The following is a 72089-nucleotide window of genomic DNA, read 5'->3' as shown; positions in this document are numbered from 1 at the left end:
TCTGATCTGTGATGGCATGACTGAAGCTCCACCAACGATTCAATTCTTACAAGGTCTCGTTACAGAAGAGAATTTTTAGTGGACGCTGTTGCTTTTCCAGGTGTGACATGTGACTCCGGCGTAAGCGTCCTCATTGGCTCCCACCACTTGTGGAAGCCAATGCCCAGAAACAGGGAAATCTAGTACGACTTGGAGAACCGAGGGCCGAATTCTATTAACACCACAATGGGGTGGAAGCTCCCAAAACCAACCCCCATCGCGGTACTAGGCGAGTGGTACACCAGCACTCATTTTTGCGTGCTACGAGCGGGCGTACGCGAGGAGGAGGACCAATACCCCTTACAATGATTTTGGGAACTGGCTGCCATTGGTATTGTTGAAAAACCGATTATGAATCAAGAAGACGTCATTCTAAAAAGATGCAATGAAACAATCGGTTCCCTAATGAACGTTATGAGGCTGCGCTGTCTTGGAAATCGGCAGAAGGTAACTTGACCGACAATCGCTAAGTCGTCATGTCACGGCTGCACTCTCTAGTACGCAGACTTTCAAGTAACAAAAAAAACAATCGAAGCATACGACAAAGCGATTATGCGGCACCAGAAAGACGGACATGCCGAAAAGGTCGACACTGATAGCGTTACCGGCGAACTGGTTTACTTCATGCTTCATGATGAAGTAATACGCGAAACCTCTGCAATGACGAAACTCCCCGTTGTGTTTGACGCCTCTTCACATGGAGTAGGAGAGCACTCACTAAATGATGAACTTGAAAAGGGGCCAAACCTCAACGCTTACTTTCTGAAAATGCTCATCTCGTTTTGTTTAGAAGTGTTTGTCGTTACCGCTGACGTACAAAAGGCGCTTCTGCAGATTTTTTTAAGACCTGAAGATTGAGACGCCCTTCGTTTTTTCTGGTTTGAGGAGATGCCTGGTTCAGGAAGACCACTACCTAGACTACAAGAAACAAGAATGACCAGGGTGCCATTTGGTACCACATCAAGTCCGTTCCTTTTGGCTGCTCTTATGCAGTATCATTTCAACCACATCGAACCACTGCTCTAAGAAACAGCCACTAAGCTCAAGAGAAGCATGCAAGTCAATGACTTTGTTTTGGACGTTTCAACCACTGAAGAAGCAGTAGAATTGTAAAAACATACGAACAAGGTAATGGAGCTAGCTGGTATGAAGATGCAGGAATCGGTGATGAACTTCGGTTTGCTTCAACTCATCATACAGCAAGATGATTTAACACGAACGACTCATGTTACCAAAGTACTAGGGCTTTGCTGGGACACCAAAAAGGATTAGCTAAGCGTCAACTTGAACTAGGTCTTGAAGACTTACAGCCCCGAGAAGAATGCAAAGCGAGTCGTACTTCAGACCACTTTCCGGATATTCGATCTATTGGGTTTTTCATCACCATTCACCATACGAGCCCACATGCTCTTTCAAAGAATCTGGATTCAAGGACTAGATCGAGATGCTTCACTGCCTGAGCCACTCAATAATTAGTGATGTAAATTGATTGCAGAAATCGGATATTTGGGGCTTTCTTTACCAGCCTATGGTCTATGTATGGTGTTGAAGGCCTTGACACGCGATACCAAATACATGTATTTGCTGACGCGAGCCCTCATGCCTACGGCGTTTTCGCCTATTTCAGAATGTAAGATACCGGTCGAAGAGTGTTTGTGCAATAGCTTTAAGCAAAAGCCAGAGTGGCTACACTAAAGAAGTTGTCGGTACCACGACTAGAATTGGTAGCTGCTTGCCTCGGAGCTAGGTTAACAGCCTTTTTGAGAGACACGCTACCACGAAGCCCTTCATACTACTGTTAGACTGATTCCAATACCTGCCTAAGCTGGATACAGTCCGCAGGAACAAAGCGAAACCTATTTGTCGCTAACCTGGTAACTGAAGTTCCATCCCATACTGAACCAAGCTGTTGGCGTCGTTGTGCTGGAAAGAATGATGCAGCAGACTAGGTGACTAGAGGTTTCTGAGTACGCATGCTCAGAGAAAGTAGTTTGTGGTGGTATGGTCTCAGTTGGCTCGCTGCTGCTCTTGAAACATAGTCAAAGAACTAACAAAAGATCATGGTGATTCTGCAGCCGCACTGTATTGGTGCATTGGTATCTAAATGTGCAATCTTAGAGTTTATACTAGATGCGAACAAATTCAGTCGTTGGCAAACCATTGTTAGAGTAACGGCAGGGGTCAATAGATTCATACACAATTGACGAACGACTGAAAGGCCCTGTGTGTGCTCAAGAAATACGTGCGAGCGAAGAAGTACGGCTGAGGACAATACAGTTGCGAGCACTCCGTGAAAACATCGTCGCACTGGCTGAAAGCAGGACACTTGACAAAGGCTCACACTTACAGAACCTTCACCGTTTTTGGACAACAAAGGCATCCTTCGCATCAAAACTTGCCTCAATCATGCAACGACTTTAGATGGCGTAAAATTCCCCTCATTGCTGCCACCAGACCAACACTGCGCACACCTCATTGTGAACAAAATTCATCGACGGATTTTTGCCTGATGGTATAAGTGCTACACTAGTTGATCTATTTGTCAGTTTCTGGCTTCTCAGGGGACGGAAGTGCGTCAAGGAAGTAATTAATAAATGTGTTTTGTGTGCGTGATTTCGATTAAACTGTACTGCGACACCGTCAGCTCCTCTTCTAAAGAACAGATTTTTCCAGTCACGACCATTTCAAGTCAGCGGCGTTGACTTTTCCGGGCTGGTGTTTGTGAAAAGAAATTGCACTGTGAAAGCCTACATTGTAAGTTCACGTGTGCAGTACTGAGAGCCGTTCATTTATATAGTGATATGACTGTTAATTTATTTTAGCGGGCTTTTCAGCGTTTTGTCACGCAGTGGGGCATACCAGCTGTCATATTTTCTGATAACGCTCTAAAATTTAGAGCCGCTAGTAGGGAACTGGCCATCTACAAGATGTTACGAGACGTTCAAGTCCAGAAATTTTGCGCGGGGAGCCATATCACGTGGAAATTTAATGCTGAGCGTGCTTCATGATGGGGAGAATTTTGCGAAAGGATGACACGAGCGGTTAAAGGCTGCCTCTAGAGAACATAAGAGAAGGGCATCTTCAACTTCGGGCAACTGAGTACAGTTTTAGTACAAGTCGACGCCGTGGTCAATTCTAGACCATGAACATACGTTTCTGCTGAGGCGAAAGAACCTAAAGTTTTTACACCTGCCCATTTGTTAGCTCTTCGATGACTAACTCGCCTACCTCACCATGAAGTTCTGATAATAGCAACAAAACGCACAGATGCGCAGTGCCTGTGGAGAGAACGTCAGCACAAGCTAAGCTTTTTCTACAACCGCTGGTACAAAGAATATCTACTAGCTCTTAAAAGCACTCACTTCTGAAAGAATAAAGGAAGGACGTATTATTAAAGGAAGGGAAATCGAATTAGGTGTTGATAACATTGTACTGATACGCGATGACAAAGTGCTTATAACATTTTAGAAAATAGGAAGGGTTTGTGAGCTATAAGAGAGTGCGGATGGACACGTCAGGGCATGCAGAATTCGATTACGAAACAACACCGAGATTACGAGACCGATATCACTCTCGTCTCCCCTGTAATTAGGCAAGTGAAATTTCCGGAGGTTGAGGTTCTAGAAAATTACGGGAAAACACGAAGAAGAGTAGTGGCGCAGATGCTGTTTGGACTCTTGGGTTTTGAATCAACGCCATGTTTGAACGGCATTGTGCGCAGCACCATGAAATGCTACAAAGAGATTTTCCACAGGCGTTTACACGTAAACCAATGTTTTTCTATTCATTGTGCGTCGATGGCGAATCAATTTCTTATAAGAGCCGTTGTAGCTGTGTCATCGTAGATCGTGACCTAGCCTGGAGTCCACATTTCGCATACCTGAAGAAAAAGCTCATCGGCATTTAGAATGTATTCAAGTTCGTTGTCGGAAAATCATGGGGCGCCACTCCGTGCACTCCATGCTGCAGCTTTATGCAGCCCTCTTTCTTGGACTTCTCCGGTACAGCCTTCCTGCCCTATCCAACATGTGCGAGACTAACATCCGTCCACTACATAGCGTACAAGCTCGAACACTTCGGACATGTCTTGGCCTTCCAAGATGCTCATTGACAGTGGCAACTATAGTTCTCGCTCAAGAACAGCCGGTCACAACGTATATCATTGTCGAGATGCTGAGAGCGCACATTCGGCATTTATCACGGTTTACGTCACATCACTAAGCGTGTTTGACAGTGCGGAGATCTAATGCTTCATTAGGCGTTATTTTGACGAAACACCAGGACTTTTATTGCCTGGATTCAAACTTGCGATGCGTGCAGCATCTGCGTTATAGAGTCTCCGTCAACCTGACGGGCGCTTACGGGTTCCTGTTTTAGTTAAAAAAGCACGCATGCCACCGCTAACCCCGAAGCGATTCACTTTGCATCTGTTAGACAAAGCGTGCATTGACCGCATACATGTTTACACCAATGGCTCCACTAATTCAAACAGCTCTACAGGAGCAGTGGTTGTCTCATCTGGTAATGTGTTGCTTCAATACAAGTTCCCTCACACCACGACGTCGACAGCACCACAACTTGCAGCGCTTCAATGTGCAGTCAAGTACAATCTTCGGCACTAACCTAATCAATGGGCCATCTTGTGCGACTCGAGGTCAGCCTTACAGACACTACGGTTTGCTATACAGCACAGGTTACATGAACAATCAGTATATCAGATAAGGCACAACTACCACGAAGTGCTCGAGGAAGGTCAGGATTTTTCAATGCTTGCCGAGTGATTGCGGAATTGTCGGCAAGGACCACGTGGATGAAGCTGCTGGATCGGCTCATGACCAAGACCTGCGTACGCCCATACCACTCTTGGGAACAGAAGCTGCAAAGGGACCACTTGCTCGCCGTATAACTCTCCTACAATGGAATACGTCGGGTTTCTCTAACGCACGCCTGTATTCGAGCAACCCAAACTTGCAACTTCGTTTGCCATCCAGGCTCCCACGACGCGTTGAAACTTTGCTGCGTCGCATGAGGGTAGGCGTGGCATTTAGGAACGCATATTCTTGTCTCCATGGAAGTCTTGTCTCCTCGGAATGGCGAGCAGTACGGCATACAGCATTTGCGCCTGCGAGGACGCTTGAGCACATTCTCTGCCACTGCCCGGCATACCAGTCTGGACGACGTATTATGGAAGCCAAGCTCCGACAATTGGATTCACAACCGCTTACAGAAAAGAAGATCCTGGGACCTTGGCTGACGGTTTCGCATACGTGCAAAGCCCCGAAAGCTATCTCGTACTTCCCAAAGACCACCGGACTTTACGAGCGCTTGTGAAAGAACAACATGAGACCGTGCTGTGTAGTCTCGATCCGGCTGTTTATCAATCTCTTTCTTACTCCTCTTCTTTTCTCTCTTTTTCTTTTCTATTATTCCCCCTCTCCCCACCCCAAGTGTAGGGTAGCCGACCGAGCCAAGCTTGGTTACCAACCCTGCCTTTCCTCTTTATTGTTCTCTCTTTCTCTCGCTTGATGGGTTTTACGAAGCCCATATCCGTGTGCGTCTTTCCTTTCGCAGCCCCGCCACGGTGGTATAGTGGCTAAGGTACTGCGGCTGATCCGCAGGTCGCGGGATCGAATCCCGGCTATGGCGGCTGCATTTCCGATGGAGGCGGAAATGTTGTAGGCCCGTGTGATCAGATTTGGGTGCACGTTAAAGAACCCCAGGTGGTCAAAATTTCCGGAGCCCTCCACTACGGCGTCTCTCATAATCGTATGGTGGTTTTTGGACGTTAAACCCCGCAAATCAATCAATCAGTCTTTCCTTTCGCATGCTCAATTTCTCTTTGCACGGCGTACACGCATTGGTGGGCTAGCTTATTGAAAGCCGTAAAGTCAACCTTGAAAACATATTTAATTCCGAATTTTTTTCGCTGCGTGATAGTAAAGAATATATTGTATTTGTACGATTAATTTCATATAATTTCTTTCTGCAATTTTGTTCAACGTAGACGAAATGGCGGATGCACAGCTTGTGTGACACAATAAAATGCCTTTCAACACACTTTCTCGCCAATACAAAAAGGTTAGAAGTAAGCTTTATAGTGTGTGCTACTGAAATATCATAGGTGGAAAATTTAGATAGGATGAGTGCGGTTTTATAATCTTCAATTTCAAAATTGACTCATTTCGAGGCCTACCAGTGTCTTCGTTTTCGCGATGAATATCTGAGTTTCATCACTGAACGTCCAGAAACTTAAATGATACCGCTAGAAGCGACATGGTTTTCGCATTCCGTAATACCGATTTCTACACTGATTACCGAGTCTACACTCGCATTCCGTAATACCGAGTCTACACTGATTAAGGAACTAATATATTCAGTGCCATTGGGCTCGGACACATGCATGTAGGTACCTACAACCTCATCCTACATACTACGGGCTTGCGAATAGTAAAAATCTGAGCCAAATCGAATACTGATCGAACAAGAATCTTGCCTAATTTATTGCAAAAGCGAATAGATTCCTATTCAAATGGTTTTCGAGCGATGAGGAAATAATTTTTAGACATACTTAGAATTGAGCAACACTTTTCTTGAAACTAATATTCACACACCTTCAGATATTGGCATTACCCCTAGATTTGACCTGCAATATGTGCTACAAATATTTGAACTGAGGCAAGCCCACGCACAGCAGCAACAGCAGCCTTCAAAGTGTTTCTGAACGTTAGGATGAACACCGCAATCACAACAATGGCAAATTAGGTAGTTTGACGCAAGCTAAAAAAATTACTCTCACATCCAAAAGATAAATGTTGTTTGGAGTAATAACCTCACCATGAACTTTAATATAAATATACTGACTTAAGAACACATTTGCTTTGTGAGCAGTAGATCTTAAAGGAATTTTTTTTACCCTGGCGCTTAGAAAATTCTTAGCAGTTCCAGAAAAAAAACCTAAACTGCATGTATCTTCCCCCAAAACTTCATTATTTATTTTGTACATAACGCGAATCAGCCAACCTGACTGCTCTCACGAAGGAACAGGGAAGTTGAGTCTATTTAACCATTTCATTAGCTTTCTTTATTCAGTAACTAAACGAATTATTGTGATCCTTGACTCTCCCTTTTTTTCACGTCTTTTTTTTGAGTACTGTATATTCGAAACGTATTCTAACAATATTCAGTAGTTAAAATGTGTGCTATTCAATTCATAGCAGTAGATCCCCATCACCCATCGGATACTGTGAATGTTGTTTTTTTTTCGACATTAGATGTAGAACAAGCTCTTCTTCTATTCTTCTATTTCGTCTCACGCTAAGTTCACAACAATCATAATCGAGAGTTCAGTGAGTACGATGGTGCATCGACTAGTCATGTACTGCTATACACATCCTTGTTGAGAACCAACAAAAATGAAAGCAAGGAAGGGTAATGCACGCTATTTCTAGTGTTATACTGTATAGCGTTAACTATGATATATAGTCAAGGAAGCAAAGGGAATGAGTTGAATGGCCTCCGAAAGGGAGTGACCTGCAATCTTCAGATTACCTGGCCAATGCTCTAAAGTATGAGTCACAGCGATCTCGTCTGCTCACCCGTTTATTCGCCTAACTCTGTTAAAAAACAGGGGATTGTAAGCGCTGCTCATACCAACGTTCACCACTGATAACTGCAATATTATACTGCAATTGCAAAGGTATAGCTATGCTAGGGTAGGAGGGGAGGGGGGTGTTGAATATACTTGGTTTTAACACTACCCGGGGTAGGCCAGATTCTTTTCGTTTCTGTTTTTTCAATATCGCCTATCGAGAAAACGAGAACATTGTTGTTCAGCTAGTTGTGCAAAGAGCCCATTGGAAACCGCGCCGCGTAATAAATATGCTCGCATAAACGAAGAGACGCGTCGGACATACGAAGGGCCAATTTATTGTTTGTAATATTAAAAAAACATAGATGAAGGCATGCTGGTCGCACAGAGAAACGGCTGTTCATCGATACACCGGTCGTACAGACAAGCCTGAATGCTCGCGTCTCACTCACTGCCCACAAGAAATAACACACCTTACACGCAACGAACCGCTCGGTATGCATTGCAAGTACGAAACTGACATAAAGCGCTGGTACACCACCAAGAGGGAAAACTGTTCCTTATGATTGCATACACGACATGAGCCACGAATATAGCCACGAGGTGGCCATTATTGTCGTTTGAAGTAAACTCGACGCTCACGAGCGTCAATGAATAGTGATCCACCTGTTCTGGCCTGTAGTGCGCAGTAGACGGCGAACGTTTAGTGCTCGTATTACGTAAGTCTGTCGCTAACCGCACACACCCGATGTGCGGAGGGGGTGTTACCTACAAAAGGTAATGCTGATGTACTCGTCTCTTTCTTTGCTTGTCTAAATAAAAGCATTAGTAGCTAAGTAACCAAGGGTTTATTGAATAAAGCAGGTGCATGCTGCACTCTCAGGCGCTCATAGAAACCCAAGATGTCTTTCATTGAACCACTGGGGTTCGTTGAACTCAGTGCAACACACGCCCCTAGCCAGAAGAGTATGGTTTATCCAATGAGGTTCGGCGAAACCCCGTTAGAGAAACCATACGTTGGCGGCTTCTTTTTTCTTGTGTGCTAAATATATATATATATATATATATATATGTATATATATATATATATATATATATATATATATATATATATATATATATATATATATATATATATATGTATATATATATATATATATATATATATATATATATATATATATATATATATATATATATATATATATAAGGGAAAGAAGCGTATACCTAAGGGCTCGTTTTTCCGTGTTTTGACACAGCACTAATGAGATCTAACAGACAATATTGCCAAGGAATGTATAGGGGAAGTTAATAGAACTAATGTTGTGTAAATTTCTGCTCACGGCAAATTATGTTTGCCCTCACTTTTTTTTCTTATTTACATTACATTGTTTCTGATAACTTCCCCTATACATTTCTTGCCTTAATTGTCTGTTAGACCTCATTATATATATATATATCTATCTATATATATATATATATATATATATATATATATATATATATAAGGGAAAGAAGTGTATACCTAAGGGCTCGTTTTTTCGTGTTCTGACACAGTACTAATGAGATCTAACAGACAATAATGCCAAGAAATGTATAGGGGAAGTTATTAGAACTAATGTTATGTAAATTTCTGCTCACGGCAAATTATGTTTGCCCTCACTTTTCTTTTTTCTTGTTTACAATACATTGTTTCTGATAACTTCCCCTATACATTCCTTGCCATAATTGTCTGTTAGACCTCATTATATATATATATATATATATATATATATATATATATATATATATATATAAATATATATATATATATATATATATATATATATATATATATATATATATATATATATATATATATATATATATATATATATATATATATATATATATATATATATGAAGCAGCGATGGCGTAGTGGTTAGAGAATCCGCCTCGCATGCAAGAGGTCCGTGGTTCAAATCCCGGTACCGCGCAGTTCCAAACCGGATTAAAAAAAAAAACAAATAAAATCCGCGTGTTGATGGAACTGCATTAGGAGGCCTGGGGTGCGGCCTCACCGGCAAAACACCGCCGAGAACGCACTCCCTCACCAGAGAAGGATTGGCCACCCTGGTGCAGTATCTGGCCACTACCTCCCACATGCTTACGTCAAATAACTCACGGCCCTCAGTCCCCAGCAGCTGCGAAGCAACTGACCACGGCGGCGGTCAGATCTGCAACGCAGCAGAGGGTGCTAAGAATCTCTGGATCCGGACAGGCCGCCATTGGAACCTGAACTTGGCAACGTTTAACGCTAGAACCTTATCTAGTGAGGGAAGTCTAGCTGTACTATTCGAAGAGCTAGAGGGTGTTAAATGGGATATAATAGGGCTCAGTGAGGTTAGGAGGACAGATGAGGCCTATACGGTGCTACAGAATGGGCACGTCCTTTGCTACAGGGGCTTGGCAGACAGAAGAGAACTGGGAGTGGGGTTCCTAATTCACAGAAACATAGCTGGCAACATAGAGGAATACTATAGCATTAATGAAAGGGTGGCAGGTATCGTAGTTAAACTGAATAAAAGATACAAAATGAAGGTAGTACAGGCTTACGCGCCTACATCCAGCCATGATGACGCTTCAGTTGAAAGCTTCTATGAAGACGTGGAATCGGCAATGAGTAAGGTAAAAACACAGTATACTATGGTGATGGGCGACTTTAATGCAAAGGTAGGGAAGAAGCAGGCTGGAGACCAGGCAGTAGGAGATTATGGCATAGGTACTAGAAACGCCAGAGGAGAGCTACTAGTAGAATTCGCAGAACGCAATAATTTACGGATTTTGAATACCTTCTACCGAAAACGAGAAAACCGCAAGTGGACATGGAGGAGCCCTAATGGCGAAAATAAGAACGAAATAGACTTTATAATGAGTGCACACCCTGGAATCGTTAAGGATGTGGAAGTGATTGGCAAGGTACGATGCAGTGACCATAGAATGGTACGGTCTCGAATTCGCCTAGACTTGAAGAAGGAACGACAGAAACTGATACGCCAGAAGCCAATCAATCAGCTAGCACTGAGAGGGAAAGTACAGGAATTCAGAATGTCGCTGCAGAACAGGTATTCGGCTCTTAGTGAGGAAACCAACCTTAGCGTAGATACAATGAATGATAATCTGACGAGTATCATTACGGAGTGTGCAGTGGAAGTTGGAGGCCGGGTAGTTAGACAGGACACTGGCAAGCTTTCCCAAGAAACGAAGAACCTAATTAAGAAGCGTCAAATCATGAAAGTGTCAAGTACAACAGACAAAATAGAACTGGCAGAGCTTTCGAAGTTGATTAATAGACGTAAGGTATGCGATGTAAGAAGGTATAACATGGAGAGAATTGAACACGCTCTGAAAAACGGAGGAAGTGTCAAAGCATTGAAGAGGAAACTTGGGATAGGCAAAAGTCGGATGTATGCACTAAGGGACAAAGAAGGCAAAATAACTACCAATATGGATAGGATAGTTAAAATAGCGGAGGAGTTTTACAGAGATCTGTACAGTAGCCGAGACAACCACGACCTTAATACTATAAGAACTAGCAGTAACCCAGATTACACCCCACCAGTAATGATAGAAGAAGTCAGAAAAGCTTTGGAGAGCATGCAAAGGGGCAAAGCTGCTGGTGAGGATCAGGTAACATCAGATTTGCTGAAAGATGGAGGACAGATTGTGTTAGAAAAACTAGCCACCCTGTTTACGAGGTGTCTCCTGACGGGAAGAGTACCAGAGTCTTGGATGAACGCTAACATCATCTTAATACATAAGAAAGGAGATGACAAGGACTTGAAGAATTACAGGCCGATCAGCTTGCTCTCTGTAGTATACAAGCTATTTACAAAGGTAATTGCTAACAGAGTAAAGAAAACATTAGAATTCAATCAACCAAAGGAACAAGCAGGATTTCGAACAGGCTACTCAACAATTGACCACATTCATACTATCAATCAGGTAATAGAGAAATGCTCAGAGTATAACCAACCACTATACATAGCCTTCATAGATTACGAGAAGGCGTTTGATTCAGTAGAAATATCAGCCGTCATGCAAACACTGCGGAATCAGGGCGTAGATGAAGTATATATAAACATTCTGGAAGAAATCTACAGGGGATCAACTGCTACCATAGTGCTTCATAAAGAAAGCAACAGAATACCAATCAAGAAGGGTGTAAGGCAGGGGGACACAATTTCCCCAATGCTATTTACCGCGTGCTTACACGAGGTTTTCAGAAGCCTAGAATGGGAGCAGTTAGGGATAAGAGTCAATGGAGAATACCTTAGTAACCTGCGCTTCGCCGATGACATTGCATTGCTGAGTAACTCGGGGGACGAATTGCAACTCATGATTACGGAGTTAGACAAGGAGAGCAGAAAGGTGGGTCTTAACATTAATCTGCAGAAAACGAAAGTAATGTACAACAACCTCGGCAAGGAGCAGCGCTTCGAGATAGGTAATAGTGCACTTGAGGTTGTAAAAGACTATGTCTACTTAGGGCAGGTAATAACCGCAGAGCCGAACCACGAGATTGAAGTAACTAGAAGAATAAGAATGGGGTGGAGCACGTTCGGCAAGCACTCTCAAATTATGACAGGTAGATTGCCACTATCCCTCAAGAGGAAGGTATATAACAGCTGTGTCTTGCCGGTACTTAGCTACGGAGCAGAAACCTGGAGACTTACAAAGAGGGTTCAGCTTAAATTGAGGACGACGCAGCGAGCAATGGAAAGAAAAATGGTAGGTGTAACCTTAAGAGACAAGAAGAGAGCAGAGTGGATTAGGGAACAAACGGGGGTTAAGGATATCATAGCTGAAATCAAGATGAAGAAATGGACATGGGCAGGGCATGTAGCGCGTAGACAGGATAACCGCTGGTCATTAAGGGTAACTGACTGGATTCCCAGAGAAGGGAAGCGGGTTAGGGGGAGACAGAAGGTTAGGTGGGCAGATGAGATTAAGAAGTTTGCGGGTATAAATTGGCAGCAGCAAGCACAGGACCGGGTTAACTGGTGGAACACGGGAGAGGCCTTTGTCCTGCAGTGGACGTAGTCAGGCTGATGATGATGATGATGATATATATATATGTATATATATATATATATATATATATATATATATATAAAATTTTATTTGTGCATGGCTTTACCTAAATATCAGCGGCTGCAAGCTGCTCTGAGAGCGCACGTAAAAATCATTTTCTTTCCGCGTTTTTTATTGCATGGTAAATTTCTTTTTAGTAAAGACAACCGGAAGCTGTTATCTTTAACACTCAATAATTACATTCACATTTGGTCAACCTTTGGTAATACGATAATAAAGCGTAGTTAATAGCTATTACAAGTTAAAAACAAAAAAGTTTGTATGAGAGAGTCGATAATTCATTCAAGGCTTTAGGAAGGTCACTCTTTATTTACATATAAAATAAGCCTATCCAAAGAGCTAGGAATTAGGGATTCCAGAACTGCGAGCAGTTCGCGCGTCTTAATAAACGTTCGAAGCAACACACCCACGCCATTTTCTGAAGCGCTGTCGAAAACTAAAGTAGCACGTTACGGCCCTTCGTCCGAAACTACAATTATAGAGCAGCAATTGCTATTTTAGACAAGTATTGTGGAATAGGCTGATTTTTTGGTATTATTCAAGTAAGTACGCTCAAACATTTTTTTTCTTTAGGATCACTAACGAATCTTTTTATTTTAGTATTCCGTTACTTTGGCTAATGCACTGCATTTTCCTGATATCTGAGCATGAAGTCTTAAGGCATAACTGATGAGGATTTCGTTGTTCGTATTGGGCGAAATAAAATACCGGAACAATCTAAAATGAGGCTCTATTGGTGTTTACATACTCTAAACTTTACTTCAATACAGTATAAATAAATCACTAATTGTTGGTAAAATTAAATGGAACTGTTACAGGAGAAAGTTGAAAGTAGGTATGCGCCAACAGAGCCGTGTTTGTGCTGCATCATCACTCTATACTATCACTATCAGAACCATTAGCCACACATTTTCACTGTACACATTTCATGTTTCTCTGATCGTTTCATTACCTGCATGTTTTACCCGCTGTTACCGGAAGAAATCTTAGGCCCCTATACAGCCAGTCATGTCAACCACTGCCCCAAGCTTTGTATTCTGTACTAGCGCTCTTTAGCCATCACTTAGCCCATGCACATGTAAACACCATATATTTTTATTTAATGAATATGAACATCTCGTATAACGAATATAAACACACGGTATTTAGAAGAAATAGAAATCGAGTGTACATTTAGTCAGAGAAAACCAAAATACATTGTGGTCGTCGGAAGCAGTAGGTCTGACAGCACGAAAAAAAATCGTATAAATATTACTGCTGCAGAAACGTGTTTTACTATACAATAATATAACTTGCATAATACACTCGTAAACGTGGTGGTTCGGCACTACAGGCTCATTCATTCAAGATGAAGTGGATATGACCGGGTAAGTACGGGAGTCGAATCACTGGCGTCAGTGTCACTGATGGTGGTCGCGTTGGCTATAGCTGTTGGCGGCGGTGTTCCTGCGAATTTGGACGCGGTAAGTGTTCGAGACAAAGCTCCGTATCGAGAACACGTAAGAGACACCTTCACTTATGCGCTGCGCGAAAAGGAGATAGACGAGAAGCTATGAGAGGTGCACCAAGATATGTGGCCGGAAATTCCTACAAATTGGAAAATTTTCACACTGTCCTCATAATTACTTCTTCTGCGCCTCCCGCATCTCAACCTCGGTAGATCTAGATATCAGTTACAAGAGGTAGTCAAGAATAAAGTTAATTAACGTTTTATCTTGTTCAGATGCGGGGTCGACTTAAGTGGAGAAAGTGCTGCTCTTGCCTGCAAAGAGCCTGTTGCCCCTTTCACATTTCACGAAAGCAGCTTCGGTCGAATAGTGCATAAACAAATGTGGCGAATTACGCCATGATAACAAAACTCAAAAGTGTAGTTTTGAAGTTAGTTTATTTTTTTCTGATACAGAAAGAGGAGTAATAGCTAAAGGCCGTATTGCCTGACAGAGGCTCCTATTCCCATGCGCATTCGACATGCGTGTACATGTTTGCATGTGATGCGAGTATACAAACAATAGAGCAACCAGAAAAATCAAAACATGCATGTACATAATTGTCACTGCAAATAAAGCATTACAGATAGACATCATACATAAAAACTCTTCATGAAAACAAACATATCATACAGACACTCCAAGAATATATACCTATACGCATTAAATTGTGAACTTTCAAATTGTAGCACAAACTGTATATGCGGTACAGGTAGAAAATTAGAATTAGAATGTGCAAATGCAAACCCTCCCGCGGCGTCTGGAGTGTGCGATCGTCATTGCACAAACCATCGACTGAATTCGCATTGTGGTTGTGCGGTTTTTTTTTTTTTCAATCAGAGCACGCAGGGCGCACGTACCTTAACAAACGCCGAACTAACGTCACTGGAACACTGTCGTGAATAGTGACATCATCCTGCTCATCTGCTGGTTGTGTTCATAAGTGCTTCGGTTCAATTTTTGCTGGTGAATTTGGTTAAACTAAACTGCTGCACAGTAATTACTAGAGACCGATTTCTCAAAATCTAAAAGCGGTCATGTCCTTAGCGCAGGAAGGACCACTATTCATCTATTTTTTCCACACCTTCGCTAACTAAATTGTTACGTATTCATTTTATTTAATTATTGACTTATAGCTGTGCCTATACATCTTGAGATCACCCCAACCAAATGAAAAGATTATGACGTAAATGAGGAAATAATTCAATTGCCTTATTTCTTGTAATATTTTCGACCCACTAATAAACACCATGTGTACAAGCGTCAATTGAAAAGGTCGTTTTTTTCCTTAGACACAACAATTATGGGAAGTAGCAGACTATCATGCCAAGAGAGATGACGTTATTAGTAACTATTGTGCAAATGTAAATAGGGACAAGGAAAAAACAGCCACAACATTGCCACAAAGGCGAAGCAATGAACGCAATAACAACGAATTGGAAGGTCACGCACAGAATGCCAAGCGAATTGAAACGTGCTCCACGTTTCTCACGCACAAATGAGGCATGAAACGTACTCACACGTACAGATGAACGCGAATAAGCGTCTCACTTGTTACTTTGCTGTGTCTGAAAAGTGCGCCCTTTTCTCAAATGAAGGCTGTGCAGTAATTGCAGTGACCTTTGTGTGCCCTGTAACTACAACATAATCGTTACAGTGGAAGACCAATGACAGCCAGGACGTATGATCCTCTACACTAGAAGATAAGGGCGCGCGAGAGATTATCTGCTCTCTCCCCTCCGCGCGCCAAAGTACACATGAGAGATGGGAGCCGCAGTGCGTTCAATGTGCCATCTTGCTGATAACACTGAAAACACGATAACTTCCCCCTCCTCTCTCTCCCCGAGATGCCCGCCAACAGCGGATAGCTTGTCGTTTGAGCCTTGAAGAAAGTACCCCTCGGTGGTTCAGCGGTTAATACCTTGCATTCACGACGCCAAGTTCCCACGTTCGATTCCGCGCGCTGCAGACTTTTTTCTCAATTTTTCTTTCACGCGTAATCATATATATATATATATATATATATATATATATATATATATATATATATATATATATATATATATATATATATATATATATATATATATATATATGTGTGTGTGTGTATATAGTGGGAGTAATAATTCAATGGGCCAGTTAGTCTTCGTGAAGGTATGGGATATGGCACAACGGGAGCGTTGTCAACAAGTATAAATATATTTATTTCCCAACAGTTTCGGGAGGGGTCCTCCCTTCATCAGGGGATGAGTTATACTGACATGAACTTCCAAACTTCGTTGCTGCCGCGTCCCTCTCGCCTTGAAACATGTTTGCGAGAGTGAGAGGGAACTAAAAAAAGAAAAAAATCAAAAAAGGGAGAGAAAAAAGACGAAAAAAAAGAAAGAAAAGAAAGAAAGTAAAAAAGAGGAAGAACCACTGTCAACACTGAGAACGAAACAACGAACGAGCACTGAGAACGAGCACACTGAGAACAACAACGAATGAGCAGTGACGATGTCGCCACTACCACCAGCGAAGCCAGTGAGCCAGCAAGTCCCACCAGTGAGTCAGAGATCGGCGGCAACGGCTTGCACGACAAACTCCAGTGCCAAACGCACTCAACAATAGGGAGCCGAGGGACACAAAGAGCCATCCAGGGTCCCAGCAGTGACGACGTCGCCACTCCCACCAGCGAGGCCTTACAACACCAGGCGGATGATTGCGGCGAAGACCAAGGCGGCGGCTTCCAAATGACACGAAAACAAAAGGTACGGGCAGTCTTAAACACGCATGGTCCCACTCATTTTTATCGATTAGGAAAATCATTGAAAAGCGGGTGCAATACGAAAAACACGCGGAACAACTAACCAAATATCTATCTCATGAAATCGCACCTAAGGGCCTCCGCCTAGCCTGCAACCACTCAATGTCTACACTAAGTGAAGCAGAAAGGGGGAAGTGGGAAAAATATTATTAGAAGCGTCCTTGCAACTGACTCGGGTAATTGCGGACCATAGTGATCGTAAGGCCGCCGAATACAGTGTCACGGAGGCCACGCAGAAATTGGTATCTAATCTCGGAGAGCATGAGGCAAGAGAACTGGAAAGATATGAACTGAAGAAGAGAGGCGAAATTTCAGTAGTAAAAGATAGAAAATTCAAGCGGGACTGCAGTAGCTCCACTGCTCTGCAACAGGAAAATAGGAATGAGGCCGTACAAGAACGCCAGGGACCACCCGTACCACAACCTAAATTTGAGGAGAAAAATGGGAACTCGAAACTACAGTGCAATCCTAATCAAAACATCCTTACTCTCGAATTTGACGCTGACACTCTCGTGCCACGTGATAGCCAAGAGCAGCCGAAAACTTATGAGAAAAATGTCCTCAATGTGTCAAACACAACAGTCACACCCGCTCAGCTTCAACTTTTGTCGAGAGGCTTAACCTTTTGTCCATCATCCGGTAGATTCAATGAATTTGAACTGTACCAAGACCTCTATAACTTTGTGTGTAATCTCCGCCTCCGTGAATACTTTCATGATCGCAAGGACTGTACGGACCAGAATAGAGTGATTGGTGGTGACAAATCATGGTGTCCGGGTGAGAAGAGGGACAAACACCTCGATATGTATATATCAGCAGTTCAAAAAGCTATCATCAGAGCGTATAAAAAAATCGGCCATTTCGAAACAACATATCAAATTCAGAACGAAGGGCACTCGATGAACTACGAAAAAACACTGGAATTACTATCAAACCGGCTGATAAAGGGGGCTGCATAGTAATTCTAAACACGTCGGACTACTTAAAGAAAGGGGAACGAAAGCTATCAGACACAAAATTCTACAAAGAACTTCCAACGGACCCGACTCCCGAATTTGAAAAGGAGATAAAAGTAACCCTAAACAATCTCCGCCGGGACGAGAAAATTACCGGCAAAATGTTAAAAGTAATGTTACCGGCCCATTCTGTTCCCGGTCGATTCTATTTGCTCCCCAAAATACACAAGGCAGGTAATCCGGGACGTCCGATAGTATCCAGTAACAGCACATCAACAGAAAATATATCAGATTTCATCAATTCCTTAATAAAAAACATACCCCCAAATTTTCCCTATTACCTAAAGGACACAAACCATTTCATCTGCGAAACTTCAAGTCTCGACATCCCAGGCGGCAGTTTTCTGGTGACCATGGACGTCTGCACACTGTACACCAACATACCCCACCATGACGGAATAGCGGCTATTGTTTCTGAATATGTAAAATCTGACTCATTAACTAGTGTAAGTGGCGAGGTACTGTTTACACTTCTTGAACTTGTAGTAAATTATAACCATTTTGAGTTCAATGGCAAGCATTTCCTTCAGGTCAGTGGCACTGCAATGGGCACGAAAATGGCTCCAAACTTCGCGAGCACCTTTATGGCTTCACTTGAAATCCCATTCATTGAGGGACGCACCTTGAAACCTTTCTACTACAGAAGATACTTAGACAATATTTTTATGATATGGAACCATGATGAGGGAAGTCTTTTCCGCTTCATAGAGGATTTTAACAAGTGCCACCCGTCAATAAAATTCACGCACAAAATTTCCAAAAATAGCATTAACTTTTTGCACTTCACTGTCACGGTCGAAAATGACCGCTTGTCAACAAATCTTTACAAAAAGCCTACAGACCGTCAAATGTACCTACATTTCAACAGCAGCCACCCAAAGCATTGCCAAACGGGTATTTCATATTCTCAGGCCTACGGTACCGAAGAATATGCACCGATATGCGGGAATTTGACAGACACGCGGAACACCTAAAGCATTCCTTATTGAAACAAAATTATCCGAAAGACATTATTGACGATGCCATACTACATGCTCGCAACGTGAACAGGAATGATATAATAATGGACCAAACAGAGTATCTAAAACGACTTCCCAAACGAACCTTGTACTAACTTACTCCTCATCAGCGCCACGAATCAACAACATACTTTCCCGTCATTTCAACATAATCAGGCAAAGCAAACGACTAACTTCTATTTTCGCGAAGCCACGTCACGCGGTGTACCGCCGGGATAGAAATCTGAAGGACATTCTTGTCAGAGCAAAAAGAACCACCCCCAAATTTCAATCAGGGTGCCATCCTTGCAGAAAAGCTCGATGCAAGGTATGCCCACAGATGGTCAGAACACGTGAATCCAAAGCGAACTTCTCGGATTTCAAATTCCGCATAACTGAAAGCCTTAATTGTGACTCCAGTAACGTAATATACATGCTACATTGCAACATCTGCGGAAAAGAGTATATCAGCCAAACAGACACGCCATTTCGGCTGCGGTTCAATAATCACCGGTACCACGCCACTTCACTGCCCAAGCTACCTTTATCTAGACATCTGCGCCTGCCAAACCACAGTTTTGAAAATATCAGCGTAACTCTTTTGCAGTCCGGTTTCTCAAACAGACGCGAGCGCGAACAGCGTGAGGCATACTTTATTTTCGAATTTCGAACATTAGTAGCCGGCATCAACGAGGACCCCGGAAAACTCAACTGCCTCCGAGAAGTAAGCCAGGAAGAAATTGGTGACAAAGATTGATAGCTGGAGACCATGCTTTTTTCTGACTGACTCGTACGTGTACACTGTCCTTTCTTGTTTTTTGTTTTTGCTTTTTTTCTTTTTTTCTTTTTTTTCTTTTTTTTTTCACATGCACATGCAAAGCGTTTACGTTCGCCTACCACTTGATGACCATTGAAGGGAAACGGACGAAGATTAAAGGTAGAAAGAGCCGACCGACCCATCAACGGGAAACCCTTCCTTTACGCACGCCGCACGCCGACCGACCCATTACGTGGAAACTCTTTCTTTACGCACGCCTTCACAGGCCCTCCCGGCTCCACGGCGACAATCTTGGGTGGCCCAACACACGTCGAGAACTGAACAGTACGTGATAATCACCGTATGTGGACGTACACGGACAGTTGGTTTCGTTCTCAGTGTTGACAGTGGTTCTTCCTCTTTTTACTTTCTTTCTTTTCTTTCTTTTTCTTTTTCGTCTTTTTTCTCCACCCTTTTTGTTTTTTTGTTTTTGTTTTTTTTTAGTTCCCTCTCACTCTTGCAAACATGTTTCAAGGCGAGAGGGACGCGGCAGCAACGAAGTTTGGAAGTTCATGTCAGTATAACTCATCTCTTGATGAAGGGAGGAATCTCCCGAAACTGTTGGGAAATAAATATATTTATCCTTGTTGACAACGCTCCCATTGTGCCATTTCCCATACCTATATTAATATATATATATATATATATATATATATATATATATATATATATATATATATATATATATATATGTGTGTGTGTGTGTGTGTGTGTGTGTGTGTGTGTGTGTGTGTGTGTGTGTGTGTGTGTGTGTGTGTGTGTGTGTGTGTACGGTGCATGACATCTAGCCCAGAGTGCCCATATAATTGATATCACAATAATACCTTACCGCTGACAGGAACCAATTCTGGGGCCTTTTATTACGAGTGTATTTGCAAACGCACACGCACGCAATTTGCCGAGAGCCCCGTCGCGGAGGTCTAGCGGCTAAGGTACACGGCTGCTGACCCACCGGCTTCGGGATCGAATACCTGCTGCGGCGGCTGCATTTCCGATGAAGGCGGAAATGTTGTAGGCCCGCGTGCTTAGATTTGGGTGCACTTAAAGAACCCCAAGTTGTTGAAATTCTCTGAGCCCTCCATGATGGCGTCTTTCACATTCATATGGTGGTTTTGGGACGCTAAACCCCTCATATCTATCAATCAATGACTTCTCTGAGAAACAGCAGCACACGACAGCTTCAAGTCATCCTCATTGCCTTATTGACCACTTTAACCGGTTCTTCAACAATGGTACAAATCGGTAGCAATAGGATCCGCAACAGTATAGGAAGAGATAGAATGGGACAATGCTTTATTGGATTATTCGGCGGACGACTACCCTAGCCCCGCGAGGAGAGGGTCATCGCGATGCGAGTACATAACCTAAGCACACGGTTGCCAGAAGGCCGAAGTTGCGGGGGCTGCTCGCCCAGTATACAGAGGACGTCATGCAATAGGAACGAACAAAAGAGATAAGAAAATCAAAGAAATGTCAAAATGTGACGGTCAACCACTAAAGCAGTTTAGCAAATCGATCATTGCGAGTCGATTGCAGATAACAATCCTTATCGAAAACGTGCCGCAGTGTGGACTGCCAGAAAAGTATCGTCATCCCAAATGGGTATGTTCTACACAAATGAGCTAAAATGTACTACTCATGACTGGTCCACTAAAAGGGAAGATTTAATTAATGTAACGGTTTAACCAAGAAAAGACTGCAAAGCGACTGCTGCCAGCCGATGACTCCGAGTACGCATAACGAGAGGCCGCTAAGGAACGGGAAAAGCAGCGGTGGCTACGAGAACATCCCGAAGTGATTGGTCTAAGTCAACGATGACGTGTCCTGTAAAATACGCAGGGCTCACACGTTGCTATGTTCTGGCATTCAGATAATACTGCCGCGCTTCCTATGTTATCTTGCTTTTTTTTCTTTCCTACCAACCTACGACTGGCTGCGTAGCGCTTAAAAACATGTCGCAAACTAAATAAAGGGGGATTTATCTTCCTGGCGCTGCTTGAGTCGTCCGTTTCCTGGGCCGGCTGCCATCCAGCCGCGGATACGTAAGAGGCCCTAGGTTTATACCCTAAGCATTCAAAAAAAAACTTCTTATTGGGATTTTAGCAGTCCTTTAAAAACTGATTTCAGCGCAAATACACACACACACACGCACACGCACGCACACACACACACACACACACACGCACACACACACACACACACACGCACACTATAGCACTGCCCAGGCCGGACTGTCTGAAACGTTTTCGGGTGGGCCCGAGCCAGGCCCGGGCTTGAAGCTATGGCCCGGGGCTGGGCCTGGGCTTCAGGATGCGGGAGCAGTAAAGATTTCTGTTTTTTTATTCGTGGTTGACACATACGGTACAATCTGTTAGTAAACAAAGATATTTGTTGCTCGCGTCCTTCTCTGCGCCTCTAAAGGTGTAGGCTGAATTGTATATGACTATCCTTCTGGTCAAATTGTAAGCAGTAAATCACCTTCAAAGCGTCATATTAATTTTCGCTTGGGCAGGGAGGGAATTAAGGGGATATAACTTGTCACAGACATCGCAAGCTCGTAACTGTCTTGACGAGGCGCACACTTGAAGCATCTTAAGGTGCAGGCGCGTATAATTCGCGCCATCCGGAAAATGAACGCCCTACCGCCTTGCAGCGACCACTGCGAGTTTGGATAACTCCTCATGCGTGAGCAGAAATAAGAGGTACGCGTGGGAAGAAGCGCGTAAAAGAGTAAAGACGACCTCCGTTGCTAGGCGACACCCGGCTAGGCGGAGCATGCGCAGACGGCGGCCCACCCATAAGGAATCTTATGCAGGGAACTGCTTCGTGTTTAGCGTGGGACCCGTGTCGCCATCTACTGAAAAAGAGAGAAAAAAAAAGAGAAAGCTTTGCATGCTGTGTCGTAGCTCGCCAGAGCGCTCTGATGATTTTCATTGTGTTCGTTACTGGCGTTCTATAGTTCGTAATTTGCCTCCTCCACACGTGGCACTATGAATGCAGCTGTATTGCGAGACAAGCTCGTCTCCAAGCAAGCTAATGAAAGCCAGGTTTGGAAACTATTCCTGCAAGTGGTCGACGTCCACACCTTATCACCAGTAGGACATGTGCGATGCAAATGCTACAAAGCTTTCTTTGCATATGATGGTTGGAAGACAGGAACGTTGCATCTGAATTGCCACAAGTAAAAGGCTGCTGGGGACACCACTGCCATTTTTTTTTTCGTTCTTCACTGAGAGGAAGCCCCAGGTTTCATCTACTGTTAAGGGGAATCTGACGACTGCTTGCGTTAAGTGGTGCGCTTAAGATATGTGGCCATTTGACGTTGTTTGTGATGATGTATTCCTGATTGTTGCCGACGAACTGATTGCTATTGGTGCCAAGTACGGGATCATATCCGCGATGACCGTGATTCCGCATCGTATGTCGGTGTCTCGCAGAGTGTCCGAAGTTGCAAACGAACTCTGAGGAGTGGTGATGCCTGAGATTCAGTAAGCAATGAAGGAAGGTCGCTGCTCGATGACACTTGACAAGTGAACCAACCACAAGAAAATTACCTATATCCCTGCGACGGCGCATTACGTAAGTTTGAAATGGAAACTAAGGAGCCTTGTTCTGTTCACTAGTGACTTTCCCCCGAGAGAAAAACGGGAGAGAACATCCGTCAGGAGATTGTACGAAGGAGTGCTAAGTTGAGGTTTGATGAAGGCATGTTGAGCAAGGTGGTGTTCGTGACAGACTAGGGCACCAGCATAATTAGCGCGCTGCATCCGTATGCGAGGATGAACTGCTGTGCGCACGTCCTGAACGCCGGTCTTCGGAACGCATTTGATGACAGGTACCTCGCTCAGCTGAACTTTCCGACCTTTTGGAACAAGTGCAACAAGTGAAAGCTGTCATGACTTTTTCAAAACAGAGTGGGCTCACCAGCCAGCTAACACATGGTGTGTGCCAGGATATATGCACGTGGTGGAATTCAAAGCTCGCCATGATCAAGTCCATGCTAAGTCAGTACGATGTCATAGAGAACCTCCTAGATTCAAGGAGAATCTGCTCTTGTAAGATGTCAATTGGACTTTGTGGAGGGAAGTCCCCGAATTCTTGGAGCCCTTCAAAGAGGCCAGTGAAAAGCTTGAGCAGGATATAGTGGTAACGCTGCCCCTTGTACTGATGTACTACACAAAACTGAAGAAGCACCTTACTGCTGATTCTACAGACTCACGAGAAGTGTGCCAGCTCATGTCGAGTACTCCAGAATTTTTTCAAATAAAACTGCCCATAAGAGAGCGTCACAAAGTGGCAACGTTCTTGTGGCCACCTTTCCACCATCTCCGCGTTCTTGATGAGTAGGAGAGGAAAAGTGTTCATGACAGAGTACGCAACTTTTTAATCGATGTACATCTGCGTTCGCCACAAGTAGAAACGAGCACAGATCATCCTGATTATGAACCGCTAGCGAGGCGTACGTCCCTTGACAAATTTAAGGAGTGGCGCGATGCTGCGGAAACTCAACCAGCCGACAGTGAGCTTGTCAGTTGCCTTCGGGAGAGTGACTTGTGTGAGGACATTGGAAAACTGCTTGAATGGTGAAAAGCCAATCGTAGAAAACACCGTGGGCTTTCATTTCTTGCAAAAAAAGTACTTTGCATCTCATCCACGAGCGTCAGCAGCGAACGCAATTTTAGTGCAGCTGGGTACGTACTCCAAAACAGCAGGACCTGCTCGAAGCTGGAGAGCCTGGACAACTTGTTGTTTTTGCACAAGAACATGCAGATTTTTGCCCTTTTCTGGCCTTTTCGCATTCGTATTCCTGTGGCATCGTTTTCAAGTGCAGTCTTTTTGTTTCATTGAGTGTTATTTTGAGCGTATTTTCTATCTTTATTTCACAGAGAATGGCGAAACCTTTTACTTGAAATAGCATCAAGCATAGTGTGTAGCAGTGTGATTATATAATTATATTGTAAATGGCGATTACGTTTCCGTGACGGCGTTTGAATACGAAAAATATATACTTCATCTGCTTTCGGTGGCTGTTCACAATATATAACATTAGCGTTTTCTATCTTGCTGCAAGAAATTATTAATCAGGATCGGCTTAAAAAATTGTGGGTAATAATTTTTCTAACGCGAGTGTAGAAAAGAAAATCAATGAAAATATTCCGGGTTCGATTCTATCCGCTTTTTCATGTTAGTTGTACCATTTTCAATAAATTTTGTTGCTATGTTTTATTTTCCCTATACTGTTATTTAAATGACTTGCCATGTGACATATAGGAAACATTTCATCTATATTCCTTGCTCCCAAACCTTGATATGATTTCGAGGCACGCAGTAGTGGAGACCGGATTGATTCCGACCACCTGAAGTTCTTTAACGTGAACCTAAAGATAAGTACAAGGGTGTTCTTGCCTTTTCGCCCCGTCGAAATTCGGCCGCGGTGTCCGTGGTAATCGCACCTATGTCCTACTACTTAACAGCAAGACAGCTTAACCCCTGAGTTATCACCACGGGCAAAGCAACAATTCGACGCATGTGCACAGTGAATTTTCTCTCTGATTCCACGCTGCAAAGCGCGAAGCATCATCAATAGTTATAGTCAACAATTATTATTCTCTAGTGGGTCCGGGCCGGGCATAATCATGAGTTCAGCAAGTTTAGCAATAAACACCCGAGCCTGGGCCGGGCCCGGGCTAGGAGCCTCGGGCCCGGGCCAGGCTCGGGCTGGGGTTAGTCATGTACGGCCGGGCCCGGGCTGGACCCAAGCTTAGAACCTCGGGCCCGGGTCGGGCTCGGGCTGGGGTCGGTCATGTATAGCCGAGCCCAGGCCGGGCCTGGGCTTAGAACCACGGGCCCAGGCTGGGCTTGGGCCAAAAAATCAGGCCTGTGCAGCGCTCTAACAGACACGCACACACACGCACGTATCAGACACGCCAAGTGCTGCGCGTGTTTGGCCTCTGAGTTGTGTGTGCGTGAACGAGCCGTGTGTTAGCGCTCAGTTTAGTTTTTATGAAATTGTAACGTACGCGAATGCTTAGTTCAAGCACTGGTTTCCTTCCCTGTGGTTTGGGCAACCGTGTCATGTCTTTGATTCTCTTTGGTTTTACCAGAACCGTTTTGTGCCGAGAAAAACGTAGAAGCAACCTAGCGTTACTTATAGCTAAAGCCTTGCGACAACCTAGAAGCAACAGGAACCTGATTACCCAGTAAAGGCTCTGTCCCAGTGAAGGCTCTGAAACAGCTTAGAATCAAACTACTATTAGGAATCATCCACTTTCGCTGTCTCAAACCTTGAGCAGAGAAGTGCAAGCAAGTCTTGGTTTTTTATAGCTAGAGACATCTATTATCACTTGTTTTTTTATAAATGACTGAGCGTAAGTGATCTGTGATTACTCACGTCTTTCATTTTTCCCCTGAATATTATAGAAAAGTTGTAGCCTCTAGACCAGGGCACCGTTTTTAAGCTCTTGTAACCAAGGGCACAATATAATGCTTCCTTTTACGATGCGCCAGAACATGTGGTACTCCATGGTTGCTTTATGCAGTCAAGTGAACAAAACCATCTAGCCGGCTGCCGTTACTCTCCATCGTGACTTCAAGAGACACTGAACCCAACAATACTATTTCGCAGCTTCTCCTAAACATGCACGTCATACTGCGTGCACTGTAGGGAAGATGGAAGCAAGAATGATGACCCTCGCGGAGCTTGACAGTAACAATCACGGAAGCAGGCGCTTTCTTGTTCTTTACGTGGAGGAGTAGAAACATCGCTCGAAATTCATCATCATCATCATCATCAGCCTGACTACGTCCACTGCAGGACAAAGGGCTCTCCCACGTTCCGCCAGATAACCCGGTCCTGTGCTTGCTGTTGCCAATTTATACCCGCAAACTTCTAAATCTCATCTGCCCATCTAACCTTCTGTCTCCCCCTAGCCCGCTTGCCTTCTCTGGGAATCCAGTCAGTTACCCTTAACGACCAGCGGTTATCCTGTCTACGCGCTACATGCCCGGCCCATGTCCATTTCTTCTTCTTGATTTCAGCTATGATATCCTTAACCCCCGTTTGTTCCCTAATCCACTCTGCTCTCTTCTTGTCTCTTAAGGATACACCTACCATTTTTCTTTCCATTGCTCGCTGCGTCATCCTCAATTTAAGCTGAACCCTCTTTGTAAGTCTCAGGTTTCTGCTCCGTAGCTAAGTACCAGCAAGATACAGCTGTTATATACCTTCCTCTTGTGGGATAGTGGCAATCTACCTGTCATAATTCGAGAGTGCTTGCCAAATGTGCTCCACCCCATTCTTATTCTTATAGTTACTTCAATCTCGTGGTTCGGCTTCGCAGTTATTACCTGCCCTAAGTAGACATAGTCTTTCACAAATTGAAGTGCACTATTACCTATCTCGAAGCGCTGCTCTTTTCCGAGGTTGTTGTACATTACTTTCGTTTTCTGCAGATTCATTTTAAGACCCACCCTTCTGCTCTCCTTGTCTAACTCCGTAATCATGAGTTGCAATTCGTCCCCTGAGTTACTCAGCAATGCAATGTCATCGGCGAAGCGCAGGTTACTAGGGTACTCTCCATTAACTCTTATTCCTAACTGTTCCCATTCGAGGCTTCTGAAAACCTCCTGTAAGCACACGGTAAGTAGCATTGGGGAGCATTGCTCGAAATTGTTGCATTTCAATTGATTTGCTCCTTGGGGAACGAGTAACATCTCAGAACACTAGTTCAGCCACACGGGTTGAAACTTCTGAATAGTGCCAACAAGAAAAATATATAACCCAAATGTCGGGAAGTCGTTTCACGAAAGTGGGTCTGAAATGGCACCTCTTTCTCGTCTCTTCATAAAACAGTATGGCGATGACGATCAAGCACGGGTGCGTGATGATGCTGTTATCTGCCTTTATCCAGATGTCGCTTTCTGTACAAAATGGTAAGTTTTCAATGTTTTGTACATCGTGTGTTGTTCCAGATGGTGTTGCATATATATATATATATAAACTAAATATATTTCCCTCTAAATTTGTGAGTTGTTATGGCAATAAAGAAAAGTAACATGGGTGGCAAAGAAAATTATTGCCCTCAAGAGCTTCGCCATTAGCCGACAGTTTGGTTGCCTTTATAATATCCCACGCCATGATTATAATCCTTCTTGAAAATAAGTTCACTGCTATTATTTTTCCTATAGACATTTTCCGATTAACGATATAAACATAACAGTATACCCTATCGTAACCAGTCGCGAACGTTCAAAAGATCATGTCATGCTTTTAGGGTGTAAACCAAAGCCATTATTGTTAAATCGAATTAGACCAGATGTTACTCTTGCCAAAAAAGAGCACATACCCGTAGGCGTGCGTATGCAACATGTGATTAACACTTCATATCTACCCAGAATTGCCCAAAACAAACATGGGTTATCTTAACTCCGGAGTGTTAGAAAAAATCTGATATTGGCAGCGTTGGCCACACCAATGCGAAGAATAAATGTCAGGGTGCAAGCAAGAACCTAACCCCAGCATTCTGCGTAGTAATGAAGTATTCTACCACAAAGCCACGCCAGGTCTCAGAACTCCTTTTACATAGACCCTAATGTCCGTGAAATGTCAACTGAGGTTGCAGTACTGGCTATCCAATTTTCTCAACATTGTATATGCGCTCATATGTGGTAACAGTCATGTCAGGTTAACGTCAGTTGTAGTTGATATTTCTATAACGTCCAGCTTTGATTTAAGTCTTGCAACCTGGCAATGTGTTAGCGGCAAATTCAGCTTAGCTTGAACAAAGTCTCTAAATGGGCAAAAGAAAACAAGCTCTGATGGAACCCGAAAAAAAGCACTTGTGTCTTGTTATCCAGAAAGAGAGGCACTTATCGCAAACCTGGCATTAAATTGCATGATCAACGTCTCTCTGGTAATGCGGCCCCGCCGCGGTGGTCTAGTGGCTAAGGTACTCGGCTGCTGACCCACAGGTCGCGGGTTCAAATCCCGGCTGCGGCAGCTGCATTTCCGGTGGAGGCGGAAATGTCGTAGGCTCGTGTGCTCAGATTTGGGTGCACGTTAAAGAACCCCAGGTGGTCAAAATTTCCTGAGCCCTCCACTACGGCGTCTCTCATAATATGGTGGTTTTGGGACGTTAAACCCCACAAATCAATCAATCAATGTCTGGTAATGCCGAACACACATATCTTAAGCCTAATCTCGGACACAAAGCTATACTTCGTACCAGTCATCTAGTATCTAAAAACAAAGTGCATCAAAGGCATGAACATTCGAAAAGTGTTGCCATGCACTACGTGGGAAAGTGACAACAAGTGTCTTATGAACTTGTATAAAAGCCTCGTACGCACTCGCCTTGACCATGGAGCCATAACCTATGAGTCTGCGGCACCTACCATCCTGAAGATGCTTGACCCTAGTCACCACCTAGGCATTCGCCTCTCTACGGTTGCCTTTCAAACCAGCCCCCTTGAAAGCATGCACGTAGAATCTAACAAATGCTCACTCCACCTTCAGAGATGTTACATGTCTTTTTTATATTATCCCAAAGTGAAGGCAGACAACGACCACCCTTCACTTTCCACAATTACTACATATCCAGTTTTTTTTTCTGCTTGAAAAGCAGCCATCTTTGAGACATAACTATTCGATTCGTGTCAGGGCCTTTTCTGAGGAAACCGGTGTGTCACTTGAACATCGTTTCATAGCTCCCGCAGCATCTCCCGCACCAAGCAGTGGTAAACGATAGATTATGATGTGTCTTTTTTAGAGATTACAAAGCACGTACCCATGGTACATATGCGCACATACTTCTTAGAACTACAACATAAGTACACATGTTCTGAGCTCCTCAAAGTCGAACACTTGTTTCGTACGCAGCGTTCGGCCAATTCTTTTCAAATGCTGGCCTCGAATTTCCTGATCCAAGCATTTTCACAGGAGAAGCTTATGTAATACTTGCGGCTGTTAAACACATTGCACACATAAACTACAAAAGGCAGTAATGTTCATGAAATAGTCAAGTATGGTGAAAGCCCTAAAATCTCTTATAATGTACAAAGTCCAGTTCTTGTCTCCCTTTAATAACTGTTATGCTCAATCTACTCATTTATATAGCATGTTGGAAGCTGCTGGTTATAGGGAAACGTTCTGACGGCCCAGCTGGCTGCATCCGCCAACGACACCACCGCTAAATGTATCAATACCAATCTCTGCATGCACTTGACATAAAACCTTTCTAAAACGAAAGCTCAGGTAACTATCGGTAGAACACGGGGTATAGACACACAGGCAATAAAATCCATGCTTTTAAGCCACAACTGGGTCATTAGCCGCCACTATCAAAATGACAACACACAGAACCCTTACAAGGGTAAGAACAGGACATACATACTCTACCCACCCATATCTTCTGTCTGATGGTGATCCACCATTGTTTGAGAGATGTTGAGAACCACTTATGGTTCTCTACATCGATGTTCAGTGCATCGAGACAGATGTTCTAAGAAGAAAGCACTCTTTATTACCCCAACAACCACAGCTTCCACTACACATTGTCATTCTCATCGGTAATAGTCTCATTTTTAAACTTCAACTACTCTTTACGTTTTCGATGATGAAAATAGCTTTCACTCCATATTCTGAGGTGATTCGTAGCCAGACCTCTGTACCGAGGTCGCGCCTGCGGTGGCTACACCTACATCATGGTTTCCTGATCACGATCTTTCGCCATTCACTCTCAGTGCTCTTATTCTACGCCACTGTCATGATTTTAATGCTTCTATGTTTTTACCCGTGTTACCGTGAATAATTTTAGGGCTCCTATACAGCCACTCATCTTATCATTGTTCACAACTTTTGTCTTCTGAAATGGTGCTCTTTGGCCATCAATTGGCCCTTGCGCCGTAAAGCATCACAAATCATCATCACCATCAATTCTCTCCCGCATAGCTTGCACTTCTAGCGATGCCTAACGGGCGACCATAGCAGCTTGTTCGTGGCAGGTGAAACGAATTAACAAAGCTTTTCTCTCTATTTAAATCCTTTGGGAAGTCGAAGCTGATTGTCCGACATTTCTTCATACTTAGAACATAAGGCATTTTACAATAGAAGCATGTAATAAGTTGGCGTATTGCACAAAGTGATGTACCTTAGGCCTTCGTCTGGGGTACCCCAATACAGGTTGAGGTTACAGCAAAACTCAACGACACAGCTTGAAAAAAATGCAGGCGATAATGTCTAGGAGCACAGCTGAACTGATGAAATTTAGATCTCTTACTCTTTTGCACAGAATAGTCGGAAAGCTGCACTGAGGTAGCTTTCGAAATGCAAACGATTGCGAAAAAAATGTGATGGTTCTTCCATTGAAATTCCACAACACGGTCCTGTATCAAACAGAAGCGAGACAGCCTAACTTTTCACTAAGATTAATGGGTAAACGCTTTTCTTGTCCTTTGACATTACAATTTTTTTTCAGTGAGTTGCTAGGTGGCCATTGCGGGTTCCTTCACTCCTTTTCCCCGTCTTTACACACTAGGCATAATTTGCTGGTCCACTTTCTCTTCAGCAGTGCGTCTGCCTAAGCGTCTAAACAGCATGGCTCTGCGAAAGAACTTACGCACAATAAAAAGTACGAGAAGTCATCCGGGATGCTGTCAGAAATTTTCACAAGCCGATAGAACGTATTTTTGAGCGTACCCGAATGCATTTCCAATGAGGGCTACCAGTTCTGATATTGAGGGCTGCCAACAAAGCTATGCGCTTGTAGTAAGAGAAGAGAAAGACTAAAATGACACAATAATTCTACAGTGAAATTGATCAAAAGAACTTGAGTGAGCTGTTTTATCCGTCATTTGCTACTGTGACAGATACCCTGGTTGGAAGTGAAAAGCAAGAGACAGACGAAGTCACAACACAGCTAACTTCCAGCACAAGTGAGGAACCTCGAATTGAACACGGGTGTGAAACTGTTAAACGAGTGGTAAGTGCGCACATTCACCTTATTTTACTTAAACCACCCTCTAACAAACATCGCTTCTAACGTTGGCAATTCAGCCTCCTTATTTAAAGCACCATTTGTTGAAAAAGGGTGTAGATAATGTACTTCAAAATCCAGCTAATTTCAACCAAAACGACAAAGTGTAGATTTCTTTCGCGAAAAAATTGCGATGCACAAAAACGTTAAGAGATGATGCAAAACAATCAGAAACTGCGGAGATTGTTTGGTTTATAAGCAGCTGTAGTATTGTGAAAACCTAATCTGAGTGATTTTAGGAATATTTACTATCATTTCCTGAACTTCGAAAGATTCAAATGAGTTTTATTTGATTCAATAAAACATTTGAATTGATTATCATTCATTTACTATTACCACATTTACCATTTCATTCACTCAACTCTAGCTTTAGAGTACGCACTAATTTCATTAGTTATACATGTTAACACGAAAGTCTTAGATCCCTCCTCAGACGTGAAAACTGACTGGCATACCACGGATACGGCGTTCGCATCAGTGATGCAAAATATCATCATCACGGGATTATGTTACTATATAACGCCACTATGGCGTCACATCGGCAAAGTTTGTCACTTCGTTTGGATAATATCCCACCGTAACAGTGACGTCACGTAACGGCATGTGACATCATCACATGGCATCGTAGTGTGTTCAAAGCTAGACCCATCACGAAGGCAGTACAAAATTATAGGAGGTGCATCAGATTCCTAACAAACTGTAAAACCACGTTAGATTTAAAAAGCTTTCACAGGGTGGAGGGGAAGGACAAATGCATAGACTTTGAAGAAAAAGAAGACAAATTTCACCTTCCAGTTGTCTTTGCGAGTGCAGGAGGAACCCTGGAAAGTTTTCGTTGTTTCTGTTGCTTTTTTTGCTTGTGTAGTAGAATATAATTTCCCGTTATCTATGGGAGTGATAATTCTGGCTCTGGCGTTCTCGCTTTTTTCTAAGCAGCAAAAACGAAGTTGGTCTTCAAGGTATTTCTTATCTAGCACGCCCGTAACAGCAGGACTACTCTTCCTTCATCACAGCCCCTTAACCTACATGAACGGGTTCTTTTTTCAAGTGTTTGGAGAATGTTGGTACGATAGGTAAGAGCAGCGTTGGTATGGTAAATAAAATATTGAAATAGTCTTTGAAACCATGTCATTCCCAAAAAAATCACAGCGTATTCACGAAGTGAATGATGATGAGTGGCGCGAAGCGCTGGAGGGTTTCATCGCTAAACCGTGGATCATCCACAAATATCGTGCACTATATCATCAATGACATGACAAACACTGTATACATCTAAACAAGAAATTTTATTATTCCTAAGTGATAGCTGTACGTCGCTTCCTTCCCCATTCAATATAACGGCTTTATGGTCAGCGAAGAGGTGCATCGGTGACGGGGCATCGTGCGATATTTGCAAGGACGAAGTTGTAGGCAGTTTGCAAAGGGGGAACTATGGGCCGTCACGTACAAAAAATGGACACAGTAGGACAGTCTAGGGTTCTCCAATGCCCACCTGCATACAAGTACACGACCATCTTGCATTTCCTATTGACTACTTCTCCACAGTATTTGCTTTATGGTCGGTAAAGTGGTGGATCAGTGATGGGGCGCAGGGGGATGTTCGCACGAACAAAGTAGTGGGCAGTTGGCAAAAGTGGAACTGCAGGCAGGCGGTAACATACATACATACATACATACATACATACATACATACATACATACATACATACATACATACATACATACATACATACATACGTGCATGCATACGTGCATGCATACATACATACATACATACATACATACATACATACATACATACATACATACATACATACATACATACATACATACATACATACATACATACATACATACATACATACATACATACATACATACATACATACATACATACATACATACATACATACATACATACATACATACATACATACATACATACATACATACATACATACATACATACAAGGGATGGACAGACCTACGCCTTTAGGAGCTTCACCCCTAAAAGAGGCATCTATTTAATTATGGAGGCGTCTAGCTTACCACCGACGAAATTTCAAAACGAAGATATTTACTAAGGTACACCCCCGCAGAGGCGTTTGCGTAAACAGGCGTTTATCGTGTAGCGACACCATGCACCCTACTAACGGGTTAACGGGGGGTTTCAACTCTCTCCCGCGCTTAGCCGTGTGCGGCATTGCCATGTCCGGAGAAAAGGGGAACCTGGGGCTTGAGCCAATGCCGGATGACTGGACCTCTGAGGCCCCTGGGGGAGGCAACACACGCCTTTGGCCTTAGCTTCACGGGGACGGCACGCCTGGGCTGACCCACCCGGAGGAAATTGGCAGTCGCCTTTTGCTATCTCCATTTCAATGTATCTTCATATTGCGCTCATACTTCATATCTTTCCTGTCTGCTACTCGCTTCTGTTTACTTTTGTTTTTCGTGGCGGCGAGGGTTAACCTAGTGTATATGTCCTTCCTTGGGCGTTTTATATTAGGTTATAGAGACCATGTACAACTGGCGTCTGTGCTCTCATAACGTGTCACAGCATCTTCACGTTGGGCTTGGTGGTGGGTGGTTGCCGTGGCCAACAATTAAAATCATGCATTTATGACGTTCATTGCATTTCCGAAACTCCGTCATCATGCTCTCAGAAAAATAAGATGCACCGATGAAACGCACAGCTTTTTTGTTAAGCTTAAAGAAAAACTTTTCCTCGTTTTCATGTCATACACCATGCAGATACAGGAAAGTCCGTCAGAACCCTTTCTTTATTCTTTTTTGCAAAGGGTCTTCCTGACACAATAGGACCAGGGTATAAGGCCACTATAGTACCTAGCGGAGAGCTGCTCCTTGGAGTGCATGACAGGGAGCAGTACAGAAAGCAATCACACTTTGTTGCATTTGGCACGTTTGCAATCACAGTGACCCCACATCGATCAATGAACACCGCCCGAGGAGTGATCTCTGATGACGACCTCCTAAATTTGAGTGTGGAAGAGCTGCTTGAAGGACGGAAGGACTACGATGTAATCCAAGTACAAAGAATTAGGATTAAACGAGAGAACAACAAAATTACCACAAAAGTTCTGATCGTCACCTTCGCTTCCACTGTCCTGAAAAGTTCTCTTGAAACTGGGTACACGGAAACAAAAATCAGACCCTAGGTTCCACATCCCCGTAGATACTTTAAACGCCAACACTTCGGCCTTGGCTCACAGAGTTATAGAGGTAGACTGACCTGCACCAAGTGCGGAAACCACAAACACTCCAATGACACCTGTGACAATCCATTTCAACCACCCAAACTGTGAAGGCGAGTACGCCACATATTCTATAGCATGCTTTACATATAAAATAGAAAACAAAATCATTCTTCCCTAATACAAACAAAATATCTCATTCAATGGAAGCAAAAAGACGATGTGCACAAAATGTCCAAACTAACAAACTTCACACTATCAAGCCACGGTTAGGTAACTGGCCATTCACCAGAAAGTCCAGACGAGCTGAAGTCCTACTTTCTAGACTGAGAATAGGACACACCTATAGAATCTATAGTTACCTATTGGCTGGTGCAGAACCACCGACCTGTGATATATGTGGGGGACCACTGAGTGCACTTCACGCGCTTCTACAATGAAGAGAGGTGGAACCTGAAAAAAAGAAAACACTTTTTTAGCCTATAAAGAGCACATTCCTCTTCACCCAGCATTATTTTAGGTATTGACTGAATATTTATTGAAAAATTTGTGCTGTCATTCTGAACGAGGTTGGTGAACTAAAATAGTTTTCTCGTGAAAATCGTAGCACATCATCTGCGGCAGAATGTTGGTGCGAAACTTCCATGTTTTTGATGCACTAAGCCTCCGACTTCTTGCTCGCAAGGGGGTTTTTAGGCAGTATTGCCTAGTATAGCTTCACCTTCTTGCTACACACTTCATGGACTATACCGCTTTTAACCAAATGTATCCCTTTGTAGTCACTCTCAATTTTATTTTTTAACCAATATATGTATTTCATGCACGATTGGTGTGCAGGCTTTAAAGATCGTTTTCCAGTCATCTTACATACACATTTTTCACGCATTCCACCATGTCCTGGCGCGCTTTGGCCACCATTGGCCTTGCCCCGCCACAGTCTAGTGACTAAGGTACTCGGCTGCTGACCCGCAGGTCGTGGGATCGAATTCCAGCTGCGTCGGCTGCATTTTCAATGGAGGTGAAAATGCTGCAGGCCCATCTGCTCAGATATGGGTACACGTTAAAGAACCTCAGGTGCTCAAAACTTCCGGAGCCCTCCACTACCGCGTTTCTCATAATCATATGGTAGTTTTGGGAGGTTGAACTAAATGTGTCAAACTATGAAATAAGCCAACATTGGCACTTGCATTAAAGAAACACCATGTATCATTATCATTCTAAGGTACAACATTGGACGAGTCCATTATTACTAATTTTTTTCTTGGTACAGTGCAAATAGCCCGTGCTCTGACAAGCCAATGGGACAGGACACTTTGTCCCGTTTGTTAAATATTGTGTGAACTACAAAAATAGTCACTATCATCATTAGGGGATTAGACCGGCATTCGGAAAAAAAGAGGCCGACGGGTGGGCTTCGCCATGGGCATGGTGGCTCGTCCTTTCCTAAACATTTTAGTGCCGTGAAACCCGGGAGGAAGGACCTTCTGAGGTGAGACTAAGCGGCCTTCACGAATTTCAACCGTCGTCGTAGCCTCGAGGACTTTTGTGAAGCCGCCATGAGCAAATCTGATGTGCGAGGCCTAACCACCGCTGAAACCTGGGAGCCCGATTCCGGTTGCCACTAAGAATACTAAGAGAACCCATGGCCTGACGTCAGTGCAGGCATCGTCTGGAGGATCGCGAGACGGGAGCCCTCACGTCTACTTCAGCTCCGTCCCGACTCGCCCTTCTCGATGACAGCCCGATGTTCACAAGTGAAAACAGTCCATAGGTCAACGACGTGCATCTTGACAGTGCAGCGCCGTGAGTGCCGGCATCGTCTGGAGGTTCGCGAGACGGGGGCCCTCACGTTTACTTTGGCTCCGTGCAGACTCGCCCTTCACGACGACGGTCCGAAAATCGCAAGGCAAGACAATCCATGGAGGTCGACTACGTACATCTTGAAGGTGCATCAACGTGAGTGCAGGCATCTTCTGGAGGCTCGCGATACGGGAGCCCTAACGTCTACTTCGGCTCCATCCTGACTCGCCATTCAGGATGACGGCTCAATATTTGCAAGATCACGAAGAACGACAGCCCGACAACTTACGGATATTCGTTGTGCGAACCGTCTGCGATGGATGCCGAGTTGACTCCGACTTCGCCTCGTGACAGGGCTGGCCGGTGACTTCTCACGTTTTCGACACTGGACCGGATCATGGAGGCCCTCTACGAAAGGTGGAATCAAGCACGCAAGGCCGTCACGCAGGTGATTGCAGATATCGGGCACCTTTGGCATATTAACCACCCATCAAAATGTGAGTTGAAGAGGCTTCACCGAATTTTGACTGAACAGTACGAGCTTCTAAGAGGAATCGATGAGGAGATTGCAAACACAGTTGATATCGATCATTTGGAAGCGGAAATGAAAGAAGCCGAAGTTTATGAACGCCAGATTATTCTAGCGAGGGTGAGAACGGAGTATAAGATTGAATATGCACAAAAGGCTCGGCAAAGTCACGTGGAAGCGATAAAACAAGGGATAAGAGCAGGAGCAGAAAAGAAATTACTCTCTTCGTCTCCGTCAGCACCATCTAACCATTACGTGCCGAATATCAATCTTGTCACACAGAAGATAGATGAGTTGGCCTCAGTACAAAAGGGGGAATATAACAGCAGCATACAAACCAGGGTTCCCACGACAGAAAAGGCAAACCAAGAACTCAACACCGAAAAACAACCTCCAAGTCTGAAGACACCTTCCATGGCTTTAGATTTCACGCCAACGAACTGTACCCACGAAGGTAATGACAGACTATCTACAACAACTCAGCTGACCATGGTGGAAGACATTTCTTTGATAGGAAACTGGGAAGCCTTTGAAGATCACAAGGGTAAACCGCCAGGTCTTAAAGGTGAATGCACGCCGAAGACGACAACTTTAGACCAAATAATGTTCCCACCAATATGCTTAGAAGCGCCTGGCGGAAGCAAGACAAGACTTCTTAAAGCGAGTGGAAAAAGAAGGAATACCGCGAGGACACAGATGCAAGTCCCTTGTACTGCATTTAGGTTCTCCTCTTTTAGGCAGCTACAAACGTCAAGGTTGAGGGTAATACGAAGGACTCATCTTATTTCAGCAAATAATGCCAAAATAGCATCACAGCCACGTATAAGACAGAGCAGACCAAAACAGAAAAAGATGGCTGGTGCTTCTGAGGTAAACAAAGGCAAGACGAGAAAATCAAGAAAACCGTCCAAAGCAAGCTACAGTAAACATCGTGAAAGAGACTGCATCATCGTTTTTCATGTGAACTTGAAGTGTTTATCGAAAATCTACCATGGGGAGCACGTTCAAAAGCAAGCATTTGGAACAAGCATCGGAAACACCGCTGGAAGAGCCACCACAGGAGAAAACTTGGACTGACCCATATGAACTAAATTGGAACTCGATTAACTACTGACTAGTATTGTGTACTGAGAACCTGGGTGTGTGTTTAGTGTTCTTCGTCGTCATGCGTCATTATGGGGGCATGGAGGATGTTAAATATTGTGTGAACGACGAAAAAAAAATTGCCCGCAGCTTCCCTCGGGGGAACACTGAGGAGGATGCGGACCATATAATTGGTTAACGGGGTGTTAAAGTGCGACTTACTTGGGTCGATGGCTAAATTGGTTAACGTGGTTGTGAAATGGGGTGTTAAATTGCGACTTACTTGGGTCGATGGCTAAATTGGTTAACGTGGTTGTAGGAGGGGGTGTTAAATAAGTGAACACGTACACACGTATGCGAAAGGGCGGCGCTGGTCGAAGGGACGTCGATCATTGTGTTTGTGGATTCGTTGGAATTCATTTCACCGCGACCTTGGACGTCGACGCGCCGTACAAACCAACCGACGAGCGGCAACTGAGCGAGCGAGCGCCGACCTTGAGTATATATACAGCACGACGGCGCATGCACTGTCAGCTGTTGAATGTTCTCGAAGCGCGACGCCCCATGCGCGTCCACTGGAGAATCAGGAGAATTGTAGATGTCGAACGCGGTGTGTAGAGAGGAGGAAGGGTGCAGAGATGGTGGAGGAGTGAAGCGCGCGCGGTGTGTAGAGGAGGAAGGGATGCACAGATGGTGGAAGAGTGGGCGACGGCGCGACGGCGCATGCGCGCGCGTCAGCTGTCGAATGTTCGAGAAGCGGTGCGGACGGCGCGGACGGCGCACTACAAGGCGCGAGTATAAGGTGCTCCGCATCTAATAGTCGCTATCATCATTAGGGAATTAGACCGGCATTCGTTAAAAAAAGAGGTTGACGGGTGGGCTTCACAATGCGCACGGTGGCTCGTCCTTTCCTCAACACCGTTCACATGTCTGCATTCTGTATTCCCTGCGCCTTCCCAAAAAGGTCCGTCTGTCTAGGAATTCAGTTCACCGTGATCGTAGGAGAGAAACTGAGACAGATAGAAAATGAGACAGCTATGCAATAAAGGTGAAAATGAGAAAACAGTAGGCTGATGGCCTTCCCCCCATCATTTTCAGCATCCTTACCCGGAAATCACTCCCTCTCTTTATCATCTGGAGTTCCCATTCTCTATCTTAACCATACTATGCAAGACCACGCCACTTTTCGTCCTCTCTTTTTTTCATTCTTCTCGTCCTCATTTCACCGTTCATCGTTCCTGCTCTTTTGCACCCCACTTCATTATTATAGTACGACTAGCTATGCTAAGTAAGAAGGCCTGTGGTTCATGCGAAACCGCCATAGAAGGCTAACCCATGCTTCATCCTTTCTGCTCTTCTTGAAGAGGCACAGAGACAAGACGCTTTGTTAAGGCCCTAAGGAGCCTGCGAGTGTCAACAAAAAAGTATACTTGGCTTGCCGCCGGCTAATTTTATGTTAGAGCCGGAAGGCCATTCCTCTCCGCTCTCTCAGAGGTCCTCCGGAGTGATTTATTCTCATCTTTCAGTTCGGAGCTCGCGATCGTCTTCTTCTAGTCCTCTCACTTCACTTTTTTCCCCGCAGGGGAGTCTGTGCAAGAAGGCGTTTGGTGTGAGGCGACCCCACGGACCCGAGCCTACGAGGTGGTTGCGACCCCTTCCCGCGCCTAGTCGTGCGTGGCTGAGCCATGTCCCAGGAAAATGAGATCTTGAGGGTTGAGCCGACGCCAGTCGTTTGCACCTTTGAAGAACCCGTAAACAACCCCTGATATTTTTTCAAACAATTCCAGCAAACACGCGCATCGTGTGCAGAATGCCGTCGAGATAAACGATTCTTCGCGCGGTAGTGCTACGGGCTGCCAGCGTGCCACAAATTCCGAGAATTAATTTCTCTTCCTTTCTGGGTCTTTCGTGACTCCGCATTACGCGCCAAGCGAAATGTGTTGATTGGTCGAGCAAGAGCCTATGACTTCCAGTTAATCTGCAAGCAGCTGTCCATGCTGCTTGTTGTTGTTCGTCGTGTAGCCCGCGTGCGTGCGCCCACTCACAAGTCAGCTACTGCGGCTGCTGTGTCCCTGTACAGGTCCATCGCGATGACGATTCTTCGAAGGCGTGCATGCAACGCAGGTTCCGTACCGGCACGATTACGGCAGCCACGTTTCGCCAATCATCACGTAGCTACAACGCAACTGACGCAGTGAATGGCTAGAGTCGTGGTTACCGCAAGTAGACGGTGTTTCAAGCAGCGCGTGAGCGATGACGTATGCCACGCAAGATTTGGAGGGGCGCTCGCGAAAATGACATAGCGGCTTGGGAGAAGATAAGAGGGGAGGGAAGTACCGTAGATAGCGAAACGAGTGATAGTCGTGGTATCGATAGTCAAACGTGTCTAACTCCCCTGTTTCTGCATCGTTTCAAAACATTCTCACGGCTCCGTGTTCCTCGTACACTGGTGCACAAGTTCCGCACCATAACTGAAGTTGGACATCTGTTTAGAAAAAAAGGGTTAACGATTTAAAGTACTAGTTACTCTACAATGGGAGAACTTAACGCCGTTCTGAAGGCATCTGCGTGTTTTACGAGCCCTTTAACCCCCGAATGCAGAGATGTTACTTGACTCGTACTTGACTCGTCCTTGACTCAAGACAGTCTTGCCGGTCACCATAAATCGTTCTCGAACTTGTGGATGACTTGAAGGCGACTTGGCTTAGTCGAAGTCAAGACAAGTTTCAAGTCAGCTGCGGGTCTAGCTTGAGAGCGACTTCGTGCGTTATTCCAACATGGCCACCTCTCGAATGGACGTGGCGCAGAGGGTGGCCGCTTTTGAGTTTGCTTGCCTCGCCATAAGCGTAGAATTTTCCGAGGCGCACTGCCTGCCGAAGAATCTTGGACCCGCTTTACGTGACCGAGGAAATCCGATGGAGTTCTACGACGAGGAACAATTCCACGCTCGATACATATTCATGAAGAACACCGTGCGGCAGCTGCTGGGTATGTTGCCGCTCCGTGAAAGTGGGGACAACCGAGGACAGCCTGTGCCCCCAGTGTTACAGCTACTGATGACTCTCGGGTTTTACGGCGCTGGCACATTCCAAACAGTCACCGGGAATTTCGTCCGCATTCCGTAGTCGACAGTTTGCCATGCAGTAGGAAAAGTTACGCTACTCATCGCAAAGCACCTGTACGCAATGCTGGTGTGCTTTCCGCAGCCGGCAGCACTTTCTATGGTGATGCGGGACTTTTATGAAGTGGCTGAGTTCCCTGGTATTACAGGCTGTGTCGACTACACACACGTGCGTATTAATTGCTTCGGTGGGGACGACGCCAAAGTGTTCCGTAAGCGCAAAGGTCATTTCTGTTTTTCTTAAACACGACGACAATTTCCGCCTCTTTCGGATCAAAATTGACTCGTTGCTGTGTCTGTGTGCCTCGTCTATCCTTTCGTCCCGTCTAGGGCACTGTTTCTCGCTCAGATAGCATCGCTTGTAGCACAACGCTACGTATAAATCCACACACATAAAAAAGAGGTGCCCTTATCACGGTTTTTTTTTATCCGCTTCACCATCATGCAGCGAGACACTGCTGCACCCCGCGAGACAGAATTCTGCTGAGGGCAATGTCCTGACCCCCGCTTTTTCTCTTGTTTACCAAGCTCAACAAAAGGATACAAATCACATTTGTTCCCAGAACTTGTTTTTTTTTTTTCATATATGACTGCGACCTAGCCCACTACAGGCATGCACACAGTCGAACAGAAAGGCAAATACCGTGAAAACCACGTCACCTCGTGAGCCAGGTCCGCACAAATACATGCCGTGGCGTTCAATTGAAAAACAAACAACGAAAGAACCCAACGCGATGCTTTCTTTGTTTCCAAACAAGCAACCGTGGGGAAACGAGCCGCATTTGGGCGGCCAGTGAAACCAGCGGGCAACGAACGCTTTACAGAAGCAACACTGCGCATCGCTTTGACGGCAGGCACCGCGTGCCGCTCGTTAGCCGTAAAATGGCAGGAATATGCTTGTGGCCCTTCGTTTTTTATAGTTATTTTAAAACGTATGGTCTTTTTTTGATGTAATGCATGCCTTACGCGAACAACTACATTATTACCCTCGTTAGCAGGCGAGCAACGTGTTTTTGCTTTAAAGCTCATTCTTGACTTGACCAAGCAAACAGCCTGAGCATCTGTGAAACGCGTAGGCTGACTTGGCCATTTTGAAGTCCGCTGCTTGCTTCACGCCGACTTGCTCAAGTCAAGTTGAAGTTGCGAGCCAAGTAACATCTCTGCATTCGGGGGTAAGACTCCCCGGCAGAAGCAACACACCCGTTTGGTCTCGGCTTCACGTAGACGGCCCCGTTTGCTGACCCAGGGATCGGCAGTCGCCTTTTCTCTTTCTACCTTCACACTTCGCCTTTCTCTCATTCTGTTGCTCTTTCTTGTCTTTTTTTTTCATTCACTTCCGTTTTTACTGGCGGCAAGGGTGAACCTTGTGTAGTTACCCAACCTTGGGTAGTTATATTCCGTTAGAGCAGCGATGTATGGCTGGCATCGTCAAGTATTCTACCTTGTAGCAACCCTTTTTGGGGCTCGGTGGTGAGTGGCCACTATCGCCGTCAAACATATATTCTTTTTCACGGCAAACTCTTTTCTCGCCTCACCTGATCACCGCCTATAAGGGTGGTGCGCCGAAGAAAACTTTATTTTTGTCCTGACCAAAAAGTAGTTTCCTACTTACCATGTTATACAGAGTCAACATCGAACAGAAACCGTCTGAACGATTTCCCTATTTCCCACGTCGAATTCTCTGACAGAAGCAATCGGCCCACATTACAAAGTAGCAAAGGTTGAAAGCGAAGATTTTTCTGGAAGTTCCTGACAAGCACCGGTATTGGAAACAGTCAAAACGTGTAGCTTTTGGAGAAATCACGGTGTCAGTGAATCTACAAGAATACATACGTACTGAGCGTGACATCGTCTCTGACGATGACCTTCTTGAAATCAGTGTAAGTGAGCTCTTTGAAGGAGGGCAGGACGAGAACGTTCTCAAAGTACAAAGAATGATGATGAGACGAGATGACAATCAAGTCTCAACTAAGTACATAAGAGTTCCATTTGCAACCAGACACCTCTCTAAATCTATCCAAACTGCATACTGGAAACTTCGTGTGAGACCATAAATCAAAGTCCCATCGTTGCTTCAAATGTTAGAGATTTGGACATGGGTTGCAAAACTGCAGAGGGCGTGCCACATGCACCACATGTGCATCCAATGAACATCCGTCTGACAGCTGCTCCTCCACCACCTATTGCACGAACAGTTAAGGGTACCACCCCACGTACTAACGACGGTGCCCTTCGTGAAGAAACTTGCGGCCTATATGCCTTACATCATGCATTGGCAAACTTACGGAGCATGCGATACATAACAGTCTTACAGACTATATAGGAAACAAGGAGCTCTTTGAACACAACCTAATGAGCTTCCGGTAGGCGTTGTCCACACATTACGCTACGCTTCTGCTTAAGAGCGCTATATTTAGTAACACGACTCACGACGTAATGGAAATCCTCGCACTAGACCTCTCCAAGGCCTCCTAGACCTCTCCAAGGGTGGGACATAAACACATCCTCACTGAAATTTCCTCTCTTAACCTGGGCTAGCGTTTTCATGACTACACCAAATCATCTTTCGTGGATCGCAAGACACAACTCCGGCTAGGCGCAACCTCGGGAGGGCCCTTCGATCTCGGAAACTGCGACACGCCGCATGGTTCCGTGCTCTTCCCCCTCTTATTTAATATTTCCATGCACAGGCTCTCCCCACACCTCGCTGCAATCCCGAACGTAGGTCACGCCATTTATGCGGATGACATCACAATCTGGACACCAGGTGGCTCTCTGGCTGAGCTCGAACACTCCTACGAAGCGCGTTGGAGGCTACGACATACTTTCTTTCAAACACATGCCTCGAACTCTCCTCTGATAAATCTGAGCTGCTGTTATACCGACCATCTAGACAATGGGTTCGTAACCTTGCACTTTTAAACTCTTCCGATAGAAATTCTAGCTAAAAATGAACAGCCCATAGCGAGGAAGGATTCCGTAAAGATTCTAGGTCTCCACATTGATTCCAGGGTACTCTAACTTGAAGGTGCTTAACAGCCTCACGGGGCAGGCAAGTAGTGTACTAAGACTTGTAGCCCGCGTATCAAATCACAAAGGTGGCCTCAAAGAGGACAATTTGATGAGAGCTTACCAATCATTCTTTCTAAGTCATGTTATTTACATCGTGCCGTACCATAATTGGGCTGAAGCGGAAAAGGCCAAACTCGAATTTCTAATCAGAACAGGTCTCAAGCACGTGCTCGGCCTTCCACAGTCCACCAGCACCGATAAGCTGTTGGAGCTAGGACTCCACAACATTATCGGCGAGCTAATAGAAGCTCACAGAGCTGCTGAAATAACGAGACTTTTATTCACTAAGCCAGAGATAAAGCTTTTAGAAGACGCGGGTATTCAGCCTCGACTTCAACAGGTGATGAAAGTTCGCTTGTCCAGGAAATCTGCGCTCAAATCATGGTTGACCGCGTCCCACGTAACACTCACCCAGTGCATAACGAGGGTAGAGGAGTCGCGAAAGCCAAGGTCATACTTAAAAAGATTATTCGGCAGAAACTAGAAGCCCTCTTTGGCGATGCTGCTAGGTATCACAATGGGGATATGTTTGCTATTTCGGTCGTTGACGCGGAAGGTAACCTGGTCAATGCAGCCTCTTTTTATGCAAAAATCGCCCATGTGACAGAAGAAGCGGCGATTGTTCTGGCTTTTTACAGCGCGAAAGGCCCCGCTGTTGTCTTCTCGGACTCGCGTACGGCAGTCACATCTTTCTTGAACGCCCTTGTGTCTGAACTGGCGAACAGTATTGCGGCGAAACACTTCAACAAACTCGAGAGTGCAGCGAAGGAGCGTACCACATCGCGTGGTTTCGAGCCCATTTAGATGGTTCAGTTAAACTACTTGGATGTAGCCTTGACGAACAGGCTCACCTGAGAGCATGCGATTTCACGTGCTGCGCTGTCGCGGATAGTCATGCTCGTAACGACGTCACCATTTGTAAAGACCCGTTGTCTACTTTTCATGAAGTGGTTCCTTACTACCGTCTTACCAGAAAAAAATTTCCAGCACCCCCCCCCCCCATTTAGACAAATCCTCAGGCGAGCACATTCATACTACTTCAAATCCGTTCGTATCTCACTCCTCGATCCCTTAACCGGATAGAACCCGACCATTCGATGTCGTGCCCCCCATGTGGCCACGGCTCATGTTCTTTTAATCACAAGCTCTGGCTGTGCCCAGCCCTTAACGCCTCTCCATCATCACGAAGGAGTAATGGGATGCATATCTAAAGAGCAGCAGCCTTCATATACAACTCCAGGCCGTCCAGAGGGCCCAAGAAATCGTGGCGGAACTTCGACTTCCGGTCCCATCGTGGGCCGAGCCACCGACTTGATATGGCGAGAGGCTTATAGCTCCTCTAAATATCTGTCCCTGAGGTCCTAAATAAAGTTGTTGTCATGTCATGTTATTACAGGGTGCTCAAAAGACCCTGCAACCTAAGTCAACGCTTTCTGTACACACAGTACCACAAAACTTTACAATGATAAATACACTACAATGGAACGTCGAGGCCAATTCAGAAACCTCTAAGACATCCAAAAATTTTCACACAAACATACATCAAAAGTGCGGTGTGCACAACAGACACAATTGAACCAAAACAAACTAACTTTCTACACCAGTACTTTATTTTTCTAAGGACCGCAATGAGGTTTTCGCGTCATCTGGTGGTGTTGCCATTATATTTAATCAAATAGCAGTCGGCCTTCATCTACCGCTTCAAGCGTCTCTTGATGATGTAGTGGTGCGAGGCGTTATCTTCAACCAGTGGTGCGAGGCGTTATCTTCATGCAAGAATTTTCCAGTCATAGCTAGATGAACTTCCCTAACCTTCTCTCATCTTTAGAGACACAGTCTATGGGGTGACTATCGCTACGATGCGCGAGGTCGTCTGATTGAACATTTCCTTTTTTGTTTCAGTGCATGTCCCTTAAAGCAGAAACAACCAACACAATTTATAAACTCGCAAACACCACCTACTACTCCATGGATCTCGGTAAAACATCTCCATCACTTCTGCCCCTACTTAAACGGGCAGTCATTATTATCTATATAAAAGCGACTAAGGCCCCACACTTCTGAGAACACCAATAACAAACTAACATCTACCTGAAATGCCAGAATGGCAGATGGAGAGAGCCAATTGGATGCAGTGTCAGAAAGTAACATTCTTAAGTTGGACCAATATGTGCAACTTAAGCATACATGAGGCTGCAGACTACTTCACAGAACTTTTGATTCACGTTGCAGCCAAGCTTATCCCCCAAACAGGTGGACGATCCACCAAGTATTGTGTTCCGCGGTGGAAGAGCGAGTGCCTGAATGCGCGCCATGCAGCAAAACAGATCTTGGGGGTCGTTTCGCAGCTCTCTGATCATAGAGAACCTTGTCAAATTTGATTGATTGATATGTGGGGTTTAACGTCCCAAAACCACCATATGATTATGAGAGACGCCGTAGTGGAGGGCTCCGAATATTTTGACCACCTGGGGTTCTTTAACGTGCACCCAAATCTGAGCACACGGGCCTACAACATTTCCGCCTCCATCGGAAATGCAGCCGCCGCAGCCGGGAATCGAACCCGCGACCTGCGGGTCAGCAGCCGAGTACCTTAGCCACTAGACCACCGCGGCGGGGCAACCTTGTCAAATTTAAAACTTAAAATTTCAAGCTAGGAGAACACGCCGACAGGTGAGAAGAGACAGCTGGCATAGATTCCTATCTGGTATCAATTCTTATACACATGAAGGCAAAGCCTGGATCATGGTTAGTAGTGCATCAGGACGACAAGCACGTTCAATTCCTCTAATAAGCGCACAAGGCGACAGCTTGGAAGACCAGGCGAACTTTCTCGGTGAGCACTTCGAACAGGTCTATAGCTTGCTACAATATTCTCAAGCCTTTTAAAAATAGAAACGAAGATTCGAAAACAGAAACTAGAGCAAAAAAGCACCGAACACGAGGCATACAATGAACCATTCTGTTCGTCTGAGCTACAGGCCTCGCTTAACTTCTGCAATAAATGTGCTCCAGGTCCCGACCGTGTCGCATATGGAAAGTTGAAGCCCCTGCCTTCTGTAACTATACAATCCATCCTTCTCTATAGCGCTATTTTGTTTTCCGGTGATGTCCTCAGCTTGGAAAGAAGCTACCGCTATTCCAATTCTAAAAGAGGGCAAGGGCCCATCCCCAGTTTCCAGCTACAGGCCAATAGCGTTAACTAGTTGTGCTTGCAAGGTTTTTGAAATCATGATAAACAGGCAATTCATGCACTTTTATGAGACAAATAATGTACTCGACCCACACCAGTGTGGGTGTAGGGATGCTAAACTCAAAGCAGATTTGATTTGATTGTTATGTGGGGTTTAACGTCCCAAAACCACCATATGATTATGAGAAACGCCATAGTGGAGGGCTCCGGAAATTTCGACCACCTGGGGTTCTTTAACGTGCACACAAATCTGAGCACACGGGCCTACAAGATTTCCGCCTCCAAAGGAAATGCAGCCGCCGCAGCCGGATTTTGATTCCGCGACCTGCAGGTCAGCAGCCGAGTACCTTAGCTACTAGACCACCGCGGTGGGGCATCAAATAAACGTTCTGTTCACTCTCTCCACACGCAACGTTATCGTCTTTCGATGACATTCGCAGTGAAACATGGAGATACGGTGCTAATGTTTTCTGTTGTTCAGCTATACGTTGCCGCGATGCTTGCAAAGTCCACTAAGACTGGTGATGTTTGTTTAGGATGTGGTATACCTAATGAGCAAAACAACCATAACATAAGTAAGCTGCAGCAGAAGAACGCAGCCCTTGCCATGACAAAAACTAGCATAACTACAGGCCCGAAATTGGGGAATAAAAATTTGTGAGTAAAGTTTGGCAGGACCTCAATATTGCCATGTCAGTTTAATGAGCACGAAATACTAACTTTTTAAAGGTGCGGGAGAACGAAGGTAACTAGTTTTTCGGTATCGTAGACGACAGTTACAGTGTTACAAAAGCAGCCAACGACACCACACGCTCGATGCAATCATCGTATCGTCCTTTACACCCCTATGCATCCTGTTCTGCTTCAGCATTAAATCAAAATATTTAAAAATTGCTTTTATTTTTTTCATGCTTCCAGCAAGCCGGAGTTCGAGATTGCAGTTACTACTGCAAATACATTCGTGAAAACAACACTTGGCTTTATGGGTTTTACGAGGATGGCATATACTGCTGGGTGAGCTATATTGACTTTTTTTCACAATTCATTTTTTCGAGTACTGACAAGTCCAAGTGCTTGCTTCAATCCCTGAAACTACTAAAATTTTGTAGAGCGGGCTTGTTTTAGAGCCTATAGATAATTGGCGTAATTCTAAAAAATTCAATATTAGGTCTTGTTACAAGTACATGTATTACTAACACAAAAACAGCGCTATTATTTAGTTTATTTCGCAAGCATGATCTTTTGCTAAATGTAATTCATTCTGCTCATGTAGATCACTCTGAAGGTGTCTCGTTATGAACCACACCTCTTCTCAGTGTCTACATAGCCCTGTCCAGCTTCTTGCGCCTGACTTCAGTAATAATTTAGCTACCCCGAAAGGGCGTCCTTGCAAGCAAGCGTTTGGTGTGAGGTGATACCACAGACCTGAGCCAACGGAAGGGCTTTAAACTCCTCGTACGCCTCGTCATTCGTTGCTGAGGCGTGTCCAGTATAATTGGGATTCTGGGGATTGAGCTGACGCTGGGTGTTTGTGCCTTAAAGGCCCCCCGGTAGAGGCAAGACACGCCTTTTGTCCTGGCTGGACGTAGAAGGCGCCGCTGGGCTGACCCACCCTGGGGAAATCGACAGTCGCCTTTACCTATCTCTCTCTAACCTCATCTTTGTCTTTTTTGCTTACTTTTTATGTTTCCTGTGACCTCCTCTCTTCTGTTTTCTTCCAAGTTTCCTGGCTATGAGAGTCAACCCTGAGAAGTTGCCCAACCTTCGGTAGTAATATTTGGTTACAGCGGTGATGCTTGGCTGGTGCTTCCAAGTGTTTGCTGTTCAACTTAGTAGCGTCCCCTTGTTGGGATCTGTGGTGGGTGGCCTTCATCGCCGCGTGCTTTAACCACTGTATGGAGAACATTTTCTCCCGCTCCATGGTCAACCCTGCAAGGACGTATGCGCAAGCAAACGTTTGGAGTGTGGTAACACCCCGGACCCGAGTCAACGGAGGGGATTCAACTCTCTCCCACGCCTCGCCGTGCGTTGCTTAGCCATGTCCGGGGAAAAGGGGATACTGGGGATTTAGCAACCACTGGGTGCTTGGACCTTTAAGGCCCCAGCAGAGGCAACTCACCCTTTTGCCCCAGCTCGACGTAGACCACACCCCTGGGCGGCCCTGAGGCACCCCTGGGTTGCCCAGACGGCACCACTGGGCTGCCATATTGAAACGGCCAGAAGAGGTAATGAAAGACGTATGCACATAGATAGATAGATAGATAGATAGATAGATAGATAGATAGATAGATAGATAGATAGATAGATAGATAGATAGATAGATAGATAGATAGATAGATAGATAGATAGATAGATAGATAGATAGATAGATAGATAGATAGGTAGATAGATAGATAGATAGATAGATAGATAGATAGATAGATAGATAGATAGATAGATAGATAGATAGATAGATATGCTCAAGGTCACCGAAGTTCGCTAAGAAATGCTTCGCATTTAATAGGCAAAGTCATACTGTGTCAGGTTCTGCAGTGCAAATGACCCCAGAGGCACTCCTGTTTGAGCTGTTCTCTTCGACGAGCATAAACCTTTTTTTTCACTCTACATAGCCCCACCGCGGTGGTCTAGTGGCTAAGGTACTCGGCTACTGACCCGCAGGTCGCGGGTTTGAATCCCGGCTGCGGAGGCTGAATTTCCAATGGAGGCGGAAATGTTGTAGGCCCGTGTGCTCAGACTTGGGTGCACGTTAAAGAACCCCAGGTGCTTGAAATTTCCGGAGCCCTTCACTATGGCGTCTCTCATAATCATATAGTGGTTTTGGGACGTCAAACCCCACATATCAATCAATCAATCAATGTTCACTCTACGTACCCCCCCCAATACCAGTTGGACAAACATGGCTTTCAGTCTTTTATTGATGAATTGCCAGAACCATACCTCGTTCGTGCGATTTCAATGCACGCAGCAGCCTGTGGGGATATCCTCGCAGTGATGTCCGAAGCTGTACAATTCAGGAGTTTCTGTTGTCCAGTAGTGCATGTCTGCTCAATAAGAAGGAGAGAGAGAGAGGAAACTTTATTAGAACTTGGCCGGCAGCTTGGTCTTGGTGGCCTCAGATGGCGGCGCTGAGTCCCTGAACTCGGGCGGCATCTTCGGCCTGCCGGACAGCCCGGAGCTGGTCGTTGAGCTCCGAGCTTCTGAGCGCCGCCTCCCAGCGGCGGCGTCGCCGACGGATAAGGTCCCCCGCGGCTCCCGCAGACGGGTCGGCGGCGGGAACGAGTGAGCTCGAGGCTTCCTGTTGCCTGGTATTGGCAGCCGCCATAGGCGCATCGCGAACGGCGGCCGTTTCTCGACCATTGTTATCGGCGCATTCCCAGAGCATGTGGCGCAGCGTTGCTCTGTGCCCGCATGCTTTACATAGATCGGTAATGTGTAAGTGCGGGTAGCAGTGGCGTAAGACGACCGGGCTGGGGTAAGAGTGGGTTTGTAGTAAGCGATAGCTTACGGCATCGTGTCTGTTTAATTTGTCATGCGGTGGCGGGAACTTTCGCCTTTCCAGTCTGTAGTGTTGCGTAATATCTCGGAACGTGATGAGACGATCACCCCACGACCATTGTGGTCTGTGTTGTCGCTGCTTGTCTGTCAAAGTGTCTCGATCCGGCGGATCAGAAGCCCCGTTCTCGGGAGCGGAGGCGGCGGCCACGGAATGTGCCGCGGCTCGGCGAGTGAGACCTCGAGCCGCGGCGTGGGCCGCCTCGTTGCCCGGAAGCGGGACATCGGTGTGTGCCGGAGTCCAAAGGAGGAAGACTGTTAAATTTTGTTGTGGCGATCGCGACGCTGAGTCACCATCACCGCACATCTTAAGGATGCGGGCCGCTTCCCGCGAGACGCGGCCGCGCGCGAAGCCGCGGATTGCTGCCTGCGAGTCGCTGATTACGATCGTAGCGTTCGGCACCGTGGCGATTGCTAGGGCTATCGCAGCTTCTTCGGCCGCCTCCGTATGTCCCGTGGTCACCGTGGCGCTCGTGAGGCATTTGCCCGCACGGTCAACGACCGCAGCGGCGTGTGCGTGTCTCCCGTCCCCATATCTCGCGGCATCTACGTACACAACTTCGTCGCTAGCGCCGTACTTCTTTTGAAGGTCACTAGCTCGCTGGTTACGGCGCCCGACGTGGTGCGTCGGGTGCATATTCTTAGGAAGCGGCGGAACAATTAGGCGGTCGCGAACCGAGGCAGGAACATCCGCTTTTTCTCCCTGCTGAGTGTGGTACCGGATGCCAAGTGACTCGAGGATGTGTCGACCCGTCTTAGACCCCGACAAGCGTTCGTTTTGCGAAACGAGATGGGCCTCAATTAACTCGTCGAGTGAGTTGTGCAGTCCAAGTTCTGGTAACTTTTCAGTGCTCGCATTCAGTGGAACTCCAATTGCTCTCTTGAAAGCCTTTCGTATTATACATTCGATCTTGTTTTTTTCTGAGCCTAGCAATTTGAGGTAGGGGGCAACGTATGTTATACGGCTTATTGCGTACGCCTGCACTAGACGGATTGCGCAGTGTTCGCGCATACCAGTACGTCTGTTCGTGATACGACGTAGGAGTCGGATCGTGTCGTCTACCGAACGACGTAGTCTTCGCACCGTCTCACCATTATGGCCGTTTGCCTGCAGGTGTAACCCCAGAATTCTAATTTTGTCTACGTGTGGAATGGGAGTGCCATCTGCCAATAGAACTCTTATTTTGTAGCACTCCCTTTCCTCGTTGCGCGGGGTTTTGCGACCTCTACTTGTAGGTTTGTAGATTAGAAGTTCCGACTTGGTTGCCGAGCATTCGAGGCCCGTTCCTCGCAAGTACTCCTGAACTTCGTCTACACCTGCCTGGAGCGTACGCTCGACGTGACCATCACAACCTCCACCGGGAACCCAGAGGGTGATGTCATCCGCGTAGATACTGTGATACAATCTTTGTATGCCTAATATTTTCTCGGGTAGCCCCAATAGAACTAAATAAAGAGTAATGGCGAAATTACGGAGCCTTGTGGCGTGCCCCTCGAGCCCATCTCAAATTCTTGCAGTTCCACATCTCCAACGACGACGCGTACGCGTCTGCCGGCAAGGAAGTCATGTATGTAATTATATGTTTTTTGTCCTAGTCCTAATGTTTGAACTCTGTTTAAAATTGCTTCATGTTTAACGCTGTCGAAGGTCTTTTTAATATCTAGGCCAAGGATCGCCTTGGTTGAGCTGGTAATGTCATCAACAATGTGGTGCTTCAGCTGAAGCAACGCGTCTTGTGCGGAGAGATTGCGGCGGAATCCTAGCATGGTGTGCGGAAATACATCACGGACTTCGAGAAAGTCAGTCACGCGTTTGAGGACTGCGTGCTCCAGAACTTTTCCTACACAAGACGTGAGCGAAATTGGCCTTAGATTATCAAGCGCAACCTGCTTGCCCGGTTTAGGAATCATGATAACTCGAGCTCTTTTCCACGCTTCAGGAAGGGAACCGCGTTGCCAGCACTCGTTGATATAAGTCACAAATCGGGAGATTGACTCGTCATCTAAGTTGCGGAGAGCCTTGTTCGAAACCCGGTCCAGGCCGGGCGCCGATCGGGTGTTTAGTTCAAAAAGGACTGCCCGAATTTCCGCTTCGCTAAATTCGGCGTCTAGTTGCTCATTAGCAACGCCGTCATAATCTGGGTGTTGGACGCTCTCTGCCGACTTAAAGTAACGGTCACGTATTGCACCGAGCAGGTCATCGCCTTTATGATCGTTCACAAGTCTCCGAGTTTTATGGCCTTGAGCGGCACGAGTATCTTCCGGATCCAATAGGTGCCGGAAAAGGCGCCAAGCACTCGCCCCGCGCATCTGTCGCTCGAGGCCGTTGCACAGGTCTTCCCATTGTGACCTACAGATTTGGAACGCATGTTCCTCAATTTCTCTGTCTAACCGTGCTATGCGTTTCCTCAACGCCCGGTTATGTCTTTGGCGTTTCCACCTCTTGAGTAGGGCTTGCTTTGCTTCCCACATGTGTAGGAGCCTGCTGTCGATTACTTCGAGCTTCGCTTCGGGCGGGATGTGGCACGTTACCGCGTCTACGTCCCGATTGAGCGTCGCGGTCCACTCGTCTATATCCGTGATCGGCTTGTCGCCCCGCCCGCCTTCTGCTCTCTTTTTGCGGAACGCGTCCCACTGCACTAATTTGAGTTTACGGCCTGTGCTTTCAGAGTATGTTCTACGAACGCTCGGGCCCGTGTCTACCGTAATCTCTATCAGAGAGTGGTCACTCCCTAAGTCCTCCTGCGTGTTTTGCCAAGACGCCGCTGTGACATTCGACACGAACGCGAGGTCCGGTAGCGTGTCTGCGCTCACGCTGTTACCCCGGCGCGTCGGATCGGCGGGGTTCGCGATCAGTTCAAGCCGTTGGTCTTGCGAGTCTTCCCAAAGGTGTTTGCCCTTGGGCGTTTCACGCGTGTATCCCCAGGCCCCATGGGGCGCATTAAAATCACCCGCAACTAGCAGAGGTGCGCCGTTGGCGGCCGTGCTTGCTCTCCGGAGCATCTCCCCAAATCGGTGCTGTAGCGTGGGTTTACTGTAGACGTTAAGTACAAACAGGCCTTGGCCGCGCTTAGGAATTAATTCTACAAAAACATGCGGTATCCTTACGCACTCAAGTTCGCGCTGCGCCACCGTAATGTTACGTCTAACTAGCACGGCGGCGACCGGCGCCGGACGCGGCGGGGGCGACGGCAGCGACCGCGGTCACGCCGACGACGAGAGCGGATCGCCCCGCCCTCGGCGACCCGCGGCCGCCCCCGGCGTCCCCCCACGCGCCGAGCGCTGTGTAGCACGTTTTTCTTTCCGCCTGTTGTCCGCCGCGGCCGCATTTATGGCTTTGTAACCAGCTACTTTTGCCCGATAATTTGTTTCCTGCAAAAGGATAATGTCCGGTTTCGTCTCACGGCTTCGAATAAATTGCTCGAGATTTCCCCGCTTCCTCCTATAGCCCCGGCAGTTCCACTGCCAGATCGTGTACTGTTGTTTGTGAGTGTTAGTGTGAGTGTGCGCGTGTCTAGCCATGGTGATGCTTGTGTTTAATTTAGCCCATCGCCGTCGAGGCGACTGGGGTGCGGCTGAATCTGCAGCTCGGCGTCTGGCAGCGTGTTCTGCTGCTGCTGATTCTGTTGCTGTCTAGCGTAGGGCTTACTCACCGTTCTAATCGGTCTGCCCGCAGATGGCGGGAGTCGCGCTTCAATGTTTTCTTCGCGCGCCGTGTGCGTGGTGAGCATTTGTGTCATTTGTTCAGAGAGCTTAGCTATCGCACTATTGAACATGTCATTCATCTGTGCCACCTGTTTAGCAAAACATTCATCGAGGCTGGTCTCGATAGTATCGATTTGTTTCTGTAGCTTATCATAACGGCCAAATCGCTGTGTGGATTCGTGCCTGGCAGGATCTAGTGCTATCCTTTTCGCGATACACGGGCGGTCTTCGCGTCCGCCTGCCCCCTCTCCCGAACTGCTCTCGTCATCCGTGTCCATCCCCGCCGCCTCGGGTCTCGACGGAGTCGAAGACCGAGGCGTCGGTGGTGGCGGCGCCGTCGACTGTTGCTGCGGTTGTTGCATTCGTGGAGCCTCTCCTTTCAATTTGGAATTTTCCGCTCTAAGGGCGGCGTTCTCGCGTTTCAGCTCTGAAATTATCAATTGCAATGGTCCTAGGCGTTGTTCTAGCGCTCGCTCTACCGCTAGCTTGAGCTCGCTCCCACCGCCGCCACCGACGGCGGGACCGCCAGGACGTCCCGCCGAAACAACGCCGCCGGCGCGAAAGGCGGCTACATCCGCCCATCTCACCTGCTGCCATGTGCCCATGGGTCCTTGTTGTGGCGGCTGCCGCCACGTCTGATGCTGCTGACTTTGTTGGGTGCCTTGGTTGACAGCTGCGGCGCCCGGAACGGCGCCACCGCGCGTCTTCGACATGCTTCTCGGCCTTGGTGTCCGGCTGCGAGAGCGGGACCGGGATTTACCGCCGCCGCCTCTCGCGTCTCGGCTTGTCGAGCGTCCTCTTCGGGTGGCGTTGGATGAATGACTGTCAAACGCCGGATAATGATTGTAGTAACTTCCGTTGCCTTCGGTGCTAATGCCGCTGTTGTAGATGCTGTCGGACGCTGCGGCAGCTTGCTCTTCTTCACGCCGCTTTCGCTCTAGGCGGCGACGCTTGACTATGTAAGGAGTCTTGTATCTCGCCTTGCAGACGCGGTCACCCGTGAGATGATCCTTGCCACACAGTTGACACCACGGCTCGCAGCGATGGTCAGACGGTGGGTTACTGCTTCCGCAGCCACGGCAAATCTTGTCGGCAGGGTTGGGACACATGTCGAAGCGATGGCCCAGCCTCCCGCACGCGTAGCACACGTCGATGTGCTTTCTGTAGAAGGAGCATCTCACAAGCATAGGTCCATAGTATACGTGTCTGGGAACATGGAAACCGTCGAACAATACGATGATGTTGTCCGTGGTGCCCATTCGCTTGGCATGCAGCACGCCGGGGTTGCGCTGCGTCACTAGGTTGTTAACGATGTCCTCTGGGCTCTCGTCTTTGGAAATGTTCCTAATCAGGCCCTTAGAAGTGTTCTCCGGGGCAGCCTGATAGGCGTTCGCCTCGAACTCTCGGTTCCCGATGCAAAGCTTGCTGATGGCTCCGTAGCGTTTGGCTCTGTCCGCGGACGGAGTGCTGAGCACCACGACATTCTGTTTAACGTTGAGGCAGATGCTGTCCTCTCTAGCCGCTTCTCTACCGATACCTGCCGCGTTACGAAGGCAGCAGTAAATGCGATCTATCTTGTATGCAGCCCCGTTGAATCCGCCGCGGGGGCGCACAATGATCCTGTAGTCATCGGGCGGTAGCTCTGGCATTCGGCTCGCCTTAGCGAGGTGCTGCAAGTAACGAGCACACTTCTTTTTATTCTGCGCCGCTGTGGCAGTATCCGGGGCAATCCCTGTAGTCTCCGCGGCAGCCGCCTGTTGCTGCGTCTCCGTCCTCTGGTCTTGCGCTGACTCGGACGCGCCGTCGGCCTGTTTCGTTCTCTTTACGCTGCACCATCCTGCTCCCTCGCCGAAATCTTCCGGCCGAATGTCCTCTCCTTCTACTTCTACGACATTCATTTAGCCCTGGCAAAGGTCTTGTACGCTGCCGTCGGGGATCGGGAGCTCCGAGGAGGTCCGGTGACACGTTAGGCTTGCAGGCCCCACCACCGCAGCGGCCGGCCTATGGCGTCGTGCGCAGAGACGCTGGACTTGGCGTTCTTGCTTTCGTGGTGGAATAAAAGGCGCCAATAAGTGGCCAAAAAGTGGTCCCACCTGGCAAAACTTGGTGTCAGGGAAGTCCTTGAAACTGCCGCCGATCGATGGTGAGAAGCGTTTTCCACGATAAATTCGACAATCCACCAAAAACATAGGAAAGTTGCGGAGCCGACGCGCAACACGTCCGCACTCCGTGGCCCCCTAGCGGTGTCCTCAATAAGAAGGAGCCCACATTTTTTGAGGCGAAGCTCTTTATAGCATGGGTCTGTCGCTCGTCCTCCGTATGTATGTATGTATGTATGTATGTATGTATGTATGTATGTATGTATGTATGTATGTATGTACGTATGTATGTATGTATGTATGTATGTATGTATGTATGTATGTATGTATGTATGTATGTATGTATGTATGTATTGTAAGACAGTAGCAGCGTTGGAGTCTCGACGGCGTTTATTAGGCCGAATCACCTGATCAACCCTTCGAACGAAGACGACGTTTTTTGTGATGATGATTATATACAGATGAAGAAGATGAAGGTCAAACGTTGTCAATATTGTGCTTACACTAATTTCTTCCTCGCATGGAAGCGGTCAATTAGGCCGCTGTTTATGACGGTGGTGTACGGCGCACGAATGGTTTTAAGCGCGACACGTGAACAACCTCCGTACCACGAAAACGGCCGTCGGGAGGCATGACAACGGGGGTTACTCGACAGTTAAAAGAAGACGTCTGCTCGACTATGGCGTAGGGGCCGATGAATTGTGAGTGAAACTTATCACACAGGCCGGGAAACCGCGTTGTGGTCCACAACAGTACTTCGTCTCCAGTATTGAAGTGAACTACGCGGTGGATGCCATCGTAGCGAGTCTTCCACTCTTGTTGGCTTGCCTGTGTATTGAGGTGGGCGCGTCGGCGACAATCGGTCAGGCGAGAGATTAAGTGCTCCCTCGATGACGATGACGAGTTCACAGGGACGTCAAAAAAGGAGATGTCGAGCAGAGATGTTGGTTGACGGCCATAGACGAGAAAGAATGAGAAATAGCCCGTGGTGTGCTGCGTAGCAGTATTGTACGCAAAAGTCACGAATGGCAGGATGGTATCCCAGTTGGTGTGGTCGGCGTTGATATACATAGATATCATGTCGGTCAAAGTTCGATGGAAGCACTCTGTAAGGCCGTTAGTCTGGGGATGGTAGCTCGATGTCGTCTTATGAATCGTATTACTTGCGTGGAGGACTTGTTCGAGTAGTTTCGAGAGAAACGCCTTGCCGCGATCGCTCAATAAGATGCGTGGTGCACCATGTCTTAGAAAGATTGCCTCCAGAAAAAATGTGGCAATGTCCTCTGCTGATCCTGAAGGAAGTGCAGCTGTTTCGGCGTAGCTTGTTAAGTGGTCAACTGCTGTGACAATCCAGCGCTTGCCGCTAGCTGATATTGGTAGCGGTCCGTAGAGGTCAATGCCAATGACATCGAAGGGAGCGTCAGGACACGGAAGAGGTTGTAGAAGACCGGCCGGGGAAGAAGTGGGTCGCTTGCGGCGTTGGCATAGCGAGCATGACGCAACATATCGCACTACGAAGTTGGGAAGGCCACGCCAGGCAAAACGACTGCGAATGCGTTCATAGGTTTTTTGAAAATCGAGATGACCAGCCTTGGGGTCATCGCGAAACGCCTCCAAAATCTGCGCCCTTAAGGAACGAGGAGCAACAGCAACCCAGCGCTGTCCTTCCGGGTGGAAGAAAAAGCAGTAAACGATTGAGTTTTCAGTCTTGATGTTCCGCAGCTGTCGATGGGCGCGGGCGTTGTGAAGACGAGAGGAGCCTTGAAGGCGCTGCATTATAGAGCGACAGTAAGTGTCGCTGCGTTCGTGGGATGCATACGTCTCGTTGCCGAAGGTAGAAAGAAAATTGACAGCGGCGAGTGAATGAACTGACGGAGACACTTTGATGGGTTCACTCACAGTTGGCGACAGGCCAGGAGTGCCGGATGAGGATTGTAAAGGACAGCGGCTAAGGACATCGGCATCGTTGTGTTTCTTGCCGGATTTGTAGATAACGTCAAACTCGTATTCTTGGAGACGAAGTATCCAGCGACCGCGACGTCCAGACAAATTCTTCATCGTCGACAGCCAGCACAAAGCGTGGTGGTCAGTGACGACGGTAAAGTGGCGGCCATGAAGATATTGTCGAAACTTCTGGATGGCCCAGACAACGGCGAGACACTCCTGCTTGGTGATGGTGTAGTTTTTCTCTGCTGCTGTGAGGGTGCGACTAGCGCATGTGATCACACGTTCGTCATAACGCTCTGTTCATTGCAGAAGTACAGCGCCGAGTTGTGTCCACTGGGGTCAGTATGGAGGAGAGTGGGTGCGGCGTTATCAAAATGACAAAGCACTGGCTCAAACGTGAGGGCACGTTTCAAGGTGTCAAAAGCCATTTCGCATTCGTCCGACCATACGTATGACGCTCCCGAAGAAAGGAGTTGATGAAGTGGCGCAGCAATGGTGGCTAAGTCTCGTATAAAGCGCCGGAAGTACGACGCAAGGCCAAGAAAGCTTCGGAGCTCTTTGACGCGTTGAGGCACCGGGAAGTGAAGAACGGCGGTGATCTTGTCGGGATCAGGCCGGATTCCATTTTTGCTGACGAGATGTCCGAGTACTTTAATACTTTGCTAGCAAAGTGGCACTTCTTGGTGTTGAGCTGAAGGCCAGCAGCTGCGAGACACGTTACAACTTCATCTAGGTGCTGCAAGTGCTGTTCGAATGTTGAAGAAAATATGACGATTTCGTTAAGGTAACATAGGCATGTTTTCCACTTAAGTCCCCGCAATACAGTGCCTATCAGTCGTTCAAACGTTGCTGGCGCATCGCAGAGGCCGAAAGGCATGACGTTAAATTCGTAAACTCTGTCGGGCAAAGGCAGTTTTTTCCTTGTCATCCTCGTGCATTGGAATTTGCCAATAACCGGAGCGCAGGTCAAGGCTCGAAAAATATTCCGCTCCTTGTAAGAAATCTAAGGCATCATCAATGCGAGGCAAGGGATATACGTCTTTTCTGGTTACTTTGTTTAATGCGCGGTAGTCAACGCAGAATCCCACCGAACCGTCTTTTCTTCTTACGAGAACGACAGGTGACAACCAAGGGCTTGAGAAAGGACGGATGATGTTTTGCTTGAGCATATGAGCAACGTGCTTGTCGATGATCTCACGTTCGCTGGAAGAAACACGGTATGGTCGACGACGGACAATAGAAGTTCCGTTGGTGTGTATGCGATGAGCCAGTGCAGAAGTCTGGCTTAGAGCAGTGGAATGTACGTCGAAAGAAAATTTGGGCTTAGACAACAACGCCAGTAGTTAGTCTGCTTGCGTGGGAGTGAGATCCGTGATGATGACATTGACGAGAGCCGTAGTAGGTGGAGCATCTGATGGTATTGAACGTGATTCCACCAGACTGGTATCCGAAGCCACTACAGAGATAGGTTGTGTGTCCACTCTGGAAACTACAACAGTGCCCTTGGTCAGCAGAATCGGCTCATTGGTGATATTCAGTATTGCGAGAAATGCGGTGCCGTTGGAGAAGCGGACCAGACTCGATGAAAGTGCAATCCCTTTGGATAGACAGCGGGCTGATGGACTGACTAGGATGCCACCATGATCAATGGAGTCAGACATAACCGTGATAACATGCTCGTGGTTATGTGGCACAAAGAAGTCATTGGCTGTTCGTAGGCAGTCTCGGGATAATTTCGGGGAAATATCATCGGTCTCTCGCATATGTATGAGTCGTTGTCGACAATAGATGCAAGCAGCAGCATCAGAAAGCAAATCCCATCCTGAAATAAGCATAAAAGCACAAAAAGCCAGCACGGCAAACTGAATATGACGCCGGATCCCATCAATGAAAACTCTAATGGTGCACTGTGCTGATGGCCGTATCTGCGAGTCATTTGCGCTACGTAAGATAGTGCCAGTATAAGGTGTGGTAACCTTACGTCAACGAGTACACAAATCCGCATGAATAACAAAAATAGCAACCCCCGTTCCACCAATGCATGAACTGGTACCCCTTCCGCATACACTAATAAGTTGGCTCGGCCCTCTGGAGGTCTTGGTGTTTGTTCAAGCGATGCAGCTTTCCCTCCCAAAACTGCACCAGCTAGTTTTCCTAGTGGTAGTCAGAAGTAAGTACAGCCGGTCTCAGAGGAGATGTTGAGCGTCATAGAGGTGAAGGAGACCGGTGGCGTCCGGGATAGCAGGGGCGAGGTGCGGCGAATGGAGAAGTCAGAGAGAAGGAACGTGTCGTAGGGCGTCGCTGGTACTGGTTCGGGGATGGCTCCGAATCCCTTTCGTAAACATCGTAGCCACGGCGTTCGTGCTGTTGGCGCTTGCGGCAAAATTTGGAAATATGGCCCCGAATGCCACAATAGTAACATATTGGGCGAGGTGAGCGCCAGGGGGCGTAGTGTGCTGGAGCTGTCATAGGCGCTGGTCCTGGCGCTGGGACAGGCGAGTGTGGTGCAAATGCTGCTACATTGGACTGCGCAGGAACAGGATGCGCGTGCTGAACTGAGGCAGGTGGCATGGCAGCGACTTGCGCATACGTTATGGGCGGCGTTGGTGGCACCGGAGTGTTCGATGGGAGAGCGCCAGCCATGGATGAGAGCTCCTCTTTGATGATATCGCACAGCTCAGCAGATTGAGAGTGAGGCCGAGGGGCAAGTGCACATGACAACCCTTGTGCTTGAAGTTCCTTGCGAATCAGAGTGCGAATCAGCGCGCGCAAATCCGCACCCGAGGAAGGCCGGCTGTCGCTGGCGTCTGGGTAGTCTGGGTGCAATCGAATGGCTTGGAGTTCATCGAGATGCTGACATGTCGTGATGACGTCCTCAACGGTGGTGGGGTTTTTAACAGCCAGAGCGTTAAACGCGACATGGCTTATCTCTTCGATGATGTGGCGAACACGATCAGCTTCTGTCATCGCCGAGTTCACGTGGTGGCAAAGGGCAAGGACGTCTTCAATGTACGAAGTGTACGTCTCCCCGGGATGTTGGGCACGCCCATCGAGCTTTCGTTTCGACACTTCGGAATGGATGTTTGGTTTTCCAAAAATCCTACGGACTTGTGGAGCAAAAGTACGCCAATCCGGGAAGCTGCTCTCGTGGTTAAAAAACCACGTTTTCACGACATCGGACAGATAGAAGGCGACGTTACGAAGTTTTTGAAGCTCATCCCATTGGTTATAAACACTGGTCATGTCGTATTCTTTTATCCATACCTCGACGTCATCACGTGGAAGACCACAAAAGATGGGTGGGTCGCGCTGCCGGGCGTTGACGATCCACGCAGGAATGGTTTGTTGGACAGGAATGCTGGGTGTTCCGGGCAGCCGTTCTTGAGCCATGACAGCGGACGGGGGAAGCAAGCGGTGACCCGAACGAAGCTCCAGGGGAACGTGATGTCGGAGAGGACTTGGGGATCGAAGCAGTCTCCACTACTTTGTAAGACAGTAGCAGCGTTGGAGTCTCGATGGCGTTTATTAGGCCGAATCGCCTGATCAACCCTTCGAACGAAGACGACGTTTTTTGTGATGATGATTATATACAGATGAAGAAGATGAAGGTCAAACGTTGTTAATATTGTACTTACAGTATGTATGTATGTATGTATGTATGTATGTATGTATGTATGTATGTATGTATGTGTGCGTGCATGTATGTATGTATGTATGTATGTATGTACGTACGTACGTACGTACGTAGCCACCGGTGGCACATATCCGCTCTAGAGCGCGTATGTGCTACAGGGGTGCGAGATAGGAGATGGCGGCACTTGGAGTGTTCACTAATTGGACGCACAGACGGACGAACACACGAACGAACAGACCGACTAGCAGACAGACGGATGGATGGATGGATGTGCGCAACGTACTGACGGATGGACGGACTCATGGACGGACGCATGGGCAGACGCACGTACGCATAGATTGACGCACAGATGGTCGCGCGGATGAACGGAAGCAAGAACGAACGGACGGACACAAGCACGGATGGGGCTGACGGACGCTTCGCCCCACTCATCCTCATTCACTGCGTGGATATGCTGTGATTTTTTAAAGCTTGCTAAAAAAATCATTCATCGATATATCTCAGCATTGTTTCACCCACCCTTTTACTCGAATTTAATTGGGACGTTATTAAAGACCCCTACGATAGTGACCATTTCCCCATATTCTTAAGCACAACAATATAAACGAATCTCCACCATTTGCTCCCAAGTGGAAGACTGAGGCAGCAGATTAGGAGCAGTTTAGAACTGTTACGAGAATCTCGTGAGATAAGATGTCGTTTTCAGAAATTGATGCTGCTGCTCAGTTTTTTACCTCTTTTATCATTGAGACTGCTTCGAAATGTATTGCTATATCAAATGGTATTGCTCTGAAACAGTGCGTACCGCGGTAGAACGAAGCTTGCCGGAAAGCTAGAAAAAAAAAGAAAGCATGTGGACTACTGCGCGATTCTTCTACTTCTGAGAATCTTGCTAACTTTTAACAAATTAGGTTTTAAGAATGACGAATACGCCGACAGGCAAGAAAGTAAAGCTGGCACAAGTTTTTATTGGAACTTACCTCTTATACAGATGAGGCTAAGGCCTGGAACAAGATAGATAAGATGCGAGGCCAAACAACACTCGTTTCTTATAGTAAACACTTATGGCAACAGCCTGAGAGGTCAAGCAAACTTACTGGGTGCACATTCTGAACGCTTGTCGAAGTCTGCGCACAACTTCTACACGTTCAAAAGATACCAAACAGCTATAGAAAATTAAAATTTGGAAAGAAAATGCGCCAAGAATTAGGCATTTACTGATAGATTCAACATAGCTGTGACGCGAGCAGTGCTAAACTGCTGCAATGAATCTGCACCATGCTCTGGCCATCTAATGTACCAAATGCTTGAGCACTTACCTCACGACACAAAGAACACCCTTCTCCTCTTCTATAACGCTGTATGGACTTCCGCCGAGATTCCGCCTACGTTGAAAGAGGCCATCGTAATCCTAGTCTTGAAAAAAGGAAAGAATCTATTCAGTCTATCTGGTTGCTGACCTATCGCACTAGCCAGTTGCTCATGTAAAGTCTTCGAAAAAATTGTAAACTACCGTTGAGTACATTTTCTCGAAAAACCTAATTTAGTAGACCCGAATCAGTACGGATTTGAGGGGGCCGATTCACAACCGACAACTCATTCACATAGAGCCTCAAATTCGGGACGCATTTGTCCGCAGACAATCCAAGTATTGTCTCGACACACTGAGGCCGGTTGCGAATAAGCATTAATATTGCGTTCGTTTCATTTAGTTTTATTCGCTCGTTTCATTCTGTCTATTTCATTGATTTGCATCTGTTACAGGCGGACGATGGCGACGAAACAAAGGACCGGATTGTTGGTTTGTGTTATAAGGGAATTTGCTACCCTACTGACCACGACAACGTAACTCACCTTTCTACACCAGTTGATGACACACTAGGAGACATATCTGACGACTTCGCATAAATAAACATATCTTGTGAAACATATTGCACAGACCATTTTCTGTGAGGTATCTCACGAAGACCTGAAAGACATCCTAACATTTTATCCGGCAGTAAATGAAGCTAGTGTACCTAAATGGATGAACTTAGTTTACATAGTGTAACTAGCGAACCCGTAAACACAGTGTGTGTAGATAAATTATTTCCATTAAAGCGTAGACTAAACTGCAGTTTACTTAGGCAATAGCATAATTCTCCAAAAGGCTGAGATTATACGTTCATTCACATAACACGTTTTCAGAGAGTGAAGTCAGCCATTCCATTGTACCGCTAAGGACTCTACTAACCTCCAAAATCCTATAACCGAAGTGCAGAAGATTGAGAGAAAAAGGGAGATAAATAGCACATTGAAATAATTGAGATTGCGAAAAGCTCATAATTATATTTATGTTTGGGCATCCCTATTGAATTATTGCAGATCTCTTGCAGATCTGTAGCCAAAATTGTGTGCATGTGGAGAGGGGGAGCACTTGCATGTGGTCTTGGTTAGTTCAGAAATACACCTATATTTAATAATTATGTTGAACAAAACATCTTCTCCATCACAATTTGAGAGAAGTTTAGGCGTTCCTTCCCCCTAATTTCCGAAAGGAAGGGTGGGCATTCCCCCTCCCCCCCCCCCTATGGTTACGGACGGACAACGCTACTAGATAAACTCAGTTTGGAAGCACCACCGGAGTGGCGGATCACGTGGCGGTCACGAGCACTAGTGGCGCTGCAGTTCGATCTCGCTCTAGCGACGCGGTGTGATCGGCAGCGGCGACGTGCAAGAAGCTACCACTATTGGTGTGCTCCATTCCCACGTCACTTCTCGGACTGTTTTATCTATCTATCTATTTATCTATCTATCTATCTATCTATCTATCTGTCTATCTGCCTATCTATCTATCTATTTATCTATGGCATGACATGACTGTATCAAGAACTTATGTGACTAGTCATAACATGAGAACCGTGACAAGGATGTCATGAATGTCCTGATTTACGTTTCATCATCCTTCAGCTCTTGAAGTGGTTTCGTTTACGTGGCGTGTTGCGAAACTCGTCTGGTATGACATGATTGGATGGCGAGCACAAGTGACGGACCCTAACATGAAAATCGTGACATGCGTGTCATGTATCAACATGACTACATGCCAAGCTCATGATGCGCTCGTGGATGTTTCGCTAGCGTCATATATACCAAATTTAGTATTACGGTACGTGAATAGATTGCGAAGGTATGTGACTGGGGCAAACATGATAATCATGAGGTGCGTGCCATGTAACAACATGACTACATGCCACACTCACGATGCGCTCGCAGCTGTTTCGCTAGCTTCACACATGCCAAATTTGGTATTAAGCGTCGTCAATAGATGATGAAGGTATGTGACTAGTGCAGACATGATAATCATGAGATGTGTGTCATGTGAGAACATGACTAGATGTCACAGTCAAGGCGCCAATACATTTCGAAGTGACGCGGTGCGCGTGCTCACCGGCGTTCATTCGGCACGCCACGCCACCGTTGCGATGCCAGACGCCGGTCCTGCCATATACTCGTAGGCGCGCGCCGCGCTGCGTTGCTTTGGCGTCCCTCCGTCACGAAAAGAAAGAGACTCAGTGTTGTCTGGGTAACGCATCGGCGCGAAATGCAGCATGTCACGTTTCGCAACGGTTGCCGTCGGACTGCGCCAACGGACACTGGTCGCACCGGTTGCACCTAGCGTCAGACTATACACTCCAAGCGGGACCTATAGGGGGCGCCTTGAAAGGAGCGCACAGCGCCGCTTGGGGTGTTGTGGGCGTCCAACGTTGAGAGTCGTAGCAGACAGCAGCGCTATGGTGGCACAAGCGCCCGTGGCCAGCCTGTTAGTGCGTGCTTCGAGCGGAATTTAAAGATGGGGCAATCTTCCGCGATGCCACCATAAATAAATAGGAAGTTTTAGTGCTGGGTACCCAAGCGGCTTGCGTACCCAGGACGTTGGGGTGGTGGTATTGCGCATGCGCGAAACCCCAAACACATATGTCGCAAGATCGCTGGGGCGATAGGGCCATGCGTTCGCGCGGCCATAAACATCGCTGCCACCACTGGCCTCCTAGCGGAGATAAGCTGCCCTGGCGCACATGCTTGCGCATCATGATGTTACCCGTGACGTCACCCACCTTCACGGCGAGCAAAGCCTGGGCTGGCCAGCGCCACCACGTTGACTTTTAAGTTTTAAGCACAAATATTATAGTGGGTAGCCACTATATCATGGGAAAAAGCACCAAATTTCGGACAGCATAGATCGGCCGCCTATTAAGGTCCACCTTCGCAGGAACCCATAATATCCGCACTGTGGATACTCTAGCCGTCGAGCTAAAATAAGCCAAAATGCGAGCACCAATACCCATTACATTGTTTCAGCCAGATTACCAAAGCTAGAATGGCCTGGAACATAGAAACTAAATATATGCCAGCCCCCCCCCCTCCGACCAGCTGAATAGGTGGCGCCATCTAGCGCGGCCATAGTGAACCAGACAATCACAACATTCTTATTGCAGAACCATAGTGCATTGTACGTCTGGAGCAAAAACTGCGCAGTGGCGTTATTACAAATGAGTGACATTTTTATTTATTTTCACCGCAAAGACATTACGCGTAAGCCAACATGTTCATGACTGTGGTTGCACGAAGTGTCACAAGATGTCGACACCATCGTTGCAGCAGCCTTGTATTTTCCACTTTTTTGCGATAAAAAAGCTTCGTGATTTTGCCGCAACGGGGTTCATTCCTATGTAAGTTAACTGCAGTTTAAATGCAGTTACCATCACCATTTATGGTTTGTGAAAACGTAAAGGCATACATGTTTGCGTATGATGAGCTCAAAACGTTGGAAGAGGCACGTTCTGGTAGGGCGGTAAACGCAAACTGGTATCCAGTAACACGTTAACGTAAAAAGTATTCGTACAAGCTAAAAGTTACACAGAGTTACACGTTACACCATTGCTCTGTCGTCGCGCAGCTCTCGCGCTTGTCGGACTACGACCGGCCGTCTGGATTGCTTGGCATCGACGGTGCCGGCTTCAGTCGCAAGTGTTGCGCATACAAAAAAGTTTTTTTTGTTGAGAATTCTCATATTATTTAATAATATTTGAAATGATTTATTGAAGTTAGCTTACTTCATGTCACTATGTAAGTTTAATTTAACATTTCAAATCGTAAACATAAATAATACTTACGTCACAATTAAGACGCTATGGCGCTGCGAGTGCATGTGACCTTCGTTCGGCTTGCATTTGCGTGTGCGCCTCTATAAGGCATTCCAGTTGGTTATGGTTGGGTACGCAATGCCGTGTGCCCCCAAGCCCGCAACGCCCCAATAGCTTGCGTACCCAGCACTAAAACTCTCTAATAGAAAAACCTGCACGAAAGCGGCCTCATTTTCCGCTCTAGTGAGCGCTTTGCTCCCGTCGCCAGGAAGGACGGCTAAACGCGTGTGTCAGGTGTGCGTAATGCATGAGGCTTGCTACGTAACTATCGCAGCAAGCTGTCATTCTTTCGAACTTAGATTATTGTTAGTGCTTGCCCACCACCCGCATACTTACAAAATACTCGGAGCGTTTACAAATATCGAAGGCTCCACGGACATCATGGCGGAAATTGGCGGGCTCGTTTGTTGCAGCGTCGTGCCAGGGCGATTTTCAGCCACCCAGTCTCGCAAAGTGCTTTGCTTCTAATTGTCACGGCATCATCGTCACTCATCATGATCATAGTTTAACCTCGCCGCTCGCGAAGCTCATGCTAAGCTTGAGGCGCGAGCGAGAAAAAGAACGCGAGAAGATTTAGTCTAGAGAAGATGGCGCATGTCCCGTTTCGTCTTTCGCTTCACCTGTTTAACAATCAAAGAAAAAAGCTTTTGAATGAACCAAATCCGAAGGATGGGATTCCATTCATCACTTCCGGCGGTCATTTCTTTGCCAGCTACTCGGGAGTTTCCACTCCCACAACGACCCAACATGGCGAATTCTAGTAATCGACAAAATCCCGGAAGAGCAGGCTTGCCTTCTCCATCCGGAAATCAAAATTCATCTGATATCAACATATGGCAGTGGAACTGTAGAAGCATCAGAAAAAACACTCTCAAATGGCCGCCTACATTCAACACTCCGCTGAGCCACCTCATATAGTGTCTATGCAAGAGAAGGGGTCTGTCCCTTTCTCTCTGCAAGGATATCAGGTGGCATCAGTAACATCGCGCACCGCTATTTTATTCATAAAACCCTTTCATTCATAGATCTGACCCCTACGAGAAGCTCATAGAGAATGGAACCGAGTACACTGCTCCTGAGGTAATCCCGTCGAATCACACATCGGGTAAAGGACTCTTGGTAATCAACATATGCAGCACCCCTAAAGATAAGCGTACTGGCATACCCGAAATTCTCGCTCAAACGCGGTCCACACATCGCATTATAGTAGGTGACTTTAATGCACGCCCTACCGCATAGGGTTACATAAGTAACTCACCGAAAGGTAACCTTGTACATAGCGCCATGATGCACCACGCACTTACCTTAATTACTGATCCCACTGTGACAACGCGAGTAGGCACTGGCACCACCAGGGATACCACGCCTGACCTCACGATGGTTAGTGCACATGTAATAGTAAAAACACATGAGGTTCTGCCGGATACATTAGGTAGCGACCACTATGTGATTCGAACTGCCATAACGCCAAATTGTAATATTTTCCGACCTAAAAGGCAGACCCTCGTTCACTGGGATAAACTCCACACATATATCGCCGCGGAGGATACCACTCCGCAATTTATAGAGTCCTGGACTCAAAGGATACAAGATGCTGTTGTTAGGTCTGGTAAAAAGATTAAGAACACGCCAAATGCGCTTCAAGTTGACCCCCACCTACTCCATCTGTGGGAGGCCCAGCGAAGCCTTTGTAAACGATGGAAGCGTCAGAGGCTAAACCACAAACTTCGCCTACGTATCGCTGCAGTCACAGAGGAAGCCGCACAGTATGCCACCCAGTTAGCTAAAGCGAATTGGGAAAACTTTTGTTGGACACTGAAAGTAACACTTGGCACAAAACGTACATGGAACATCCTAAGGGCCCTTCTAGATCCCACGTCGACTAAAAATCACATTTACACCGCTACCCAACGGCTCATTTACCTAGAAGAGGAAAAAGGCACAGACATTATGACACACATAAAAAACTTTTACATTCCTCAGCCCCTACCGGTGGATCTGAACGCACTCCGTTTAACACCTCCTGATCCAGACGAAAACTTGGATGCAGATATCACGCTTTGAGAGGTAAAACAGGCCCTTGCTTGTATTCCACGGGACACTGCACCAGGGCCGCATCGTATAACATATAAGATCCTCCGAAACTTAGATGACGTATCTCTACAGGAGCTCACGGATCTCTTTAACGAACACTGGAGCAAGGGCACGCTGCCCTGTGTTTGGAAACATGCACAGATTAATCTGATTCCGAAATCAAGCAAATCAATACTTCTCGAAAATTTACGACCCATCTCGCTCACGAGCTGTGTAGGTAAACTTTTTGAGCATGTTGTTCTCCGTCGACTACAGCCACATTTAGAAGCTAGCAATTCCTTTCCCAATACCCAGTTTGGCTTTCACTCCAATCTATCGGTGCTGAATGTCCTCCTGCAGGTTAAAGAGACTCTATTTCATCCCAAACGGCAGACAGCCCAAACCAGAGCCATTCTCGCATTAGACATACAAAAAGCTTTCGACAATGTAGGTCACGAACACATTCTCAGGAAATTGGCCACAACTGGCTGTGGTCGAAGGACCTGGCATTAGGTCAAAGCTTTTTTGGAAAACCGCACCGCCAAGGTTGGATTAGGTACACTTACATCCGCCACTTTTTCTCTCCCAAACAGGGGTACACCCCAGGGAGCTGTCCTATCGCCACTCTTATTCAATGTAGCCTTGGCCCCATTGGCCAACGAGCTTGCTGATATTCCTAGATCACAGCATGCATTTTACGCCGATGATATCACTCTGTTGGTGTGCCATGGCTCTATTGGGGAGGCACAAGACGTTCTACAAACTGTGATCAACGTCATCCAGCGGTATATTAGTAGGATGGGCCTCCACTGTTTGCCAGAAAAGTCGGAGTTACTTACAATTAAACCCCGCATGCACGACCCAAGCATTGACCTGCACGTGCACGGTCAACCTGTACCAAGAGTACATAAAATCAGGGTATTGGGTCTACACATACAATCAAACTTAGACGCAAACTACACCTTGAACACTCTTGATAAGCAGATTAAGCAAATTTCAGCACTGATCCACCGGATTGCGTCGCACAATCATGGTCTATCTGAAAAGGACATCATGCAAATTGTCGAGGCTTTGGTGGTTAGTCGCCTCGCTTATCATCTTCCGTATCACCATCACACTCAAAAGCAAATGTCTAATCAGGCTAACAGTCTAATCAGGTGGGCGGTTAAAACCGCAATGACGTTGCCGATGCGCACTAAAACTACTCTCCTCCTAGAGACAGGTCTGCATAATACAGTGCAAGAAATAATAGAAGCACAGAGAAGCAATCAGCTCCTGCGCCTTGCTCAGACACCTACAGGGCGGAACCTGCTCCGAACCCTGGGGCTTGAATCAAGTGACACGCTGCGATACGAAGAAGCATGGTCGCCTATTCCAATAAGGGTCACGGCACACATGCAACTCAAACCATTGCCGCGCAACATGAATCCACAACGTCCTCCAGGCCGACGCAAGGCACGCGCTGATTATTACATACGAAGGTACAAAAATCGTGAAGACGTCCTCTATGTCGACGCTGCGGTAGGCCCACTTGAAGGAACAGCCATGGCTGCTGCCATGACAGAAGACGGGCGCTTTAGCATTTCCGCGTCCGTTGAAACGGCCCGCCCCGACGTGGCTGAGGGGGTTGCACTAGCCCTAGCACTGGTGCATGCGGCCGCAGATTCTACCATTACAGAAAGTTGCACTGATTCCCAGAGCGCTTATCAATACTTCCGTCAAGGCATAGCACCAAAGACAGTCTCACGCATACTGAGCAACATTCCTTCACTTCTCTATCCGGTGACTATCACGTGGGTGCCTGGCCATGAGTGTATCCCCGGGAATGAGCGCGTTCATGCGCATGTCCGAGTTCTTTCCATCCGGACCCTGGGGGATCGCTCACCTGAACCAGTGAGAAAACCACAAGAGGGAATCCGCACCTACCATGAGATTACGAGGTATTACCGGAACGGCAGACGAGATTTCC

The 72089-nt window shown here is 46.4% G+C and overlaps 1 protein-coding gene across 1 annotated transcript; it reads left to right on the top strand.

The window, feature by feature from the left end:
• The first annotated feature begins 13139 nt into the window (after positions 1 to 13139).
• Positions 13140 to 64795, top strand: LOC119180118 (uncharacterized). The gene is made up of 5 exons (XM_037431260.2): positions 13140 to 13303; positions 27738 to 27817; positions 31751 to 31863; positions 48846 to 48941; positions 64629 to 64795. Exons 2-5 carry the CDS (start codon positions 27739 to 27741, stop codon positions 64770 to 64772), a joined length of 432 nt encoding a protein of 143 aa, XP_037287157.2. The 5' UTR covers positions 13140 to 13303; position 27738; the 3' UTR covers positions 64773 to 64795.
• Positions 64796 to 72089: the final 7294 nt, after the last annotated feature.

This window comes from Rhipicephalus microplus, chromosome 7, assembly GCF_043290135.1.
Source record: "Rhipicephalus microplus isolate Deutch F79 chromosome 7, USDA_Rmic, whole genome shotgun sequence".
In the NCBI taxonomy this organism is placed as follows: domain Eukaryota; kingdom Metazoa; phylum Arthropoda; class Arachnida; order Ixodida; family Ixodidae; genus Rhipicephalus; species Rhipicephalus microplus.
Note: the sequence above shows the minus strand (reverse complement) of the source record. Positions and strands in the feature narration are given on the sequence as shown.

Coding starts and splice junctions, on each gene's coding strand:
- LOC119180118 (XM_037431260.2), top strand. CDS start 27,739: ATGGCGATGACGATCAAGCACGGGTGCGTGATGATGCTGTTATCTGCC. Junction 27,818..31,750: donor GTCGCTTTCTGTACAAAATG/GTAAGTTTTCAA, acceptor CTACTGTGACAG/ATACCCTGGTTGGAAGTGAA. Junction 31,864..48,845: donor GTGAAACTGTTAAACGAGTG/GTAAGTGCGCAC, acceptor TCATGCTTCCAG/CAAGCCGGAGTTCGAGATTG.